Genomic DNA, 60,948 nt, shown 5'->3' with positions numbered 1-60,948 from the left:
TGTATGGGACCGTGTTACCAAGTAAGCTTTCTTTTGAGAACAGAACTGGTTGTGCAGCGAAATCGTAGGCTTACAGGGAGGGGCAATATAAGCTGGTTATTTTTTTTTTTTAAACTGGACACCCCCACCCTTTTCCTCTTGAGTTTAATTTTTACAATGGTCTGTCAGGTTTGTTGCCAAATATCAGTTCATCACTTTTTTTTTTTTTTTTTTGGTGAAACCTTTGCAGCTGGGGACTTTCCATGGGACAGTTTGTTTGGAAAGAGTGATGTAAATTGTAAATTACGTCTTAATATGTCTTAAAATATCTGAGCCTGGGAAAACATGTCATTTTACTAAAGATAATGCAGATGCTCAGAAGCTCAGCAGGTATCTGGTGAAAACTCACACCAGCAATGAAAGTCATGGTTATTTTTAAAACTGCTTGTTAAAAGGTATCGATGATCCTAAAAATGACATCATTAAATTTATGCATGAGATAATTTTTTTTTCTTTTTAACTTCCTACTGGTAATATGACCATATAAAAGAATAATTGAGTAGAAATAAATGACAAGTAAAACCTTTTAAATGAGATTTCAATAAGCAACTGGTAAATTTGCTACATTTCTTTCAATTTATTACTCAAATACAGAAGAAAACACAGTCTGTAATCAAAAACCAACTTAGTGAGCAAAACATTCTTTTGTTCAATCTGTTGCTTTTTAGGAGAGTGACAACGTTGAGAGATTTGGGGTTTGTTGTCCCAGATGATCCCACTGCTTTTCTGAATATTTCCCAACAAAAACAGACGAGATGTTAAAACAAATTCATAATGTAAATTCCTATAATTCAGTGAAAGTTCATCAGAAATCTTGGTTAAATGACTTCTAACCAAATTAATGTTCTCTAGTTTTAAAGGAAATGGCATAAGGGATGTGTATATTTTTGTACATATTTGTTTACTCTAGACTTATTATGCAATAAAAGTAAAAACATAGTTTGCGTCTTGAAGGAATTCATGGGATTTTTACACATAGAGGATATTTAAAATGATTTATTGTTATTATTTAGAACCTCCTCAAGGGAAATGGGCCATCATCTAACTGACACTTACCTAATTTGAACAAAAGTCTCTACTGTCTTTACCACAAATTCCCTACTGAAATGCAACTGCTTGTGAGATGTAATATTCACAAGTATTTCATAGTTCATTGCCCCAGACCTTTTAAATTCTGTAGATATGCAAGTGGAAGAAAACTTAAACCACAGAATTTTCTAGACCAACATTTTAAAACCAGGTTGTCAAATTAGGCTTTTAAATCTATATTTAGACACTCGAGTTTGAAAGTATTTCAAAGGTGCTGAGCACCTCTGCTTTCCATTGACACAGAAAAATTCTTGACACTTCTCTGAATGAGATCACATTTCTCAGAAAGCCTAAGTATGGCTGTATGCACCCAGTTTTGACTCATTTGCCTGAAAATTTCATGGTAAAACTGAGTCTCCAACACAGAGACTGTAAATAATTACTGAAGTGAACTGCAATGCTATGGGGTCTTGTGAAACAAATGCATGGTAGTTGTGATCCGTTATAGAGGAATGAAGGTTTACCAAGGAATTTGACCAAAAAAAAATGTGCCGAAAACATCTCCAGGAAAGGTAACTGACAGTAATATTGGAGAATTATATTCATTTATTCTTTAGTGTGCCAGTAACATAGGCGGTTGGCATAAAGTCTTTACAAATCATAGCAGAAGACAGGGAACACTGGAGCACCACTCCCCATCCTGATCTGAATTCACCTGGGACTCAGCAAAGAACAGAGCTCGTACTAGGGTGAGGAAAAAAACCCTTTGGGGGTCTTTGGGGTGGAAACCTTATTTCAGTTGAAGGCACCGCTCCACCATTTCAAACTTTCTGGTGGTCTCACTCCAGAGGCACTGAAAATTCCCTCATTGCTTGCAGCTCTCCATGCAGTGCCTGCTGGTACCATCCCTAGAACAAGGAATTAAAACCCAGTCGCTGAGATAGGGACACCGGTACAACTCCAAGCAGTTCTTCTCTTTTCTTTTGCAAGTGCAAACAGCTGCCCAAGATGAACACTACTGGGGTGGTGATTTTTCCCACAGGCACCTGGCCACTGTTGAAATATCCTGAGACCACCAAGCACAGACCAATGGATCATCTAGACATGACAATATGCTTTTGTTACCACCAGCTTTCTCCTAAAAGCCACAGCTCGTAGCACTGGTACAGCTGGGTGTGCTTTGAGTTCAGCCCCTGGAGCTGATACCATTTGTCCCAAGTCTCAGATCCATGGGGACTTGTCAGATTTCCATTCCTCCTGCCAGGAGGAAGCACTAAGAGCGGTCCAGATGCTCCGCAGTTGTTTTGAACTCAGAAGTGCACCAGCAACTGTGAGAATAAACAGTAACACAAAAGGTAAATTCCAGGATATTTTAGGTCAGGTTTTCCAGCCGTGGTGTTTCAGCCTTCCATGCTTTGTGGAACACATTGTAGGATGTGAAATCACTTGCATCTCCTGTAAGCCTTGTACACACAGCATGAGGCTCATCCCCCAGAGATCCTCCATAGTTTTCATTGTGGCCAACAATCTTATTGCAACAGAAAGTTGCTACACATCCTGTAGTCCACAATGTATTGACATCCTGTTGCTAAAGAGATTTAAAAATGATGAATAACAACTTCTGAGTCAGTTAAAGTAATCAGACCTCAGACCAGAGTACCAGCTTTTTACTGTATTGTATTGTATTATAGTATAGTATAATATAGTATAGTATAGTATAGTACTTATTTTATTTTTTTGCTAATTAAATGAATGTCATTTTTAAATGAGCTTCAGACTTTGCTGCAATAGCTAACTGGCTGTCAGGTCTTGGGCAAACCCTAGATGTGATACCTCACACAGAGCTTTAGATGTGTGCTGTGTCGCCGTCTATATATGACCCAGTCACCCATGACTCTCTTTGCAGTCAGCAGGGAGAAATAGGCACTTTTAGGTTGCAATTCATGTAATTTGTTTTAGATGTCTGCTTCCACGGGAGGTGAATCGCATCCCAGGAGCGCTGGCATCTCCCCTTAGTTATAGGGAGAGCCCAGGGTGACTCAAAACCTAATCAGAGGGAAAATTTTGGTCAGACTGATCCCAGTCCTGTTGTCTGTGCCTCTTTTTCATATCTGTAAAATGGGTTTACCTGGGTCAATGTGGTCACTCAGTGGATGTCCAAGTTCCTCGAATGCAAGCCGTTACTTGTAAATGGCAGCTGTTGTTTTTCTCTGTGAAGGACCTGGGGAGTTCAGAAGTGATGAAATGCAATGTGGGATGTAATGCGTTACATACAGTTAGGCATTCGTCAATTTGTGGTAGTGCTTAAAAAGTCAGAAGAATGAAAAATGAAACTGTAGGAGCCCACATCTAAGAGATTCCAGTGGTATTTGAACTCTGGTTTCCATTGTAATCATTCCAAATAGGCATCAAGAGAGATTTAGGAAGCCCCACTTTTTATTCTTAAACATGCAATAAACATATTCTCAGGTTTCCCCAGAGAACATGGCCAGGGGTGTTTTGCTGCCTTTGCACTTGTAGAGCATCAGAGATGGAAATGAAGACCAAAGATTGGGCATTGGTCTATTTGCAGTTCACTAATGATAATTTAATTCCTGCAGTGTTTTCCAGAAGTTCCTGGGATCTACTTAAACAACTTAAAGCCTTTCTTCCTATGGAGTAAGACACATTGAGGCTCGATAACACTATTTATATTGGCCAAATTTCTCTGTCATGCTAACAGATGTAAATTCAGGTTATTACAGGTAAATCCACCCCCCATCTCAAATCAGGAACCTGTCCAGCTACAAAGCAATCACTACATCACAAGGTTTTGAAACATTCCCTCCTGATACTGACTTTGTTTAGGTAGGGGAGGAAATCTTGACCTTTTTCTGCTCCCAGCAAAAATACACCTAGTCATGACACTGGAAAGGTAAAGTGAGTACAGGCTAACTCAGTGCAGAGCAGAATGTGGATGTGAAGTGCTGACTTCAGACTAAAACGATGACAAATCATTAAAAAAGGTTTAACAGATATTTCTTATAGAGTGCCCCCCAAAAGAAAAGAAAAGAAAAGAAAAAAAAAAGAAAAGAAAAGAAAAGAAAAGAAAAGAAAAGAAAAGAAAAGAAAAGAAAAGAAAAGAAAAGAAAAGAAAAGAAAAGAAAAGAAAAGAAAAGAAAAGAAAAGAAAAGAAAAGAAAAGAAAAGAAAAGAAAAGAAAAGAAAAGAAAAGAAAAGAAAAGAAAAGAAAAGAAAAGAAAAAGACATTGAGAGATTGCTGCTTTCAGTCACTCCCCAGGAATTTCCCTTCATGCGGCATTAAATTCATGACTAAGACTTCTTTTCCGACCAGTCTGTGCTGTAATGGAGTAAATGAAAACAATCTTGACTGCGTGGAGCAATAATTGTTTGCACCACTATTATTTATTTTTTTCCCCAGAACATTACGATTATCAGATTATGACTGGAAAAAAATCATGTAAGTAAAAAAAATAGCACAACTATACATACTCCCCAAATATCCCCAGGCTCAGAATTGCTAACTGCTCCTGCTGAGTTGTTGGAATGGGCATGAAAAACACTCCCACACCTACAGTGTGACTGGACTGCTAATGGCAACACCATTGCTGTTGCTCGAGGAATTTTGTTTTCTTCCAGAGCTTGCTTTTAAAGCTTAGGGCCTCAGGAGCCTGAGGTCCTCTTCTCCAGCCCTACACAACAGCAAGAATGGGTCTCCATGCTCTGTTTGCTATAGTTTATCTACTCTTACCTCCATTTCAGAAAGTACCTTTGAACACTTTTCTGCAGCAGAATAGCTCACGTTATTGATGATCTAGAACTGATCTTCCAAGAGAAATCTTTATCTTTAGGTTCCAGTAGTGTTTGAAGACTGCATCTAAGGTTTTCATCTGAAGGCTTTGCTGTATGAGACAGTCTACAAACATGGACTAAACAGGCATAACTAGTAAAAGTAGTTAAAAATATCATTTTTTTTAGAGGTCAAACATAGCAAATAGATCCATTGTAGATGGGACCTGAACTTTTAGCCCCAAAAGGAAGAAGATATAAAATATAAGATATAAGCATAACTTGAGAGGAGATCTAAAGTAAGAAAGCCAGCTTGTGTTTGATCATACTCTAAAAAATAGAAATGCATGAAGGAATATAAAGTTGGGTAAGATGGATAAAATGATTTCAAATGATTTAATGAATGACAAGAAATCTTTGCTTTGTATTTGTCAGGGTGAGAGTAAATTGCAGTAATGGAAGCACAAAGATAATGAGAGCATCATACCTGTGTGGGTAGTTAGGAAGGGCCATATCGTGAATGTGTGTAACACAGAATCTGCAAAATGACGTACAGCCTGGATGGAAAAACTCAGAAAGTCTGAAGCCGAAGACAGTACTATGGGAAAACTCTGATGTCTTCCAGGCTTTCAGGTCACCCTGACCTCAGCTTTTTTACAGCCTTAAAAATGTCCATTTCCTTTAATGGAATAAAAGCCTTTTATGGCTTTTGGCCGCAGTCCTGAGCTGGTGGGGAGAGGGATCGTAGCACTTGTTTGTCTGCAGAACCGCAGAGCAGGGTAGCTGGGTGGCTTGTGCTCATCACAGTGCATTGGGTACCATGCTGTACTCTGCTAGGTATGCTCAGGACATCTCTTTGTGTGCTTGTTCATTGGCCTGCTCATCTGTAAAGGGTGGCTGATTAGGAGTCTTTATTTTTTTATTTTATTTTTTGCAGGTTTTTGAGATTTGCTGATGCAAAACGCAGGTTCCACATTGATGTGTGTTGTCCTCCTCCTGCTCCTGTCATGCTGCTGTCTCAGGAGGCTACAGCCTAGAGAGCACCCTACAGGCATCCCCCTTCTTCCCTGCAGGCTCTAGCAAGTGGTATCAGACCACAAAATATAAGCAGCCTTTTACACAGGTCTAAGCTCTCTTATCTAAACTAAATGGCATCCTAATATGTGGAAATTAACAACATGTGTGTTCCATGATAATGCTTACTCAGCCATTCCCAGTATGTTTTTCTAATCCGGGTTCACTAAAGGGACAAATATATCTTGTTTTATTCTCACAGCCTATATTCTGAACAATGTACCTATCTGATGACTTAGATCAGCAGTGGCACAGGCCATAATTGAGAAGAGAAAGTTCAGAGGAAAGCCTGAGCTGTGGCGTGCTCCACAAAATCTGTGAGAAGACATCTCGTTTGCCATATTCCAGTGTATATACTGAATATTGCTTAAATGAGGAGGTCTGCCACCAGTTGCTACAATAAATACCAATTCAGAGCCAGGGCTACAATATAGGATGAATTTCCTTCATTAATAGGCTTCCTCCGATGCTCGTACCAATCCCTTTAACAGGACTGTTGCAAGGAGAAAGTCTTGCCATTAGGGAGAAGTCCCCAACTCTTCCTCTTTTGCTGCCTCTTTTGTTTTCAGTCTTGAATAATAGGTCACACATTTGGTAACCACTTTGTGGAAAGGCATGATACCCAATGCCTACTTAGGTGGTCAGATTCCTGTGTGCTCTTCTATCACTGATGAATTTAACTCATTTTAAATGTCTACTCCTATAAAAGTTAGACCATCGACCAGGTGATGGTGATAAATGATATGATAAAGAAATACAGCTGCTAAATACAGATCCTGCACTACCTGGAGCTCCGGTTCCTTCGAACACAGACACTGTCCCTGGATAAAGAGCTAGAAAACCAGGCACTTTCTGAGCATTTCAGCCACTCACTTTTTCCCCTGACACTAAAAAGTTTGTTGCACAATACTAAATATTAGAATTTTCATGTAGCAATGCAATAAATCGGTGTGGTATTATCTTCAGACAGTAAACTTTGAATCTTTAACTGTTCTATTTCACAGACTTAATTTGATCAATTTGGAAAAGAAGTGGAGATAGAGTCAGCAGCAAGAAATATGACAGTCGCTTTTGGCTCAAAACTACAGGAATAAACATCTAGATTGGTATGTCTGTAATTAATTAGTCACCACTTGAGCAGACCCCCAGAAGTTTTTTCTCATTGAAGTCACCAAAACACTGAGTACGTGCTCAATCTTCTGTCAAATCTAGCAAAGCAGGGAGGGACACGTTAAATCCTCCGCAATTCGAATGGAAATTAAGCTCTTTGCTTACAAAAACTGGACTTTTCAAACAGGATGTGCCCCACAAACCCTGGAGCGGATGACCAGAAAATGGACAAAATATTCCTTCCTTGCATGAGCTTCTCGTTCAAAATCCCATCGCCCTTTTTCCAGAGGGAGCATCACCCACAGCCCAGAATGCACGGTCATATTTCTGTGTTAGAGAAAAGCCATTTCCTCCAGGGCGTCCTCTGGGGACTGCCCAGCACAGCCAACCCACAATGGCAAGGCTGTTCCAAGAAGTTAATTCTCCGGTTACGAGACCCCCTCGGAGCGAGGCGGTGCCCTCTCACCCTGCCCAAGCATTCACATCTCTGCACAGCTCACAGCCGCATTCCAGAAGCTGCCCACAGCGTAAGCCAAATATTTATCCAGCGGTCTGGAGCTTGAAATGCAGAAGATCTTAAAGGCACGATGGTTTACTGGCCTTTCCAAATTCCCAGCAAAACCGACTCCATAGACCACAGAGATGGTGTGCGTTCGCTCTGTAACACATTCAGTTACCACTCTGGACAAGAGAAAAGCGCTGGATAAATATACATGACAGCCTCGTAGGAAGGAGAAGTAACTCTCAGAAGGCTTCTCTGGCCTGCTTAGTCCCACACCTTTGTCTCTGCACCCACAGGTGGTGAAGGGCCTGGGACACAAGTCCTGTGAGGAGCGGCTGAGGGACCTGGGGGGGTTTGGGCTGGAGAAGAGGAGGCTCAGGGCAGGCCTTATTGCTCTCTGCAACTGCCTGAAAGGAAGGGGTGGGGAGCTGGGGGTCGGCCTCTGCTCACAGGTAACCAGTGATAGGACCAGAGGGAACGGCCTCAAGTTGTGCCAGGGGAGGTTCGGGTTGGAAATGAGGAGACATTTCTTCTCAGCAAGAGCGGTCAGGCATTGGGACGGGTTGCCCAGGGAGGTGGTGGAGTCCCCATCCCTGGGGGTGTTCAAGGCAAGGCTGGACGTGGTGTTTGGGGACAGGGTTTGGTGGGTGACATTGGTGGTAGGGGGGTGGTTGGACCAGATGATCTTGGAGGGCTTTTCCAACCTTAATGATTCTCTGATTCTAAAACGCAGCTGGATCACAGTCCACTGAATGATAACTGCAGCAGGTTTAAAAAAACACTGACATTTGAGCATCAGTAGGTAGTTAGTTCAAGCCATGTATTTTTGTCTGGATAATGGCAGCGGGAAGAAGATCAGGGTGGAAATGTCTCTCTAGGAACACAGAGCGTTTTCTTGGCTGTGTGCATGCTGCACACTCTTTCAAGATCTGTTTATTATTCGAGGCTGCCATGGAACCTTTCTACACACAAGATGCTTGAGATAAGCTCATCCCAAGACCTATGTGTCAAGGCAGCTGTGAAGGGGAGAATTTTCTGTCTTGGGAGGGCATGGTGAAAAAAAACCCATTGCAACGAATTACGCTTTTCCCCGGGAGAGAAAGGAATGCATGGAATGATTGAGCTGAGCTGTGTATAACCCAAGGCTTCGCGCCAAGGGACGGAAGATAGTCAGATCCCTTTTATAGCTTAGCCCCACCCGGCTGGAAAGACACACAGCAGAGCAGCTGAAATAGCACAGATGGAAAATGCCAGGAGTCAGAGAGTGAGGACAGGGAGCAGGGAGAGCATCTAAAACAGCGCTTGTGAGAGGTTTGCTCCCAGGAGAAGGCAAAAGGTGCTCGGAGTTTGCACAGCAAGCACGTTTGTGCAGGCTGGGAGTCTCTGAGATGGGATACTGCCAGGACATGAAACACTTTGTGCTTCAAAGTCTCCATTTCTTCAGAGACATGAAGGCCTGGGAGAGATGAAGAGTATCAGCTGTCCCTGTTAGATGCTGATCTCTGTAGGCAAGTTAGTTTAAGGAGGGATTTGAAGATGGCCTAGAGGGAAGTCACGGAAAAGGCTATCACGGTGCTTGTTCCTCATAGAGGGGCTGAAAGGGTAAGAGTGAACATCATGACAGCCACCAGGGTAGTGGCAAAAAGTTGTGTGAATATCTATATGGCTGGCAGAAGGTATTTAGCTCCAAGAGCAAGTAATGAACTCTGTGTTTCTTTGCAAGCTATTCAAACTCAAATATATCGTAATACCTGAAGGCTTGGAGTAGTGGACTGTGTGAAAAGTCTAGCCTGCAGAACTGTATCTCCCATAAGACTGAGCTGGTCATTTGACTGCCATAACTTTCCAGTTCTTCAGGTCGCTGTGGTACTGTCTTACCTTTCTACCTACCAATTTCTCATGGCCAACCCTGCTTAATTTAGGGGATCTGTTGTTTCCTTGCCAGCACCAAGACCTTCCCAGCCAACCTGCAGTCCTTTGGTGCCCAGGTTGCAATGTTTCTGGACCACTTACCACTTCTGTGGACAGTGGAAGTGCAAGAGATTTCCCTACATGCTGTACAAGGGATCATCACATTCACTGCCTCATGACCGAAGACACTGACATCTTGACTTGCTCCTCTTGTCTCAGAAAACTTTTTCTGTAACCTAATAGAATAAACCCCCACTTGGATGAAATCCACAGTGCTATGAGTAGATTTATTACTATACTTAAAATTCCCATCTTACAATCTTTGTAATTAATGAACACCCGAAGAACATATTTCACACAGGCTTAGAGCAGGAAAGGCTTTAAGGATCTCAGACCATGAATCTGCTTTTCGTTTGGTGCAAGATGCATTTGAAAGGGAGTGGTTTTTTCCTTATGATCAGAAACAAATCAAGTATGAAAAATACAGTGAAGTAGAGTTCAAGGAAAAGGGGAGCAGATAAGATGAGAAATTTATTTATGTGGTTAAAGCACTAGACAGAACCTCAAGGGATCAGATTGTGTTCCCAGCTCTGCCACAGACTAGTCTGTGAGCTCGCCTAAGATGCTTTGCCAGATCTGGACTAAATATATTAGTAATTGTCTGCTGCTGTCGTGGTGGGCATGGCAGGCAGAACTGCTGCTCAGCCACTGTCTAGACTTGAGGGTGCTACATTTCTGCTAGTTGGCACCAACACATTCGTATCGTCTGTAGCCAACAACTTGATCAGACTTTATGCTAAAGCTGTAAGAAGGAGCCTTAGGTTGGTCCCTTTTGGTACCTGGTGCTACAGGAAAGCCCTGAGCCTCAGCTTGATAAATCCTACATACAGCCAGTGGCAATGTATGTGTTTGCATAGGTCCTCCCTCACGGATCTCAGTGACACAGGATCTCAGTCTTGCTCCACTGGATATGAAGAAGACACTTGCTTTCAGTCCCCCACATATCCAAAGCTGCTATTGCTCTTCCATAGGACACAAGCCAAGAAGCTCCTTACTGCATGGGACATGAAATGTTCTCTAAACAAAAATATTAAGCAATCAAATCTGGTAGCAAGGACACAAAGTCTGGTGCTAAAGCAGAAGGAGGAGCAGAAGATGTTACGTGGTTAAGGCAAGTTCCCTTCTTCCAGTCTGACTGGTGGAGGAAGGTCTCTGTTCCCCTGCATTTAGAACTCTCTTCTGTAGCAGGTTACCTCTGCAAATACTCTCTGCAGGGAGGAGGGACCTTACCCCTTGCAGACCTCAGGATTTCATCACGTGGCAAGGGGCAGAAAAAGCTGTGGTCTACAACAGTCACCAAATTGTTTTGAAAGAGCCAGAAGTGGTCAGAAGCACACAACTGTCCAGCTCCTACTGAATTCCATAGGATCTGACTGCTCTTATGATCTGCTCATCTTATCTGCTGCAGAATGGAGGTGATGACACATCCCTCCTTCAGTTGGTGTACATGGGATGCTCTTTGGGAATGGGGAATCTCTTACCAAATCTTTACTGGGTGTTTGGAGCAGACTGCTGTAGCTACGACCTTGTATCTCTTGGGAATGCAGCTGATGATGTTGGCAGAAGTCTGTGTCAGCGCCACAAGCCCTTATGGAGATCCATAAGAGCAATCACAGGTGCTTTGTGAAAGGCTTGGCTGGTTGGCCCCATATCATTGTCATTTCTTTTTTCTTTTTTTTTTTTTTCCAGATTTTTAGTGAGCATTCTTGCCCTTAGAGCTACTTGGATGCAAATTTTGTGTTTTCCCTTGCCTTGAAGCTTCCGTTATGTACGAGGGTCTGAAGAGTCAGTGGCAGGAGAAGGGTCTTCATCCACCCATCAACTTTCACACACATCATGATGAGTATTCCTGGGGAGCCACCACTAACATTCCTGGACCACAGCAAAATATGATCATTATGTAGCTCCAGAGATGACTGTAAGATATAAAAGGAGAAAGGGTGGGGCTGGGGGAGATCCCAGAGGACAGACAGTAGCCTGTTCCCACACAAGGACTGGAGGGCGTGATGCCGATTCCAGCAATTTGCTAGGGTAAACCAAGGGCACACTAACAGAAGGCAATGACATGAATTAAACTGGCTGTCTGGGAAGAGAAACATTTCCAGAGATGGCACCAAATGCAGATGAAATCCTAGCAGGACCAACATTTTGAGAACTTTGTAGACGGCGAATCCCATGCCAGCAATCCAAGTGCTGGGGTCAAGGACGAAAATCCACCAAAATCATAAGCTGAAGCATTAGTCATCGTCTGTATAAATGAAAACTGGCAATGTGGCAGCTGCCTCGGTCAGAGCTGTTTCATATTTGAATGGCCCCATATGGAGAAAGTTTGAATCAGAAATACTATTAAGCCCAGAGGGAATGAGACATTAAGCCACCACAGGGGATAAAAGGGAGAATATTTCAATATGTAAACAAGAAGAAGACTCCTGGGATGCAGAGACAAATATTAAAAGGACAATGGCCAACGATGACACAGAGCAAGAGAGGTTGAAGCAGATGTAGCTTCACTGTCTGCTGTAGGTTTTACATGCAAGTGTGTCTGAAGGTCAATGAACAGGAATTTCCTGGCCAAGTCTACATTGTTCAGCTACTCCTGCTTTTAGTTTAGAGTAGAATTGGCATTTATTACTTGCAGAGCACCACAGATGTCTCATAGAGCTGCAGGCAACAAGAAATGGGATCAGAACTTGGGAAATTGAGGCCAAACTCCTTCCTGTACTGCTCCGCCTCATTTTTTTAAAATTTTTAATTTTTATTTATTTATTTGTTTATTTTGCTAGACAGCTTAACTGGGCCTGGGACTTTGCTCCTTTACATCAGAGAAAACCCTCCTTCAGCCTGACATGTCTGCTAAGATACAAGCTCTTCATGCCAACAGTGAATGAAGGAGTGCCTTGGGTTCTCCCAGCTCTCCAACATGCCCGGAAAGCCGTTGAGTTTGCAATGTCTGGATGTGCTGAACAAAAGCAGAGGTTTGGGTCATTGTGCAGACAAGGCTGCTGGCTTGGCGTTGACAAGAAAACTTCAAGCTATTTCAGAAGCATGTAAGGACATAAGAGTGGCTGTGCTGAGTCAGAACATCTCTGTGACCTTTCCACATTGCTCCTGGGGTGGAAGCTTAGCAAAGGAGAATAAAAGCAGAGGGTAGCGATACGCCCCATAACTCGTCTGTGCCTTCAGGGATTGCCAAGCTCCAGGTTGTACATCTGTGTTGAAGAGCCTCTGATGGACATTTCTCCCCTCAGCTATTCAATTGCCTTTGGGATCTGTACAAATGTTTGGTATTCATAACGCCTGATAACAACAAGGTCCATTACTGATCTCCAGACTTTGTGAAGAGGCAGAAGCTTGAGGTCCTCCTCATCCTTCTGCCTAAAAACATCATTTGATGGCCCTGATTCTGCATTTATTGGAAAGAATGGACAATTATTCTCTATGCAGTAGCGTACCTCTTTGTTAAGACATTTGTTGTGTCTCTCTTGTATAATCTTTTACCAGGCTGAACAGTCCTAATCTTTTTATGCACTTTTTGTGACAAAAACACTTTCCACCTCTGATCATTTTAATACTTTTCTTATATAAACTTGTTGAAGAGCAAAGCTTGGAGGACAGAAGAGTTTTCAAAATTTGGGTACTCTGTGGTTTCTTTATTGATAACATCCTGTAGTTTTCTATCCCTTCCCTAGTAATAACTTCCCCATGATAACTTTTCCTAAATGGTTTTTAACCACAACTGAATGTTCGACTGATGTTTTCATAGAACTTACTCTTATGGCACCAACCTCTCTTTTCTGAGTGCCAAGGGGTAGTTCAGGAAGTTTCACTTTATAGAAAAAAGGTTGTTTAAGTTAATCCACACATAACATTTACTGCCTTTGGCTTTTATCCCTCAACTGCTCTGCAAGATGATCTCTTTCTATGACTTTTTACAGCTGCTTTCCTCTTTAGGATTCCTGGTAACTGAATGTCCTTCACATAAATGTCCCCTCATTTTTCACTCCCTTTTTTCAGACGATTATGGATGTACTGCATGTTCCAGTCTGTATCCTAGATCCTACAGATGCCACCTGGTGTTATACTTCCACTGCAAAAACCAGTCATGTATCTCTACTTCTCAAGTGGTATCAGTCCCTGAAACCTCACCTTCTATTTCGTGAAAATCTTCTGAAATTACTGTTTAACTAAAGGCTCATATGATTTTTTTCCTCTTCCCACCTTCTCAAGAAAAGACCCCTGATAAATATCATTCTTTTTGTGTTTTCCATCCAGCAGGAAATCCCATTAGACCTGAGGTATCCATCATGGGAGTTATATGTAATTTACAAGAACTTGGGCAAATGCTCAGTTGAACATAACCTTAGAGTCCTCCTAGGTCCCCTGAGGGGTCTTTTTGTGTTTTCTCTTGATGCAGATGTAGTTGGCTGTTACTGTGGACAAGCTACTATTGATGAGAAGCAATGTTCTGATACTAGACTAGTCATGAAATTCTACAAGTATGCAACAATACCAGACAATACATATTTCTTTATTTTAATTTTTATTTATTTATTTATTTATTTATTTTTTGGTAAGGAACGGCCACTGTATGATCAAACCATACCGGTCTTGTGATCCCTTTTGAATTGTCAGCATGCTGACCAAGACTTCTTTTGTTCTTCCAGGCTTTGCTCTGTCTCACTATCACTTCCAAAGCTGGGGAGCTACTGCTTGTCTAGCTCTCTCCTGCTTGTCTAGCTAACAGGCACCTCTTGGAAGGGGCGTCTTCCTCGGAACATGTCTTGGAGGAGGAGGAATAGGGTGTCTCTGTGCATTGGGAAAATGTTATGAAGTCTCCCCAGAATGAAGCCTAAAACCCCAGTAAGATCAACTTATCCAGAGAATGAGGGATTAGAGAATGGAGGAAGGCCTCCAGCCCTGCCACCAGGCCCCTGAGACCTCACCAGTCCACTAATCCATTGTCTTGACAGTTTGACAACATTAGTGTACTAAGTGGCACTGGAAAATATTTTCTGGTTCACAAGAGAATTGAACTTTGTTTCCCATCTATTCTGCTGAGAGCGAAAAAAAACAACCCTCTTTTAGTCCTAGCTCCTGCCTTGCAACCTCTTTCTCATGAGAGTTATCCTTTCACAATCCAGGCTAAGCACTGGGGTTAAACTCCGCACAGACCTGCAGCATCAGAGACCTTCAGTATTTCCACTGAAACTTCAGCAAAAGTCCTGAATTTTCACCAGCAAGAACAAGGTGACTTCACTCCCCTGGTATCAGTACTGAGACCCTTTCGTCTTCCTCCACTGCCACAGTATATTGGCAACTGGATGAAAAAAATATATATATTGATTTATACATTATCCCTCTTAAGTTATGTAAAAACGGTGGTTCATGACAAATTTTGTATCTGCTCCTGTTATAGTCAACAGTCTTCTAGGTCTTTACTATTCATCTAATTTATTTATTTTCAGGGTATTTTTCACCAAGGTCCACTCATCTGCCTTTGAAGTCTCCCAAGCTTTCTCCTCTGTGTGAGTAAGAGGAAAATGCCTTCCTGACTGTAGAAGTAGCTTTATGCCTCATGGACAATGAGAACACAATTTCAAGCCCTGCCTTTGTACAGAGACACATGAAGCATTGACGAGGAACACACGATGTACTGTATTTTTCTCATTGAACTTACCATCTTCTTCACACAGCAATATGCAAGGTATCCCTCCAGAGTTTTTTTATTTCTAGTCATCACTATGCAATGCAAAATGAAACATGCTTTGGAGTAATTCATACCATGAGATGACTCATAACATTTCTCTCTTGTAGAGAGACTAAATTTTGAAGTAACATCAGATGAATACAGGAAAATTAATGAACATATTGATGGATATTTTATCAAAGACAAGGGCTGCAGGCAAGATGTTTGAAGGCTCATAATTTTCATTAGTAGATCTGTAGCTTTCAAATGTAAAAATAAAGCAAGATTAGATTCAGTCATCCAGCCTGGAATGAAAACTGTGAGAATTACAGGGATCTTCCTTGGCTCCTGTGACGTGGGATTTGAAGACACCATACAGAGGGCACAATACCTCTTCAGTCATCCAGTGTTTCTGGGTGTATATTTTCAAGACAAAAAAAGAAGGTGAATTTGACGGATTCTAACTCACTCTAGTTAGTTAGAATTAGTAACTGACTCTAGTGAGTTAAAATTAGTAACTCACTCTAGTGAGTTAGAAGCACAAACAGCAGAAATCCCAGTTTATGTGATACCTGAGAGTCCCTCTATTACTTTTTCCTAGCTCTGGCAGTGGTTAGCAGCAAGCACTTAGAGAAGGAGAATGTAAGGGATTTCTTTCCCAGCAAACTTGTAGCAACTAGGACTAGGGCGATTCCACAACTGCAACATGCCAAAGTGCAGGCATAACATGTTTCAGTCATGCTTTTGTCTTGCCCAGAGTTTAACCTATTTTCTTCACAGGCATAAGAAGAAACCTCATCCCCTTTATGACTGCTTCAAACCATGGCCGCCACAAAGAAACCTTACCCAGCAGAGGGGAGCCTGATCATTTCCAAATTGAATCTCTGGGAAGAGTTCAAATATAACTCTTTCCTAAGTGTGGAAATAAACACTTTGCGTGGGTTGCTTCAGTGGTTAAGAACCTCCTTAGTTACAGTCCAGGAAAATTGTCTTCCTGCTAGGTGGGTTTAAAACAAAAGAAGTGTCTCCTTTTAGCTCTACTAAACTTGAAATCTTCTTAAAAACCTCAAAAAAAAACAACAAAAACCCCAACAAAATAGAATACCGACCAGCCAAAACTCTGTCTCATCGTGTCCATGCTCCTATGTGCAACAGCTGTGAGCAGCTTGTTAGGAAACACCATTAACATATTTGCTTTTGGTTAACCCATCCTGCTTAACAGAGAGTGAACAGTAACCAAAACCGAGAGCACTTCCAATGACAACCACCATGTAAACAGATGGTTAACAAGGGGAACACTGGATGAGAAAGCTAATCCTCCATCTGTTCTTCATAGAAACTCTCATTACCTAAATGGAACTGTTAAACCTTTTTCTAGATATCTGGACAGGATGATTTATTACTATTCTTTTCCTAGAAAAAGAACCCAAAGCAAAAAATAAAAAATCAAAAATTGGGGTCTGACCTGAACCATGTATCCAGGGACTCAGAATAATTTATCATTCCTCTCCTCTCTTCAGTGTGTACGACATAGGTATCTCACTTCTTTGTCTTTCCCTTTTTATTTTTGGAACAACAACATGAATTCACAATAATCACAGGAACTGTTTCATCAGCTTGACTTGAATCACCTTAAAACACATAATTCAGTCCATATCAAGGGTGTGTTAATGTTTTCCCTCACCATGGCTGCTCTTTGAGTCCTGTGGGGTGGAAATCGCCACAGAGCAGTAGGGTGAGTTGCGCTAAGACTTCACAGCATTACAGAATCACAGAATGGTTGAGGTTGGAAGGGATCTCCGGAGATCATCTGGTCCGACCCTCCTGCGCAAGCAGGGACACCCATCGCACATCAGACAAGATCACATCCAGGTGGGTCTTGAATATCTCCAGAGAAGGTCTCACAGTTCTCTAGAACTGTATCTCTAGACTGCTCTGCTGCTCACAACCCTCTGAGCTCTGCCATCCAGTCAGTTCTCAAACCACCTCACTGTCCACTCCTCTATCCCACATTTCCTGAGCTTATCTATGAGGATGGGGTGGGGATGACCCACCCATCCCCTCAGAGACATGAGCCTTCTCAAGAACCCCTGCAGATACCAAGGTGTGGCTGCCCCCACCCTGATAAAAAGCCCAGCAGGCACCTACATTATGTGGGGTGTACAACCCAAGTGAGGCAAAGCTCTGGCTGTGGAACAGAGGTCTCAGCCTGTCTGGAAGTGAAAACAGAGATGAAGAACATAAACCAGCCCCAAATCTGTCTTCCGAATGACTAATTGGGCTGAGTCTTGACTGAACATCAGATGGTGTCTCATCTACAGCCAGATTCTGTTATCACTCTCCACTGATGCTAAAAATGAATAGTGATCTGATAATCTCCTGTCCAGGGGAGACATGGTTTATGGTGTAAAAGGCGCATCTTCAGGAGTCCTGCAAGCACTGGAAATAGGGAAGCCAGGTTTCCTACTGAGCTGTGGCTCTTGGTTGATTGCCTTTGGTGCCTAAAAAGCCTATGAACTCTAGCATATATTTCTCGATGTGGAGCCATTTATAAAGTCTCATTCTCTTGTTCCCTCCCCTGTGTGAGTTCTCAGATTAGCATTTGTAGGGTCTCCTGCCCAGCTAGCTGCCTGTCCTCATGCAGTTGATGGTAACACAACACAGCTGAGACATGGGATAGACAAAAACACCCGCTCACAACATACTAAAGCTTTCTTTTGGTGGATTAGACATAGATAAAATGGCTTATACCCAAGCACACAAAGGAATCAGAGAAAGTTAATAATTTCCAAGGCTCTGGGACTAGCCAGGACCTTTCTAATAATCTTATCTGGGTTGTACAACTCAGGCCAATGAAATGCACTAAACAGCTTTTGCATAAAGCCCTTATCTTTTATTTTTTATTTTTTATTTTTAGATAAAAGACATCATCTAATAGAAGAAACAGCAATCTGGGATCAGCATTCAGTATGTAATTTGATATTTCAGTTTGTGTTGCTTAATTAATTCTGTGCTTCAGTTCCCTCTGGGCAAAATATAAATAACAATACTTCACTGTTTCACAAAAGTATTGTAGCTGTTAAATGCTTGTAAAGTCGTTCAGATACCACAGTGGTGAGAGCCATGGAAAAATCTATACATAAATCAGCACTGTTTATATTTCTGCTGATAGCAGAGATATCACAGAGTGGTTTTTATTTTGTTTTTATCCCCAAGTGTGGAGAAGATGTCTCCTCTGTCATATTACACACACAAAAAAAATAGGCTCATCAACATAATAGTGCAAAAAAGGAGAATAAATACTTTTTTAGTAGCTATGTCATTCTTTGCATCTTCAAAGCACTTTTCAAATATCTGCCAGGAAGCTGACTTTCCATTCTGACATTCAGATTCCCAGGGTATTGTTTCTATTTTGGTGAAATGTTTGTTATGACAGCGTGATCTGCCTGAAGGAGTAACCTCAGCATTTGAGAACTCATCCGTAGCAGATCTGCATCACAAATTTCATTTTTAAGTGGCTCTTCTAAAATATATCTAAACACATGTGTTAATGCTCCTATTCTTTATTACAAATTGACCAGGAATTGTCTGTACATGTGAAAATGATCCAAGTCTTTCTCCTCTGTTGTGTAATAAGGAGGCTGGAAGGATGCCTTTCAGAGAGGAATTGGGATTTAGCACCAGAAACATAATTTGGGAGAAAAAAAAAAAGCTGGAAGATTAAATGACATGTGCTAAGGAGATTGTCTTCCTGCCATTCCCTTTTTCAGAGGTGAAGAATGGCACAGAGAACTGAGAAGAGAGTTTTGGATGAGCTGCTCTGCAGGACCCGGTCTCTATCCTGAGCACGTAAGGCCAATGGCCATAGGAGAGAGTCCTGTGCAAGTCACTGCTCCTGGGGAGCTCAGAAATGGAGTTTTCTGAGAAACCAGGTCCCCAAAATTCAGTCTAGAGTCCCTGGAAAACCTTGCTTACAGCATTGGCCCTCCAAATTGTGAGGTGGTAACACCCTCCCTTCAGTGCGAGTGAGCCGTACAGCCTGGTCAGCCTTGGGTTTTGGGCTGCTTCCTAGGACGGTGTGGCTCCGTGAGCTGGCAGTAGGAAGGGTCAGTTTGCCAGGCCCTTCTTTATGAGCCCAATAGTGAATGTCATCCAGAGGGCTTCAAGACAGTCATGAAAATGGACTGCTCAGAGAAAGTCTCAGTAAGGGATATAGCTGAGGGAAAAGCAGGAGCATGAGGTTAGCCTTTCTTTGATAGCAGGAATCACCTGCATAACCTCGGTCTGGAGGAGACCATGGGCTTGTTTTTTTCTTGGATTTGAGATTCAAGGTAGAATTTACTCTCTGGGAATGAGGGAAGAGAGAAAAGGAGAAGAGTCTGCTCATCAGAGGTGTCAACTTCGAAGTTTTGCATCATAGAATCATAAAATCACAGAATATCCTGAGTTGAAAGAGACCCACAAGGTTCATCAAATCCAGAACCTGGATCTTCACAGAACCACTCAAAAATCAAACCATACTTCTAAGAGCATTGTCCAAACACTTCTTGAACTCCGGCAGGCTCAGTGCCGTGACCACTGCCCTGGGCAGCCTGTCCCAGTGCCCGACCACCTTCTGGGTGCAGAACATTATCCCTAACACCCAGCCTGACCCTCCCCTGTCCCAGGTTCATACCGTTCCTGTGGGTCCTGTAGGTCCATACTGTTCCTGTGGGTCCTGTCGCTGTCCCCGGAGAGCAGAGCTCAGCGCCTGCCCCTCTGCTCCGCTCGTGAGGGAGCTGCAGGCCACCATGAGGCCTCCCCTCAGCCTGCTCTGCTCTGGGTTGAACAAACCAAGGGACCTCAGCCAGTCCTCATACATCCTTCCCCTCCAGACCCTTCACCATCTTCATAGCCCTCCTTTGGACACTTTCTAGTAGTTTTATGTCCTTCTTACCTTGTAGCACCCAAAACTGCAAAACCTACAGACAGTGCTTGAGGTGAGGCCACACCAGCACTGAGTAGACAGGGACAATCCCTTCCCTCAATCCGCTAGCAATGCCGTGCCTAATGCTTCTCAGGATACGGTTGGCCCTTTTGGCTGCCAGAGCACACTGTTTACTCATGTTCAACTTGCTGTCAGCCAGAACCCCCAGACTGCTTTCCGCAGGGCTGCTCTCATCTGGTCTGTGCATATACCAAGGGTTACCCCACACAGGTGTCCCCCACTCTGTACATATATTGAGGGTTACCCCATGCCAGGATTCCCTTCCCTCTCCCCATCTAAGCAACAGACAGCACTTTTTTTTCTGTGAGAACAAGCACCCAAGACTTCCAGCTGTAGCCCAGGCACTGAAATCAACCATGTCGCAGGAATGGCCTCACTGTGGCCTCCCATCGTGCTGGCACGATGCAGAGCAGCAACAAGTAGTGTAAACAGTTCAGTCTGGAGAAATAAACATTAGACTAAAGATTATTTAATGACTATTTTTAATGAAGTAATTTACTAACCAAGGTCAGCCACATGAGGTCTGTATCCTGTGAAGACCTTGAGGATTATGGCCCGCAAGAGGTGTAAAATAGAATTCCTTTGAAGTGCAGAGGTTGTGCCTATCTACATCAAGATCAAGATCTGACTCTGTGAGTCTTCCACTCACTTCAGTTGGAACAAGGGCAGGCCCAGGTTTTGCAAGACTAAAAAAGATCAAAGTGGTGCAGTTTCTTGGAAATAGCAGAGGAGGGAAAACCAGTCCCTAAAGATTTCCTGCTCCTTCTGTAGAATGACCAAACAGCTAAATAGAAAAGGTGATCAACAGGGTTCCTGTTACAGCCAAGCCTCCCTTTAAACATCTTTCTCCATCTGGAATATGTGTAATTGTTATCTTCCGGTTCAAACCACAAATAAAAGGCACTGTAAACATTTTAGAAGGGCCTAGATTCGTCCTACCTAAATATAGGCAATGAGCTGTGCTTTCCATGTTATAAGGACGTCACTCTAGGCTCACTTTATAATTAATAGAAAGTGTGTATTTTCTACTCCGCTAAACCAAAGAGAGACAGGGACTGAGACCTGGTCTAAGGCTCATCTTTATTGCTTACAGTTACCACTCTCTAGAGTCAACAGTTTGCATTGATTTACATAACCTGAACTCTGTGGCCCCAAGACAATGTAGGCAGTGCTGATCCTACCAGTGTGGTGTGGTGATGGGATCAAACCACAAAAGTGATGAATGCTCTGGGTGGTGGATCAGGATGTATGGAGGAGTTGGGAGGTGCAAAGCTTGCTGAACCAGCGTTGGAGGACTGCATGGCTGGTTCTTGTCTTGGATCAAGCTCAGGCCTGAACGGAGTCAGGGAGCTAGGGGACACTGAATAAGGGTGGACATGGAGGAGTTGAGGTCTCAAGCTCATCTCTGTCATGTTTTTATTCATTACAGCATGTAGTAAATATTTATTTAGGAGTGCATTGATACATGCCTGGATAGATGCTCTAAGACCTTATGTCCAAGGACTTCTGTTCACATTCATAGCTACTATAACACCACATATAAACATGATTTAGTAGTGGTTTCCCTACACACCAGCATAGTGTCTGTCATCACCTCATCTCATCCCCTTCTGATTACTCACATGGTCACCCTCCCAGCACAAGTGTGGCATAGAGAAAGTCTCACATCCCATCAGGACAGTGTAGCAAAGGGAAACTGGTTGCTGTGGCCCCAGGAGAAGAGGAGCCCTCACATGGGAGCCTAATGGGAGCTAAAGCACTGCTCATACAAACAGAGCCTCCTTTAATAAGTTGTGTTCCTAGATGCTCCAAATTCTTACATGACTTCTTGCGTTATGCTTCAATAAACCCATCTTGGCATGGTTGGCCTGCCCTGTTGGGGTCTCCAGGTATAAGAAAGGAAATAATTCTTTATCCCTGGCAGAAAATAACAAACTATGTTTTAATGTCATGTCCATAGAGACAAAATCTGGATGACAGAAATTAAGATTTATTGGAGACAAAGAATCAAAGAAGATAGTGTATCAGTTGATCATGCTCTAGACTTGACAGTTTTGATGGGCTGGATTTATTTTCAAGCAGCTTGCTGATTCATGATCTGCACTCCTTGGAGGATGCATTCATGATTGGCCCCAGATGTTCATCAAAGGGAATGAACAATGTCATCTCTGTGATAAAAATGGAGAAAATGTTGGAAGCTCCGTTGGCCGCAGCTGAAAAGTGAAAGGACTCTTACAGCATCTGTACACCAGAGTGAGTTCTTGGGAGAAATGAGTAAAAGGTGATGTGGTCTGTCTTGTTTCTTGCTGCTTGTTTCCTAGAGACCTACTCAGTCCTTTGGGGAAACATTTGGATTAGCAAGAATTTTGCCTCTGGGCCAGAGTGCTCTGTGTTACCCTCTACATATGTTGTCATTAAAGTCCTGCAAATCTCCCAAGGGATAAGAAATATCACCTTTTCATCATCTTTTTTTTTTTTTTTTTTTGAAAATTTCTACCTAGGTTTTCAAATTTTACACCTGTGCACCAGCAGGAATGGCTCAGGCATGTGTCTCAAAAGATGGAGTAACTCATCCTATAACATGATGTCCTTCTACCTGAGACTTAACCATACATGTAAATTGTGCTGCTGTGGATGTAAGGAAAGAGCAGAGCCTCCTCTTAGAGCTAGAGGAGCACTCAGGGTAATTTTAGTACTGTATATTTACTGCAAGTGAAAGGAGGTGATCTGATGTAGCATACAGTAATTTTGCACGAACACAAATCTTGATGGTAGGAATTACGTCAGCTTATTTTTTTTTGGAAAAGAAAATTGCCCTCTCAAAAACAAACAAACAAAAACAAACAAACAAAAAAAATCAACAACCAAAACCAAAACCACCACCACCAAAAAAACCCACAAACAAACAAAAAACCCCACCAATAATTATAAGAAATTGAAGATCAAGCCTAGGTCAACAAACCTGTTTCAGCATCACAAGTTGCCATGCAAGGGTATGCAGGGAATGTAAAAGGTGGGACACACAGCAGTGATCAAAACAGCAGCATCAGCAGCCCTCATTAGATAGGCTGAACATGGGGTAAAATATTGTTCTTTCCTGTTCACAGTGGTTATCAAAAGAAATACTTTTTGAACCAATCTTTGTTGCTGTCATTGTCCAGGTCAGTTAGAGAAGGCAAGGTAGGGTGTTATTTTTGCCACACAATTTTTTTTGCTATTGTGGTCAGTCTCATAATATTATTATGAACCTGGAGGTTTAACCAAGAGTAGTTTCACCTCCTTGACAGACTTTAAAGAGCTGTGCCCTCAAAAAAAAAAAAAAAAAAAAAAGCTAAAAAAATCACCACATGCTAAAAATTCAAAAAACTCTCCCAGATATTTGTTGTGACTACGGCTGTCAAAATTACATCACTGTTAGTTGATCAGAGCGACTAGCTGCAAACCCAGATGTAGCTCCTTGTTGCTTAGAAAATTGTGGACTGTAGGAGTTTGATAAATCTTTTTGCAGGTGATTTATAATCCAAAAGCCTACATTGCTGAATGAGACACCTTCAAAATAACTTCAGCCTCTGCCTGTATTTCCTTGAGAAAGCTTGACCTTATGAAGGGGCACAGAAAATATGTAGTAATTCTTAGCTGAAATGTCTCAAGTTTCAGTGCTAGAATTTCCTAGGGTTCAAGCTGAGTTAAAGGAGAAATGAATAATACTCAGATAAGGGAGCCAGAAAGGTTAGACTGGTCAATTGAAAATAGTTTTAAATCAGAGAACATAGTTTACTCCCTCCACATTTTTGTCTTGAAGAGGCGTGTCGAGTGAGCTGTCAGTTTAACATAAGGACCTACAGATAAATGCCATCAGACATCAATGCTCTGGAGGAATGATCCGCATTATTTCATGCAGCAAAACCAAACAGCAGTGACAACAACAAAACTGCCAGGAATGGGATCTCACCAGTGCTAAGGAAAGTTCTGCCAGGTCTTTGATGTGTCAGCTACAAAGGAGGAAGATTCCTCCAACCTTCACTTTGAATGATTTTATTGGTGGTGGTGGTGGGGGGGGTAACACTTTATAACTCTTGGCCTGGGAGTAAGTTGTAGTTCCACATTTGTTTCCCTACCTGATTTTTGTTCTTATCACAGGCTTGTGTTACTCACTTGGGTGGATCTGGTATATCTTCAAGTTATCATGGTTTGTCACCCAGTGAATACCATTACAATTATTAGTTGTTCAAGTCCCAGTTCTGCTTTATTTCTCATTGCACTGGGAGCTCAGTCTAGTGGGACTAGACTGAGTCAGTCATACCAAACGCATATAGCTAATTATCTGGTAGTTTCTTGTCTCCAAATATCTTTGGTTTTGCCATTGTCTAGGTCAGTAGAGAACGCAAATTAGGGTGTTACTTTTGGCACATTATTTTTTCATTGCCTTGGTCTCCAGGCCAGTGAAGGGATCATAGTCTTACCTTGCCAGGCTTTAGTGGGACTCTTTTAGGAGAAGGACATTACCATGCTCAGAAACTAATTTTTTCCCCCTTTGCTCTTCTACTGCCTTTTCTCATGGGGCTAGCTGATCACCCCATGGGTGTGGTAGGAGAAATAAGACTGATAACTATGCATACCAGGACACATATTCAGAAAAATATTCTAATATTTGGGACAGATGAATTGGAACCATGTGTATCTCCACCAAACTTAAAGCCAAAGCAGAGCTGTTTATCTGTTGGGTTTTATGTACTCCTACCAGCAAAGATTTTTCACTCTTGAAAAACTGAAGTGCTACTTCAGGGCAGTTCTTACTAATGCCCTTTCTTCTCCAGCTAAATTATCCCAATGTCACGGACATCTGAGCATGCAGATGGTGAGATCGCTTTGTTCATGCAGCTGCGTGATGGGCCTGAGAGTGTGCGAAAGTCCTGGTAGGAAATGCTAATGTAATCACAGCTACATCCCCTGGAGGGGATGCACTGCAGATGCCACAAGCTTTTAGCACACAGACAGAGATATTGTCCACAGGAAAAGTGTGAGCGTCACCTTTAAAGCAAGGTTTATCATGCTTCAGACTTGGCAGTCTAAACCAAAGGCAGCTTGATTGCCCATTTGAAATCCTTGGCACTTAGAGGTGGAAAGGACAGTCTGGGATTAAAGGAGGGATCATACATTCTGCATGAGAAATTGTGCCACGTTTACATCTATCCACCATCATCAGTTCACACTCTGAGAGCAGATCTCAGTGCTTCCCATCTTGAGCCATGACCTGACACAACACGGAGCAGCCAAAGCAGAGAGGAAAGCAACACGCAGGTGATTTTTCATAAATGTTCCTGTTTTCTTCAGTTAGTTTCTCAGAGCATTATAAATGGGATAATAAGTGGTGTCAGGACATTTGGATTTTGTGTCCCATTCCTCTTTCTATGTGAACTGTTGTATCTTGGCTGAGTTGAGCACTCTGTTATTAAGACATTTTCAATTCAGATGGATGGGGAAATGGTCCTGTCCCTGTGCAGGCTTTCAGAAAACGTTAAGAGCACTCATCTAACACAAGCATCACACCTACAAGGCTGGGATACACCCCAAAGAAGGTGGTGGTGATGGTGAGGAGTCATGGAGATCCCTGGGACATCTGTTATTCATACAACAGACTTCATATACGTGGAGTGAATCCAGAATCAGGGATATAAAGTATATGTAGCCTATGGGCCACCAGCAATGGCTCCATGCCAGTGTTTATTTCCTATCCTATGTCAGCCATTCCTGGACATTTTTGTCAAAGTTTCTGAGACTTGAATGTTTTTTTTTTGTTTTTTTTTTTTTTTTCCAAGCACTAAGTTCATAGACTCTCCTCTTGGTAAAGCTGATAATCATCTGAAGCAAAGGGGCGTCTACCAGAAAACAGCCCAGCCAGTCTGGAGACCTCTGAGACCAGCTTAGCTGGACACAGCTGGGGAGTCTGGGAGAAATAGACAGCCTTAGTTTACATAGGAATTTTTAACCCCCTGAAACAAGTCTTCAGCTGGAAAATACTCTCCAAACTTGACATCTTTTGGAGATGGAAAATGTACGGCCATGACTAATTTCATGACTATCTCATTTTTCCTCTTTGCTGATTCTATTAGGATAGTTTTCAGAGAAAACCTGTGAGAAACTGAGGTCTAGTTCTTGGTAAAGTGTTGAGATCACAGGGCATGTGATTTTTTTTCCCTCTTATTTTTTTCTGGTTTCAAAGCAGAGAGAGAAGCAACAGAGGGGGAGGTTAGTAATGAAGTTATTTTGCACACATGCATGCACACACTTAAGATCTCAGTGATGCAAACCAGATGTTCACTGTCTGACTCTTAGGAAGGCTCTAATTTAACTCATCTAGAGTTGCAAAAAATATGGATGCTTCTACCGAAGTGTTGCCAAAAGAGGATTTAGCTATTTCTAATGGGAACTATGCACTTTTATCAAATCTAGTTGCTACAAACTAATCTTTGGGTGGATTGAAATATTGCTCCTTAATCAGTTAAAATTTCTGAGACTCTGTTACTATTTGTAAGAAGATTTTCACAGATTTTTTTTTTTCATTCTGTGGCAAAAGTTCCCAATTTCTCCTTTTGTGGCTCCAGTTTTGAAATTTAACTCCATTTTAATCTGTCTAATGTTCCCAGTTCAAAAATAATTGAATTTCCACCAGTCTCATAACCCTGCTCATAACTTCAGTGACCTTTCACTTGGGAGCTGCTGATGGATGCTTGGTTGTTCTCGTACTGTTCATCTGGGTCTATACTACCCTCTGCTTCTGTTATTTTTATTTTATTTGTTTTTTTGACATATAGCTCATATGGTATCAGTTAAGCTCTCTGGTTGTACACAACTTAAATAGCAGGATGACAACTCCAAATTACAGTTCCAGTGATAAACTCTTAAGTGAATATGTTACAGTTCATTTCAGGATCCCAGATATGCTCTCATAACCCTCCGATAACCAATAACAAAATCTTGCAAGTCAAAGTGAACCAAAATACAAGTTTTAATATAAGAACATGTTTATAACTCTGGTTTAAGATTAGTTTTCTGCTCTCTGGCTACCAATTGGCATCATGCTGCTCTTCAGCAATAGACCACTGTCTGTTTAACATTTTGCTGCTTCTGAGACATTTTAGCTGATATTCGTCTCCTCTAATTATGATGTACATGTAGTGGAGACATCCCAAGGAGTTCTGGTTGCCCAGGTTCATTTTATAGTCAGTGGAGAGAAAGGAACACTTTGGAGGCTCAGCTGCCTTATTTTATGTATCTTTTGAGGAAGATGTGAATTTGACCTTATCACTGTGTATTTCTCTTTAAATGGATATCATCAGCTCAGCTGATAACTCTGACATGTGCATTGGGTCAGCTGAATCTCACCCTTTCTACCTTTATGGAAAATTCAATTTACATTGAATTCAAAGGTCAAATGAATTAATTCAAGATTGATTGACATCCTCTCTGCTCTTTGAGGAGCAGACCGTGGTCTCCATCAGTCCTCCCACTCCTTGTCCACTGTCACTGAAGGACCTATTCTGTTTTAAGCAATTACAACTGCTCTCTTGAATTACAACCACCCTAACTAAAGGCAGAGGTACTTTGTGCCACTACTGTTATGAAACAGCTCTAAAATCTGCTTGAAACTTCAAGGGAAGTTTGTCTGAAAGACCTCAGTCTGTTCCTACCTCTGAAAGAAGGCTGGAAGGAAGCTTTCCAGGTGTCTTTCATACTTCGTGTGGCATGGGGAATGCTGGATGGAGATGGCTTATGCAGAGCTTTACTTGCACCCATTTCCCAAGCTGCAGACATGGGTGTGCTCCACAGCTGTGGTATGTCTCCACATGCTTGTGTCATTCATTTATGGGAACCATGTTCCTGGATACTTAAAGGCGTGTGAGGAAGGATTAAACAGGTTGATATGTAAAGATTGGCACGGAGAGGACTGAGGAGGATCATAGGATAGGATTCAGTTGAGATGTGAACATAAAAGGAAACAAGAGATTATTTACTGAGCTTTGCCAAGAGGAAATAGTAAAATGGGATGAGGCCCAAAAGAAAACGTCAGCCTGGCTTTCGGGAAACTGGATGCATTTTTCAGATGCCCCGAGTGGGGATTAAATGAGCAGTGCATTTTCAGATAAGATCCTGAATCGTGCAAGATAGTCACAGTAAAACATGGAGGGGAGCCCTAGCACAGCAGCTGGGTGCCAAGGTCCTCTTCCTTGGCTTTTCCATCTGTTTGACAACCTTGGGAAAACTACTTTTTTCTTTGTCTCCTTCAATCGTCATCTCATTAAGCAGCAATGACTTTGGAAAGAGACTTCTGGGACTTGTTTTATTTTGCAGTGCTCACCTTGAGGGCCTTGCTTTCAGGGTGCTATTTTTATGGCACCAGTCCCCTCCAGGGCCAAGTTTGCTCAGTGTAATAGTGTTTTAGGTACCAAAGGTCTTTTGGGTAGCTTATGTAGGATTTTGAAGATGTGAGATCTTGCTCCAAAGATAGGATTTCCGCTGCTACCTAAGTTAGCAAACAGAAAATGTAAAGGGAGGACATGGCCCTGAATAGGACCAGTCCACCCAATACTGACCTAGTAGACTGCACTTGTCAGGACTCCTCAGCTTTCTTCTTGTGCTTCTTGAATTCTTTTTCACACAATGTGCTGAAGGACAAAAGGTTCTTCCTTTTCATAGAACCATAGAACCATAGAATGGCTTGGGTTGGAAGAGACCTTAAAGATCTTCTAACTCCAACCCCACTGCCATTGGGATGCCACCCACTAGATCAAGTTGGCCAAGGCCTCATCCAACCTGGCCTTGAACACATCCAAGGATGGAGCCCCCACAACTTCTCTAGGCAACCTGTTCCAGTGCCTCACCATCCTAACAATGAAGAATTTCTTCCTAATATCTAATCTAAATCTATCCTCTTTTAGTTTAAGACCATTTCCCCTTGTCCTATCATTATCTACCCAAGTAAAGAGTCCCTCTCCATCTTTTTTATAAGCCCCCTTTAAGTACTGAAATGCTGTAATGAGGTCTCCCCTGAGCTTTCTCTTCTCCAGGCTCTCTCAGCCTTTCTTCATAGGAGAGGAACTCCAGCCCTCTGATCATCTTTGTAGCCCTCCTCTGGACCCTTGTCTTTTTCCAGACACTGGGGACTTCACCTGACTGCCAGGACTTTTCAGATATGATGGAGAGTGGCTCGGCAACTCCATCAGTCATTTCCCCTCAGGACACTGGGATGCATGGCATCAGGTCCCACAGACCTGTAGTTGTTAAGTTGCATCAGGAGGTCCTGAACTTGCTCTTCTCTTACACTGGGAGGGACTCTGCTCCCCAGCCCCTACCTAGAGGTTTGGTGACTCGAGAGACATGGGAAGCCTGACCACTAGTGAAGACCTAAGCAAAGAAGTTGTTAAGTACCTCAGCCTTCTCCATGTCTGTTTTTACCAGTTCTCTATCTTCATTTGTCAGAGGCGTTACACTCTCCCTAGTCTTTCTTTTGTGGCCAATGTACCTGTAGAACCCCTTCTTGTTATCCTTTGCATCCCTCACCAAGTTTAGTTCTGTCAGTGCCTTGGCTTTCCTCATCTCATCCCTGCACATATGGACAGCATTTCTGTGCTCTTCCCCAAGCACATGGCACTGTTTTCACTGTCTGTGCATTTTCTTCTTTTGCCTAAGTTTGACCAGCAGGTCCTCATTCAACCATGCCGGTTTCCTCCCTTCCCTGCTTGATTTATTACGTATGGGAATAGAGAGCTCTTGCATTCTAAGAAAAATATCCTTAAAGAATTGCTAGCTCTGATCAGATCCTCTGTCCCTAAGGAGGGTGTCCCATGGGATCTCGTCTGCTAATTCTATGAACAGCTGGAAGTTCACTTTTCTAAAGTTCAGGATCCTGACTTTGCTCGTAGCCAGGCCCATATCCCTTGAGATCACAAATTCAAGCAGGCCGTAGTCACTGCGACCCAGGCTTCCTCCAATCTTAACCTCTTTAATGAGCTCTTCTGCACTGGTGAGCACCAGGTCCAGTAACGCTTCTCCTCTGGTTGGTTTGTCTAGTGCCTGGACAAGGAAATTGTCCTCAATGAACTCCAGGAGTCTCCTGGATTGCTTACTGCCTTCCACATGGCTTTCCCAGCAAAAACCTGGGTGGTTGAAATCCCCCAGGAGAATGAGAGACTGTGCGAATGATGCTTCTTGTAGTTGGAGCAAGAAGGCCTCATCAACGGGCTCCCCTTGGTCAGGCGGCCTGTGGTAGGCCCCAACCACAAGGTGTCCTTTGTTGGTAGCACAAGATGTCCTTAAGCTATTTGTGGAAGACACAAAAGGCTGGATCCAAGTCTCTCTTCACCCTCAGGTGACTTAAAGACTTCCTCAAAGAGTACCCTGAAGACATGCTAAAGGACTTCCCAGCACCACATCCCCTACTACTTTTTGTGGGGAAAGGCGGCACGTCATTATATTTACCAGGCCAGACCCTGAAAAGAAGATGAAGAAACATTTGCTTTAGGAGCTCCATTGGATTTTAGGAGTGAGCTAAGTGTTGAAAGGCTGATACCAAGACTTAGACTGTCATTTCATACCACCAAAAGACTACTGTAAGCTGCTATGGAGTGCTGCTACTGGGAACACAGACAAATTAAATTTTAGGGATCTCTATTCTTAGTGAACAACTAACTGGGGGGTTTTGGCATTACACAACTAGACACTTTACTCTTTTGGTGGAATTTAGCTTTTAAACATTGAAAGTTTCTTTTTCCTTTTTCTTTGAGGCCTAACATGGTAATGACCTTACAGCATGTTAAAAGAAATTTCCCAATGAATTGGGAAATTTCATAAAGAAATTAAAACTGAAAAAAGAGCATGGATGTGATAATAGCAATAAATACAACAGTGCTTTCTTCCTCTCACAGCAATGCTGCTCTGCTGGGAACTTTGCCTTCACAATGCCCACTGAGACGTTTGCTGGCAGGGACCAAGCAGGTGAAATATTTCCGAGCTGATGAGCTCCAAGAGATAAAGACAGAAGCTCATCTGGCGAAGAGATGAGTCCTTTTTCCTTCCAGAGGAGCTTTCAGAACAGCATTATTGGGTAACCACAATTCACATAAAATATTTGCTCTTTGGGAAATTAAGCTGAGAAAGTCTCAAGTTTGGCAGAATATCCCAATAATCCCCAGAGAATGTGGAACACGAAGGGGAAATACCGTTGGCTCTGCAGTTCAAAGCACATATAAAAACTCCCCGAACTATGATTTGCTTTCAAATGGTATTTGTAGGCTTCAATGCAACCTTCTTGCGTGCAGTCTCCCTGCTCTGAATTTCTCTCCCACAGGTGTTATTCCTGATTTTTTGCAATCCTTAAATGGCAGATGATAAGACAAAATTTGATGTTTCCTTTGATTTGTGCGTGCCTGTGGGTATAACCTGCTGGCAGAGCTGCAATAATATTGCAATATAATATTGGCAATAAAATAAATAAATATAATATAAATACAATATAAAATTGCCAATAATATTACAATATAATAACATTGTATAGAGACATGGTCAAATTGGACCTTGCTATACTAGGTGCTGCAGAAAAATGTAAGCAGTGACTGTCTTTCACTCACAAAGATTACAACAGTTGCAACAGACCAATGAGACAAATAAATAAGTACATTGTAGATTGAGAGGAGATACAATGATCAGCAAATCATAGAATCATAGAATCATAGAATATCCGGAGTTGGAAGGGACCCATAAGGATCACCAAGTCCAACTCCTAGCACCACACAGGTCTGCCCAAAAGTTTAGACCATGTGACTAAGTGCACAGTCCAGACTCTTCTTAAATTCAGACAGGCTTGGTGCAGTGACTACTTCACTGGGGAGCCTGTTCCAGTGTGCAACCACCCTCTCGGTGAAGAACCTCTTCCTGATGTCTAGCCTAAACTTCCCCTTCCTCAGCTTAACACTGTTCCCGTGGGTCCTGTCAGTGGTGATAACAGAGAATAGGTCACCTGCCTGTCCACTCCCCCTCCCGAGGAAGTTGTAGACTGCGATGAGTTCCCCCCCTCAGCCTCCTCTTCTCCAGGCTGAACAGGCCAAGTGACCTCAGCTGCTCCTCGTATGTCTTCCCCTCTAGGCCCTTCACCATCTTCGTCGCCCTCCTCTGGACACTCTCCAACAGTTTAATGTCCTTTTTGTACTGTGGTGCCCAGAACTGCACGCAGTACTCGAGGTGAGTATATATATATATATGAGTATATATATATATATGAGTATATATATATATATGAGTATATGAGTATATATGAGTATAAATATAGTAGGGTATGTCATGTCATCTACTGAAAGGCCATTCAAGGCTAAATGCAGTTCTTGGTGGCCTGTAAGACAGCTGTCCCTTACACCAAACAGGAAGCCTGAGCTTGGGTCATGATGGCAAGCTGTAGGGTGAGTTACTACCAATTAAAATTAAATTATTCTCAGTAATTTTAAACTCCAGACAAAATGGCTTTGTTTGCCTCCAAACTTATCCTGAATTTTGGCAGAATTTGCCAGATAGTTTCAGCAGGAAGCCTTGGGGCAGGGGATGAAGGCAACAACAAGAAGGCAGTCCCACAACAGCCCTGCCCAGGACAGACGTAAGTTGGTCAGGATGTGAGAATGAAGATGCAGTCTCTGTTCTGTCCGAGGGTCTCAGTTCCCTACAGGCTCCTCTGACACCATGTTTTTTCTTGGTGCTGTCCCTGGATGCTCCAGCTTTTCAAGGGGATGTCCTCCCCTCGCTCTGTGAATTTAATTGCAGCAGATTTATTTATTTTTTTAATACTTTCATGGCACTTAGAATTTGATGTGCAGTATATTCACCTCCAGATGAAATACATGACATAAAGTACAAAGGAAATGCTTGAAGGTAATAAAAACAACACAAAACCCTCCCAATTCTTCTATCCTGAGGACTTTAAAATACATTGCTTGACTCACATTGAACTCACACAAATAACTAGGACAGATAAATGTGCAGTGCAAACATCTCATGCTGGGAATCATATTCATAAAGCAGGGAAGGGGAACTGAATCCCTTCTGATCTTCGCTACTGGTCCTGTAGGAAGGTCACCACAAACTCAGGGGTGAGATGGAGCAATATGTTCTTGCTTCTGAAATTCTTGAGTTCTCTAGGGTTTCAAACAGGATAAACATTTTGACCCAGAGCATGAGCTAGCAGCATGTTTTTCCCCAGAAGGAACAAAACATAAGTTATAATCTTTGATCTGAACATTCTTTATTAAACTTTTTTTTTTTTAATCAGTGATAGCACTAATTAAACTACCTACTGTTAATAGCATGCAGAAAAAAAAAAAAGAAAAAAGAAAAAAAAGGAAAAAAACAAATGTATTGTAACAAATTCCATCAAGGCCATGTTTATGACAAAATTGAATGTATTTCTTTGCAAATACTCTTGCATGCAAGCAAGTTCATCCAAAGGAGCCTGTCCCCTGCACAATACAGGCAATCAGGCCAAAAAATCAAACTGGTCTAATAATCTGTGAATCAAGCTCAATATTACTAGTGTGACTGACAAAGAAGTCTGTCTCCCAGTGAGCCATATCTGGGGAGCAAGAATCACCAGAGCATAGAAGTTTGTCCTTTTTCCTGCACCCTCATTTGATTGTCTTGGATGAGCAGACAGAGACTTGCTCTTCCAGGCAAAGTCGTGTTGGCTCAGCTGCTTGAGACTGTTGCTTACCATAGCTAATAAAATGCTTACAAATGTAGGCCAGTGATTCAAAGGTGAAATTCTGTAGAAACATCAATTTCTGGCGTTGCTGGTGAAGTCCATGGTCTCACAGAAGGTGTTTTCCAAGTAAAACTTCCGCAGGAACACACCATCCTACAAGGAGCAGAGGGGAAAAAGCTGTGATAGCAAAGACAAGTAAGTGTGAGGAAGAGCACTACACAACGGGCTTCCTCTTGGCATTAGGCACGGTGTCTGGGATTTCAAGGAACCAAAAGGGCAAATGAGTCAGACAGGCCTGGGCTGTAGGGGTCAATGGTTCTCAACGCCCTAGCAAGCCCATGGAGGAGCTACTGGAGAGTGCTGCTGAGCTCGTTTGGGTTGAACTGGGATAAACGAGAATAAAATTTGACCTGCATGGTTCTGATATGTCTCCCCTTGTAATGAGGCAAATTTGGAATTAAAGCCAAGAATAGTTAAATATTCTGGATCGAGTTCTACAACCATCTGGTTTCCAAATGTGAAAGCACTGCCTCTACCTTGGCTCATAGAAGCGATTCACATCCTAGACCCTCAGGGCCACCACTCAAGCTCCCTGTAATTCTTTCTCAGCTGGGAACTGTTGTTAAGTTTTTATCAGAATTCTGCTATCTGCCTGGGTCATTGGTATGTATACATATATATACCACATCCTTGGTTAATTAATTTATAACCACTGAGGAATGCAAAGAGCAGCAGGTCACTATCTGCACTTGAAGCTGATTTCTTTAATAAGCTTTGTCCTTTTTCTTGAAAGCAATGACATTGTTCTCAATTTGAGATTTCCCTGCGTGTTTGTTTCAGGGAGGCTGGTAATCTGGGTTCTGTTCAGCTTCCCTGCTGGGTCAGACCCCAGACTCAGAGTATGAAAGAGTTTGTTTTGGGACATTCCCATGTGGTTGCCTACTTGATGGGGCTGACATTATCTGTCTCTTCATTAACCAAGCCAGTGGGTTGGTTTTGAGGTCAGAGCAACATGTGTGTAAGAGAGCTTTGTGGTGAGCCTCCTCATATCAAAATCTCTGGTGGTTTGGGATCAAACAAAATGGTATTGCTTGTAATAATTTGGAGAAAGACCTAAGGACAACATTTGCTGGAAACGAGCTTGCGAGGAATTTGAGGCTCCTGTATTTGATTTACTCCTTACTTTTGCTTCCTTCTAATCAACGCTGTAAGTGTTAATGGCTTGCTTTGTGCCAGCTGAACTTGATAAACACATTAAATAAGGCTGCAGGATGATAAAACCATGTGTCTGGAATAGCTGAGTCAGATCCCGTAGCAGAAGGAGAGGTCCTGCTTTGCTTTGGGTGGAGCTAGCAGCAGCTGGTGTGGCTGTTGGGGCAGAGACAAGACCTTGGTAATCACCTAAATGTTTCAGGGACCTGGAGAAGGATTGGCTTCTGCTGTGGTGTGGTCAATACCCCATAGGAGGGGGTTACATATCCAAAAGACTGCCTCCTCCTACCACAGATGGGGTGCCAAAGTTGTGTCCCCACATGGGACAGGGTGGACTAAGTTATCAGTGGGGTTGGGGGACCCATGGTGTGATGGCTTTACTCACGTACCTGCAGAAGCAAGCTTGTGGTGGTGCTCCCACACTGTCTGAGCTGGTGCCCCTGGGAACATGCTCTTGGTGGCTATCCTCTTCCACATTCCAGAAGATGAGTCTGGTTTAAGCAACTTTTTTCTCATGCTTAGATTAGGTCAGCCATAAACTCCTTCTCATCCATGGAGGGATCCAGAATCAGCAGGGAATGAAGGGGCAACACTGAATCATCTCCAACACCTCTGCACGGCCAGCAGAAGAGCCTCCATCGTTGCCTTTTCCAAGGGTAACCAAACCAACAGGGCTAGCACAAGACCATCCATTGTGCAAAGAGTGGTCTATGAACAAACCATTGGGTTTTTTTGCACAGAGAAGGAAATACATAATTTTTCAAGTGGTCATCCAAGACTGAAATAAGGTAGTTGTTGCAAGAATGATGTGAAAACATACTGACACTAAACAGCACTGATATTCCATGTAACGTGAAGTTAAACTATGAACCTCTGTCTGCGTTTGAAGAATAACATCAGTTTCCAGAGATAAATACTCAGAAATAAACAAACTTAACAGAAACAAGCCTTTCCATATTCTGCTACTTCTGTTTTCTTTCCAAGCTCATTTTCTTGCCGAATACCTGGTTTAGGGGAGAGATGTTCTTGACCACATGCAGTCTGACAATCCCATCTAAGCCTTGGTGTCACCAAAAATCATAACCACTCACCCTGCTCCAGCAGGGCCACCCCAAGCAGGGGGCCCAGCCCCACGTCCAGGTGGCTGCTGGAGATCCCCAAGGAGGAGCCCCCAGCCCCTCTCTGGGCAGCCTGTGCCAGGGCTCCGGCACCAGCTGACATTCAACAATGACTGTATCTAGAAAGGGGCAACAATTATTGGTGTATACACTTAAAAACAAATGAACAAACTTGGAAAGTTTCAGATAAAACAACCAAGAACAAATGAGGTGTTAAAGAACTTGCCTTGTAGCAAATGTCACTGGGTACTCAGACTGTGTAGCTGTCAAAGCTAGAAGGGGAAAAAAGTGATTTCATCAGATTTTTACAGTACTTATCACAGAAATTAATTTTGGAGGATTTTCATTCTTAGAGAAAATGTAGAATGATCCCTAAAGGCTAGAGGTTGTAGTTTAATAAATTCATATTTAAACAAAGGCATGAGACAAGACATTGGAATAGCTTGGAGCAGGGAATGTGGCTGAGTTTCCATTGATAGCAATTCTCTAAATCACCAAAGTACATTTCTTTTCCATTTCAAGCATGAATTAATTTCCAGAAGCCTAACGGCCTCTTACGCAAGAAGTCAGACAAGACGATCACCACGGTCTCCTCTGGTCTTACAGTCTATGACTAATGTATCATGTGTTTGTTCTCTCATTGTCTCTGGGGGCAAAGGGGATGCAGTGGAGTGTTTTGTTTTGGAAGGATTATTGTTGTTTTTTTATTGCCTTTTTTAATTATTTTTTTTTTTTTTTTAGTATACATGTTCCTCTGAACTTATTTTAGAGAAGGGAGGTCAGAAATGTGTGTTGCATTTGGACCAGGACGTTGCAATATTTGTCAGGGTTCTTTGTTCCTGTGGGAGCTTGTCCCATTCTGGTCCCTGAGAACACTCTGTATTTTGTCGCTCTTCTGGTAGAAAGTGTCACGGTGCCAGAAGGAGTTGTTCCCAGTCCTGGAGCTGTGGATGATCTTTTGCCAAAGCTACTAAACTCTTAAGGAGCAAGGTTATGACACTGAGCTGCAGAAAACTACTGTGCACAGGAGAGACAGTGCGTGCTTCTGTGTCTGATGTGACTTGCTCTGGTGCTTTGGGCCCCATGGAAAGGTAAAACACTGATGGTTTGAAAGACCTGCATGGCTCTTCTGCTCTTCCACAGCCTTTCTTTTGTAGAAAATGGGCGATATTTGACCTAGGAATGCTATCTGAGGAGATAATGCCGGCCCTATGAACTGTGTCAAAGGTTCAAGGATGAGCGTCCAGGGCTTCTGAGTCACTTCTGAAATATGAAGATAGCTCATAATATCACTTGAAATCAGCCAAAGATAACTATTGCACTCTCTGATATCCAAAATGTGACTAATCAAAATTATTTTTTTAGGGGAAAAATATTTTTTCTGGGACAACAGCTTTTATTCTGACTTTAAAATGACATCTCTTGACAGTGCTTAACAGAGTGCACAATACCAGCCTGGCTGTCGGTTTCTTCTGCGACATGGTCAATCTGTGCTCAAATCAGGAAACAGTAAAAAGAAGGGGGAGCATAAAGCTTTGCAAATATACAGCAGACCTATGCTATAGTTTTGAGCAAAGCATTATCTTCGCTCCATTTGCAGCACAACAGACCACTGAACTAAGGAGAGAGTTGTTCATTATTTTACATGCAAAGAGAAGAGGCACCACATGCACAAAAGGAGTCTGGTGCCTCAGTCATCTGAAAACATTAAGATCTTAGGTGTCTAGGCTCCTTTTCAGGTTTGACCACAACTAACTGGTCCAAAGCCAGAGGAAGGAATATAACACCTGTTCATTCATCCCAGCCTGTACACATCAACTGCTGGACTATTTTTCTTAATAGGACCTCAAGCTTTCTGTTATGGAGGCTTTGTAATTTATTTGAACCAGAGCAGAAAAGCTAACAAGCCTGAATTTGGAGTAAGTTCTGATTCTTATTTTAGACTTGAGTTTCTTCTTTTGATGTCCAACAGTAAAAATAGATAGGCAGTGAGCATCATTGGCATCATTTGCAATTCAAGGCATAGGGTTTAAATTTCAGCTTCCTGCTGAACAACCTAACCCTCAAGGCTTTGATGGTTCCTGTGGCCACAAACAGGCAGAAGTTACTCACCAAGCTGAGCAGTGGTTCATTATGTCTGTGGCATAGCAAAATCATCATTTTCCTCCAGGTGTTATTCATGCATACAGTAAAAGGCTTTCTCTAAACATCTTGCTCTCATTACTGGTAGGGTATATAGAGACTGAGAACATAGACAGGGTGAAATGAATTATTCAATATGAGGAGAAGGAATCAAGATTAGAACCAAGGTCTTTTGAGCTTTATCACTGCAAAACTTCACAAGAAAGAGGAAATCTCATTTCCTTCGATTGAATGGCAAAATACCAGCCTCTTCCCAGAGCTTATACACTTTGATGAACTCATTCTTTACAAGTACTTTTAACCCCCCTTACCAGAACCATTCAGTTCTTGAAGAATAGGTTTTGCTAAGAATGACCAAGGAAAAAGTGCAAGCTCCCACTTGGATTTGGCAATTTGTTAAGACACTGGTTTGGGGCTGCAGGATTTCCAATATGTCCCAGTCCCGCTGAAACCAACTGCAGCTAGGGGTGCTCAGCTCTATTTGATAACATTTTAAGAGTGCTCAACCATTCATGATTTTGCATCTTTTAGGAAGCAGGTTGGATTAGAGAACTGATTCTAGCAAGTTTAAGCAGGAGCATAGACCAACAGATAAGGTCCAAGCCTTGAGCGTCACATCCTTCCAAGAACCAAGTGATAAGATGAGGGGAAATGGCCTCAAATTGCACCAGGGAAGGTTTAGGTTGGATTTTAGGAGAAATTTCTTTCCTGAAAGGGTTGTGCAGCATTGGAACAGGCTGCCCAGGGAAGTGGTTGAGTCACCATCCCTGGAGGTCTTCAAGAAACATGTAGGTGTAGAACTTGGCAGCATGGTTTAGTCGTGAACTTAAGGACTAGGTTAAAGCTTGGACTAGATGATCTTAGAGGTGTTTTCCAACCTGAATGATTCTATGATTCTAAGATGGTTATTTCCTATGGGAAACAGAGAGAGAGTTCATCTCAGGGACATAGAGAGTGTGATGGTTTTCAGGGAAGGGAGAGAGCTGTGGCTCATTTGAAATAAACCTCTGGTGCAGTTCAGAACAAGGAAGTCAGACCCATTAAAAGCATTCTGGAGCCATATTTCTTCCTAAATCTCCTGTCCTTTGCAATGCACTTTTACAGAAATGTTATTAAATTTATCCTGACGCGGACTGGTGTGCGGTTCTTGATGGTGCCAAGAACTGTGAGTGTTTTTGTTTCCTTTCTCCCAGCACTCTCCTGTACTTCTGACGAATGAGCTATTGCAATTCACGTGACTCACGTTTATTCAGCATGCTGTCAGACCTGGAGAGCTGTCAGATTTGTTTATTGGTTTTATGTCCTTCCAGGCCTTTTATAGGAAATCACAGAAAGCCACTATTTCACCATGTACACCTCTCATATTAACAAACCGCTGAGTAATACAGCCCTCCTTCCTCTGCGTGACAGCCTATCTTATAAAAATCCACATGGCTTACTCTAATTTTTGAAGCTATCTGGCTTCATCTGAAAAGATGAAGGAGACCCAGACAAGCTGACACATTTTTGTAACGTGCCCTGCACACGGATTTGATCTTTTTCCTGCGATTTCTCAATTTTGGGAATGCAGAGAAGAAACAACAAAAAACTTGATTTATAAAGAAAAAGTTCTTAAAACGTCTCCTTTAGATTTTCCTGCTGGTAAAGAACCAGTGTGTTTGGGGTAAATGCTTCTGAGCAACGTCAGGAATTACTTTGGCTGTGCAAATCTTTGAGTATTGCTCCTTCTTGAAAGAGAGATAAAGCAAAGATTTATTTTTTTAAGGGGTGCTGCAGACCCTTTCACTTGCACAATACCCCTCCTCGCAAGGCTCGTGCAGCTCCCCAGGCTCGAAAGGTATCGTGTTACCCTAACCCTAACCCTGCCTGACCCCTCTCGCAGGAGCTGACCTTTACGGAGGCTGCTTTGAAGAGTGGCTCAGAGGTTTGGCAGCACACCTCCGCTGACCTTTACCAAAATGCTGCTTGCTGCTGTCAGTGTTCATGTGCCTGCTCTCAGTCTTACCCGGGCAGAGAAATGCCTGTGCTTAAACTTCTCCTCCACCACCCATGTCCAACCTGAGCAGAGCTCTTGCGTTTGAGAGCATTAAGGACGTGAGCAAGCCAAGTGCCAGCACTGAGCTGACAAGCCGTAACTTCTTAACCACCCACTTGATTGTTTGCCTAAGAGCTTTCTTTTACTTTTTGACCCCCCACACTGATAGTGTTTATACACATTTTTAACTGTATGTACACAAGTCTGATATCAATTAACTCACTCTGATAAACGAAGCTTAGGATGTATGTAAATGTTTGCAGGAAGGAAGCTTTGATCCTGTTTATATCTTTCATATCTTTAAGGAAAAAAAAATATTCATAGTCTGTAAATCCAGCCTCTATGTAAAACTCATCTTGTCACATCATTTTACTATTGGCCAACTATACTATTGTTCCTGTGGGACAAGACCTCTGCTGGAGGACACCATGTGAGGGCTTGAGCCAGCCAGTCCTGAGTAAAGTTCCAGCCACAACCTATAAATCTGGATCAAAAACGTCCAGGGTAGGGGAGAAGAGTCCAGAGTTCAGTCACTGGGGGAAACTTTTGCCACATTCAAATAATAAAACCAAAACCAAAAAAACTTGCCTTTATTGATGCCAGAATTTCACCACTGGCATTTGGCTTTGAGCTTTTTAGAAAAAATATGTCTACATGCCAATTTCTCTTCTAGAGTAAAGTGAACATGGCATTAAACTTAGAAATATGGTTGAATAGGGGATAGATTTCTGCTGATCTATGTTGAAGTGAAGAGTGCTGTTCCCAGAAATGGCTGAGATTTGTAACCCAAGTACCATCCACCTGAAATTGGGAGAGCAGTCATCTGGTTTCTGGAGACTGATGTGTCCTATCTCTGTTCTGGCTGGAGAGGCCCATTTAGCATAACATTGTGGAGGAGAGAAAGAGAAGAGTCTGTCTCTATTAATCCCTGATTTGACATTTTGATGAATGGGTAGTCAGATGTTTCACTCCTTGCCATACACACAAGAAGAAATCTTTGCCTTCCTCAAAGACTAGTCCTATGAACTGCTTTGAATATTATGCACTGTATTCAATTATCCTTTCGACTTCAATGTAACAGAATGGCAGAAGGTGATCTTCAGGTATTTTCTTTTAATTCATGCTACCTTGAAATGCAAATACCTTTGCTTTCATCCCACTGCAAGATTAACTCCTGCTTGTTCAAAGCCAGACTGTTGCTATTCTCACCGTTATAAATTTTCATTTTGATGGAGGGCATAAGTGGAATTTGGCTCCTGATGCCGTTTGAAGGAGCCCACCATGATTTATAGTCAAGTAAGATTGTGGAGAATGTGCAGTTTCTAGTTCTGCATTATCGTCCTGTCTTCCAACCTTCCATCCACTCAGTGTTCATCATCTTCTTGCTGAAGCATCTGGTCTTTAGGCAACCAGAAAGTGTACTGAATTATAAACTGTGAGGATGCTCTTCAACCTTGCACATTATCACTCAAGAGCAGATATCAGAGACGCTTTACTTCTAATAAACATCACATGCATTGCAATGGCTTTGGAGATCTTTCTACTTTGCCAGTAAGTGGGGGATATTCTGCTGCACCATTGAGACTGTACCTTTTGCTAATTATTGAGACTGAATTGCACAAGATGTGGTTTCTATTTGAAGTGTATTAGTGGGATTTGCCAGATTAAATGTGACTACGCGATGTAGAGCTCTGAGCTCCCCTTATAGCCAACAGAGAGAAATGGACACTTTAAAGACTGGTTGTAGACAAAGGGAAGAAATTATTTTTTGAAGAGCCTAATTCAGCAACTGCTATTAATTACACACAGTCTTATAGAGATACAGGTTGGGAAGGTCCTGAAGAGGCTCCCTGTGTCCCCATCCAGTCTACTAGGCTGGATCGAGCATTTCTGGGTCTTCCTCAGCAAATGTTTATCTGTCTATCTTCCATTCAAGCTGCATTATAGACTTAGCTGTCAAGTGCAAACCAATTTATTTGAGACTTCTATATTTCTATCTTTATTTCTTAAAGAAAGACAATGAGCAGGACAAAACTTAATACCATTATGTAAATGAGTTGCATCCTATTAATTGATTACTTTCACTACCTCAAAAAATCAGGAGAAAAAATAGCTTCTACCAAAATGAAGCTTTAATAGGCCTTTAATAAGGGCTTTTTTAAAAAATGTGAGCCTGCAAAGGTTACTTGGAAGAGACTAGATATAGATAAAAATATCTGCCACTGACAATCTGACCTCATTAAATATAAAATTTGATTCAGAGGTGACATGAAAATTACTAAAAAGTGGAAACCATATGAGAAGAGGGAAATGTCCAGAAGACCATGTCTTCTCTCCCACCTGCTGTTATTATCCGTCTATCAGGTCCTGATGGATAAAGTACATCTTGAAGATTCAGCACTCCACTTTGACTGCAATAAGAGGAGTGTTTCTGTCATTTGCAGTTGACACTAGAGTATTTTCTAGATGCTGGAAGATTAAAAGTGCTTCTACTGTCATATCACCACTTTTAATGGGCATTTAAGGGGGCTACTTGGGTGGGCTGAATTGTCTGTGTTCAAAATGTATTTCTGAGTTCTGGTAAGAAGTGAAGTTGCAGGAAACAAAACAAAAGACAAGACAAAACAAAAACAGGACGAAACAAACAAACAAAACCACAAACAAACAAGCAGAAAAAAATAAACATCTTTCTACAACAGTCAGTCAGATACTTCCTATAATTTCTTTTTTTTTTTTCTCAGTCCCAGTGCTGTAAATGGCCTGTTCTGATCCCTTCAGAGCTCCCAGGTCAAACAACACCCCGTTTTTCACATGATTTTTCAATGACAGAGGTACACAGAAACGTGACATCCAGTCTAAAACCTCTAGGTTATATCACTAACTTGGCAAAGCGCATATGGAAGTAGGGAAGTAAATATTATGGAAGGGAACAAGAGGACAACCGTTATGTAAATAATGTAATTACTTAAGTGTCAAAGACAGGATTTCAGATGACTGTTTGTTAATCATTACATTATTATGCAATTTCTAGATATCATTAACAGTCTCCCTTTGCAATCTGCATATTTTTCTAATATATGACTCCTTTGATGCTAGTCCATTTTATTACGCTTGGCAGTGTTTCTGATTACCAGTGTCAGTGCATCATTACTCTTGCTGTTATTGCACTCATTAACGACCTATGTCATTTTTTCCTTTCTCATGTCTTTCCCAGGTCAACGCATCATGAAACAGGCAACAGTTTACAGTAATGGGAAGTATAATTTTGGGAATCTAACTAATTTTCCCAATAACATTTTCTGATACTTTCCCATTTTCTGTCGAAGTCCCAACACATGTTTGTAATCTCTCTTGATGTCAGAACACCATCTATGTGTTCTGGAAATTCTGAGACCTAAACTGCACATTTTCCGATAGTGATGATGCAATGGTTTATACTGGATCCTTTTAAGACTCAGTGCTTTTGATGTGTTCGGCCAGATGTACTTAAGCTTTATCTGGACTTACGTGGGCCCCAGATCTCTTTCAGTTCTCAAGTCATGCTATAGAAGTAAATGAAATATTTCAAATGTCAAATGGCACATCTTGAGACTGGAATCCCAGGTATAGAACGTAATAAATCTGAAATCATTCAGCAAAGTATCACAGACATATCTGCTAAGGGTGAAAAGCAGGGACAGACATTTCTAAACACAGACAACAGACCAAATACGGGAAAGAGATTATAAGGAACAAAGACTAGGGTTTATAACATTGTTTATAAGAAAACAAACATTAAATATGATATATATATACATACATATATATATATATATGTGGATAACTCCTTTAAGAGAGAAACACAAACCAAGTTTGGAAGTGTTCAGTCTTTGAAATGCAGATCAAAGTTGTTTGTACAATGGCGGCATCAGTCAGCTCTGCTCTGTTTCTGCTTCTTGAAGGCATCTGCTTTGTATTTCACTGGGACTACTGCAAATTGCTTTCAGCTATAAATTCACAGTGACTTTTTTTCAGAAGATGAAACACGTAAGTGGCAGCTCACTAGCAAATGAACAGTTCCCAGGCCCAGCTAAGGCTTGTGCATTGCTCTGAATGGTAACTACCTTTGTGCAGAGCTGGTGGAGCTATGGTTTTTGAAGACTAAACCCATCATACATATTTCTGGTTCAGTCACCAAACAAGAACCTAAACAGACAGGTCAGATCTACTTGAAATGAAAATTTCAAGCCATTTTCTGCTGGGGAGGTTGGGCTGAACAATGCAATGTGAAGTATTTGGATCAAAAAAGAATGGGAATCAAGGCTAGGTTTATGTGCCACTCGTGAAATTCAAGAGTAAGAACAGCCCAATACTCCCCCTACAGAAACAGATCATCGCGGGAATAAAGATCAAATAGTCAAATGCCTTCAGGTGTCTTCTAATAGAGGAGCCCCCCTCCAAAGTTGTGACCTTGGTGATAAGTGTAATTCAGTGTGATGAGACAGACAGAGGACCCGGGTAGCATCATTTCTTCCCCATTGGATAAGAGACCCATGTGCTGTTCATGGTGAATTTCTTCAAGTTATTCCAAATATCATGAAACTGGTTAGTTTTGCTTTAATTAAGAAAATATTAATTGGGACAGGAAACCTGTCTCATCTTCACTGAATGTTTTCCAGAGTGCCTGCTAACACAGCAGTCAAGGCTCACTTTTGGGAGGTGGAAGATGGGCAATGGGATGCAATATTTTCCTGCTTGTGCCCTCCCTGTGCATGGGAGGTCTGGAACAGTCTGCCCCAGAAATGAGGACCAGGTCCAGAAATGACTTCATGTTAGCTTAATGTGTTTGTTTTGGTTTTTTTTTTTAAAAAAAGAAAAGATCTCCTCAACACTGTTAGAGACACGTGTCTGTGCAGCAAAGGCCTCCTGAGTTGGCAAGGGTGTGTGAGACCGAAGTTCACTATACGGGATAATGCACAGAACCCCTTCCCTTTGCTTTGCTGAACAGGGTAAGAGGGAGCCACAAATGTGATCCTGGGATCATATTGACAAGGTGGGTTGAGCTAAGTCAACAAGACCTGGTGACTGAGGCTGTTTCTCCTCATTTCCTTGATAACCTCTCACCAATTTGTATTTTACCCACCTGCAAGATCCTCAGCAAAGGCCATATGTAACTCAGATCTATATGACTTCTTGTTCAAAAACCTTCTATATAGCAATTATGGGTGTCTCACTGAAAATTACCTTTTGCAGTTGGAGTTCATTCTGATAATCCTTTGAAACTGGAATATTTTTTTTATGTCTCAGGTAGAATGGGCTGAAAAATCCTATCTGTCCTGCCTGGACTCCATAACAGTTTGTCAGATATTTTTGTGCATAACAGATCTTAAATAAACACTGTGTATATGCAAGCACTTTTTAAATTTTTTCTGCACACAGTGTCCTATTGTCTGGTTTTAACTTATAGTTCCCCTTGTGCTCCTTTAGCTTCCTTAACGGGTTCTCAGATTTCCTGTCTGACTTGGCAGTGGTGCCCTGTCTGGAATTTCACCACCCTCTGTTTGGATACGTGACCGAAACCCCCAGTGGCCCTTTTCTGGTTGTGCCATCAATTAACCTTATTGCGGGGAGCAACCTCTCCAACATGCACAACTTTTCATCCTCGGGATGGTGGGTAGCTGTTATTTATATGTATTGGTTAGTCTTTGGGGTATATATTTCTCTGATGTTAATTCTAAATTGTTGTTTATTTCTACTGGGCTGGTTAAAGCTGCCAGTTTTCAGAAATCAGAGCTCTACAAACAGTACTAGCACTGCAAACAATGCAGGGATACGAGCAAGTGACTGTGAGTCACAACTTCTATATTCAATTTCCACCTACACTTGTACACTCAATTAACTCCTCCAAGGCTCAGCTTCAATATTTTACAGGAGTCCAGTAATTACAGAGGACTGCAGAGTTTTGGGCAACCTTTGGTGAAAGAGGCTTGGATATTCAAACAGTGATAATTAATTTGAACACTGTAAATCAGCAAATAACAATGATTAATTGACTGTGATTGCTGTTTCTAACTAGTGATGACAGCTACTTGTTCTCCTCCAGACCTCTGCGCTCCTGTAAATACAGTTCATGTGAGCTCTTATTCAAAACAGAATTTATGCAATAATTGAACAACACAGATCCCACTAGCTCTGCATCAAGCAAGAGCCACCTGAAAAAGAGGTGAGGACACAGCCAAAGGAAAGCTGTTTATTTTCCTTTGCAATCACCATTGATAAGTGGGTAGAGAAAAAAACAATGACAACAGCAAAAAGAATGGAAACCACTGTCCTGTACCCCACGTCCACGTGCACCTCAGACTGATCAGATTGCCCCTGTGCTACCTCAAAAATGGAGGCTGAGGCCTCAAAGCACCCCAGGAAAAGGGTGTCTGCTACTTTGCATGACCTCTGCCCACATCCTGGCTGATTTTCTCATGCCCCTTTGGCTGTTTTCCAAGCCTCCCCAATGGGGACGATCCTCCCACAGTGAGAAAAATGCAATATTTGGCTCATTGCATTGACTGTCATTTAAGCAGCCGATAATCAGGGAACTGCTTATCTGTTAGCAGCCCCAGTTGGGAGCGGGCAGCCAAAGAGCCTTCATGAGTAACGTTGCTGAATCAGACAAAACCCCTCCCCTGGGCTGCTCTACGGCCTCTCGACGCCCTACCAACCCATCTCCCCTCTCCAGGAAATGGTGAGCAAAGGGCTGTGGGCTGCTTCCACAGTACTTGAGCCTCAGCCCTGTCCTGTGTGCCTCCTGGCTTTGCTGGAGGCCAAATACTGCAGAGAGACAATGAAAAGCCTGGCGAGGCCCAGATCTCTCATCTTCACTGGGAGGGAACAGGCCGCACCCAGTGCAGTCCTGCTCAACTGGGACACCCACTGGTTTATACGGATTGACTGCAAAACTAGATCCTAGTTGCTTGTTCCTTTGTCCTCCAAACATATTTCCTCTCCTTAGCATTGCTATCCCGCCAAAGCCATGGCTTCCTCCAGGAACCTGTGAGATGTGAAAATAGGGAAACGGGGCTGCTAGTGTTGACTAACCACAGAGTTTATGTAGCTAAGACTCAATGATCACATCCCAGCTGTCCATCGGACCAACTATTTTGGGTTTGTGGTGTTAGCTACGATGCTTGGATCACTCCCCAGACTAGATGCGGTGAGCCATGCTGCACTGCCCTTTCTGTAATGTGTTTTTTATTTTTTTTCTTGTTGGATGAAAGCAACACAAAGCATCAGAGCGAGCTGTCTGCCCACTGAGTCATTGCTGCCAGCCCAGTTGGGTCGGCTTGTTCCCGTGTCATTAGGCGTTCCCTTAATTTAAAAGCGGGGAGCGCTTTGGGACAGCTACGTCACCTCCTGGCTCTCAAGCCCTTGACTTCACTTTGGGCTTGTCAACCTTACGAGGCGCTGGGAGGGCATGAGCCAAATGTGCCCACGGAAGCGCCTCGGTGGAGGCTGCGAGCTCAGACCCATGAAGCCATGAGGATCCCAGCCAAAGCTGGCTTGTGGCCGACCAGCAGAGCAAATATACATCTGTCTGCATGGAGATGCACCCGTGGAGAGGTCAAAGAGAAGGAAGATGCTGCCGGGGAGGGTTTTCCAGTGCCTTTCCCCAGAAGCATTTCCCTGGCAGACGACGTGTCTGGAGCAGCCTTCCTCAGGGAGCTGCCTTTTAATGGAGGAATGCACTCGCAGCCTGATATAGGGCTGAGTTATAAAGACGTGATTTGTGGCACGTGTTACTGCAGGAAAGGAAAACAGTAGCACCGAGTAGCCCGGGGAAAGCATGATTTATTCCCTACTGCTGTATCCAAGTGCCTCCCGGGGAGGCAGCAAGTCTGCTGCTGGGCCCCCTGGGGCTGCTTTCACTGCTCAGCATCATTCTTCTCTCCCTCCCTCCGTTGCAATGAGGTGCTGCTCTTAAACGCTATCCCAGCACTGCTAAATCCCAGAAAGGCGGTTTCACACATCTCAGGGGTGCAACCCCATTCTGGGAGCTACACATGGGTTTTTCTGACCTGGGGGAGGGAGGAGGGCAGGATCCCACTGGCAGAACAATACAGGGAAGCCCCATTCAGCTGGGCTTTGGCCGAGGAGCCAACAGTCTGGTTGCTAAACTGGAAACCTCAGTTTGAGCTCCAGCCCCAGGGATTTAGTACAGGGCCTCTGCTTTGTCTATATTTTCACCCTCAGCCAATGCAAAATGTGTTTTGTTGCAAAAAAAAAGGGGTGTGAGTGACCATCACACACTGCAGAGTGAGGGCTAGGTGCAAGCAGGTATTTTCTGGGTGAGGATACTCCAATGCAGTCACCTGGCAGAGCTTGGAGTGCTCTTGGAGTGTGCTTGGAGAAATTTACGCAGGTCCTCGCCATCCATGGAGAGAGCCAGGCTTCACTTCTCCTTCTCCTGAGCCATTTTTAGTTGTTTGACTGGAAACTCTTCTGACATATTTCAGTTCACACCTAGCACGAGGCAGCCTTGACACCTGCAGGACTCTTACTGTGTCTGTAACGTGGGCAATTTTTCGACTTCTTCCACCTAGGTCTAAAGAGCAAGTAGATTTTTAAGTGCACTTTATATAAATTTGGGTGAAAAAGCTTGCTTTCCAGGTGTATGAAATATCAGTTGCTGTTTTGAAGGCTTCCCCATGTGCTGTGGATAACACAATCCACATGCTGACTGATGAAACAAACAATGCTAGCTATGCTTGGCGATCCAGACCCTTACGTGGTGGAAACCAACAATTCAGGAAAATGAAAAGAAAAAGTTCTCCCATGAAAATCTGACCTTTTACTTTTTCAATAGGATTTTTTTTTTGTCTTTTTTTATGCCTATACTATGAACAGTCAAGACTAGACACCATTTCCCCTTGGTCTGCATCCTGTTTTTGAGAACAATAGCTGCATTTTTGACATAGTGCCAGCCCATAATTCATGCTTGCCTGTGTTCCTTAGAGCACAGACTTGGCTGATATTATAATATTTTGGTGTGTTGAAATGACAGTTCCAATTACAGCAGATTTTGTTTTTTTTTAATCAATATTATTTCTAAAAATTTAAATGCTGTAGGAATAATAAACAAGGAAGAGAGGCCTCATCTCTCGATGAAAGATGGGTTGTAAATTCCCTTGACCTTATCTCTAGTCCATTCAAATATAATACAGTTCAAAAGTTCAGCTCGGGCTCAGACTTCTTTGGGTTTATGTCCTGTTGGGGACAGACAGCTTGAAACAGATGAAACAGCTTGAAACATATGTGTTGTTGGTACCATTCCTAGAGCAAAAAATGAGCCTCCACAGCAGCAGTGCCTCTGCTGGTATTAACGAAGCTATCCCACGTAGGGGTTGCTCCAAAGCAGGAGCGTGGATATTCCAGTTGAATTGTCCCTGGAGAAATAAGCACATTTTTTTATTCACTTGAACAAGCAGGATTTGGGCACTCAAAACTGATCTGAAAACCCTTTAGAATAGCTAGAGTCATCTCAGAAGTCCTGAATAATTCACATTCCAACATCTGTGAGTCCAAACTGATGGGAAAGCATCTGCTCCTTCCCCATGAACACAGCCCCTTCCAGGAGGCAGTCTCCACCAAGTCTCCGGGGTTCAGGATTGATCCCAAAATACCCTTACAATTACCTTCTACGCCACCACCAAGACTAAAAATCCACACAGCATTTGACTTATATTTTATATTTTTTTTCCCCTCTTCCCTGCCGATTCAGAATGTTTAAAACATCCCTTTCTGTTTATGTGCTTTAATTCTCCCCCTTCCACAGCGAACCTTTTCTCATAACCTTTCTGCAAGGGTCCCATTTTTCACACCTTTCCCAGTTGCTGCTGCATCCCCTCTGAACTCTCTCACAGTGTCTGCCTGGAAAACTTTGCCAGGTTTTGTAACCTCATTCCTGGGACCAGGCAACTTGAGGAGCACATTTGGGAGATCTGCAAAGCAAGACAGGAGGGGGGATAGCAGCAGCTTCCATGGAGTTGGGTGTAATAAATTATCCCCAGGCAGGGTGGAAATGATAGTGGATGTAGCCTTAGCCTGTCCCAGTTGTCAAGTAAAACATGATGATGGTTTAAATGACTTCACAGGCAGGGAGAGGTACGGGGAGTTAAGAGGATCTGGCTGGTGAACAGATTGTAACTTGAGCTCACTCAGCTACAGCTGAGACGTCTTTAAAATCTGCACTGACTTAACCAGCAAAACGATAAATTCAGATAGTATCTTGTAGTGTCTGTGCTTCTAATCTGTGGGGGGGGTCTGAAGCAGTGCAGGGGAAAAGCGAGGGAGTTTGGGATGCTTGTATCCCAGACTTATCTGTGCCTTAGTTATGTCTTTTAGATCTTTCTTAATTGATATTTATTTATTTATTTATTTGGGAGAGGGGGAAGGGATAGGGGGAGGGAAGTTTAGGGAGATCAACTCATTTTATTTGATCCAAATAAAGCAAGATCTTTCTTTGAGATAAGACTTTATTCCCATAACAACTCTTGCACAAGACCAAAATCCCAACAGGCAAATTGTGAAATAAGAGGTAGTAAGAAAAAAAAAAAAAAAACAGCAACATTTAGGCCATGAGATGCTGACAGCATTGCCCCGTAGAGCACAGCAAGGGGTTTGTTTAACTCTGTGGCACTCAGGTGCTCTGCGAGGAGGCATCTGAGGATACCTCGTGTGGGTGAGGCCAGAGGTCTGCTGAAGACGGGTAGGAAGTGCGTGGTGCAGACCAAATGAAGTGACACGTTCTGCAGCACACAAACATGTGATGTCATTAAACTTCTGTTGTAGCCACTAGAAAGCTTCCTCATGAGCTGTGCAAGGAAGCAGGAGGCTGGAAAAACAATTACACCATGGGAAAAGAAGAGAAGCAGATAATGTAACTTGGAATGTACACAGACAGAGGGTTGTGCAAAGCATGCCTGGTTGAAAATTGGTCATGATTTCTGGTTTTGAGGGTAAACTGACACCGGAGAGCAGACCTAACATAACAACCACATACATACAGAAAGGACTTGGAGCGCCTGTTCTTCAGATTAATTCTGACTTCTTGTCCAACAGACTTGGGCTATCTTATCCAGTGGGGATATCCAACTGGATGCCCACAAACTGGTGTTTGGTGGCCTTTGAGGTACCATGGGATATGCTGTCTGGCCTCCAGCTGGTAATCAAGAATAGCTAGGTTTCCTCTGGTTGCTGTATTCACATCCAAAAAATCTGTATTTATGTAGCCCAAACCCCAGGAACATCCCAAATTACACCAGTTTCTTGCCAGAGACTGAACTGGCCGCCTATGTTTAGGTGAATGACTCAGGCATTTAGCTCTGGGTTAAGATACTCAAATGTGGGCCCCTGGAGGTAGACATCACCATGAGAGCTGGTGGAGATACAGCAAATACAGCTGATGGATGAAGAGAGGGTCAGCTCACTGGGTAGCAGGACTGCGGGTGTCCCAGATGACTCAAGTCCCAGCCTCCAGCTCATGTAGGTGTAGATGACCTAGGGGAGTTAAGGTGTGCATTGGGGGACTCAGGTGTCATAATCCTTCATGATGAGACCTGCATTTTAATCTCTCTTTTTGTTTTAAATGCCTTTATCTGGGCTGGAGAGGGAGACAGCATTGGCTACTGGTGATTCACATCTCTAGAGCTTCTTCAGAAACACCCCCTCCTTATGCGACATGGTAGTAGGAAAATGTGGTGGCTTTTCTTTCCTTGTGCTCCTATAACACAGAGTTCAGAGCGCCACATAAAGTATGGCACACCCAGCTCCATTTCCTCCTCTGCAGGAGGGGGATTGCTTCGATAAGCACATTGGGCAATATGGGAGCACGGTGCATCCCAACTGTCTCGTCCAGTCCTTTCCTGCTGCCTTCTGTAGTCCCAGTGGCCAATTCATTGTGTTGAGGGCACTGATCCCTTCTTTGGGGATTACTCCTTTAGGGGTGCAACTAGCTACAAAAAAAAAAAAAAAAAAAGATCTATTGATAGGGTCCACTAAGCAATCCCTTGTCCTGGCAAGGAGGACACTGAGGAACAGAAATAGAGTTTTTTTTAGTCCCTGTGTACAGAAGATAATTGAATTGGCAGTCTAGGCATGGAGATATCATGGCAACTTTATTTCCAGCTGCACTTTGTACAGAACTTTATCTAGCTAAAACTTTATCAAAACTTTATCTAGCTGTACATGTATGCTTCAACAGCATGTACCAGCTTAGGAGCCTCGGCAGACAGATAAATGCTCAGCACATGAGCCCTGTTGGGGCTTACACAGGTATGAGCATCTTTGTGCTGTCTGGGGCATTTGTGGTTACGCCAAGAAGCAGAACATTAAATGCAGGGGGAATTTTGACATCAAGCACAGTAGTTTTCTACACACTTCAGACATCATCTGGAAGATGGACATTACTGGAACAGGTTGCCCAGAGAGGTTGTGGACTCTCCAGTTTTGGAGATTATCAAAAGCTTTCTGGACATGGTGCTGGGTAAATTGGTCTGGGTGGCCCTGCATTGGACCCGGTGGCCCCCCAAGGTCCCTTCCAAGCCCAACCTTTCTGTGAACAAGGACTGTAAAGATTTAGATTGTGAACTTAAATACCCAGAGTGGCAATTAAAGCACCAAAGTACCTTTCTGGCTCTTCATCTCGCTGGGCAGCATTGCTCCCAAATAGGAAAGGAGCTTAATTTAGGGGTGATGGGTCCAGTTCAGCAATGTTATAACTCATCTGCTGTCTGTGGCAAAGCATGCAGGACAGGTTAGAGGAAACATAGTCTTGAATGACATACATAAACCTAGAAACATCTGCCGAGGTCTGTTAAAAGGAGTTTTTTCAAAGACTAAGCACCAGCTAATGAAGCTGGGGTTTTGAAATTCTTCAATCTACAACTCCCATCAGAAGTTTCTGCTACAACATTTTAAAGTGAAAAACAGAGGAGTCATAAAAACTGTAGATATTATTAACATGTACCAATTATTGCTTAAGATGGAAGAACATTTTACGACCTACATAAATAAATAAATAAATGAAATCTTACCTCGTATTTGTCTTCTGGAATTTCAAAAAGTTAATGACGTTATTTTATCTTATTTCCTTCCTGTGCACCAGCACTACTTGATGTGCCAAAACATAAAAGATTTATTAGTTTCAACAGCCTAAAAAATTTACTTTTGATTTGTTTTGTTTTAGTGAAAACTGGGGGGGATATTATTTAGCATTAGCCGATTGAAACATTTCCTCTTCTTCTCCAGAACAAAGATAATAAAACTGAACTGAATGTTGCAGTGATTTGTTGTTGTACGAGAATGTGCTTACTGCAGTAAGAAGAACTGAATTCAAACTGAAGCTCTGGCCTTACGAAGCAAACAATTCCCAATTCTACATTTTTCAGGATTTTCATGAAAAAAAAATTGAAACCATTAATTTTAATCTCGAGCTATATACATATTTTAAAGCAAATATTATGTGAATTCAGATTTGCATGTTCTGACTAGCTCCACTTGCTTCTGACATCGTCCACCACTTGTACCATCTCTCTGTGCTGCCAAATCCCTTCTTCAGCTCCACTGCAGGAGGCAGGACCCGCCAATGGACTCTGTTGCTCAAAATTTTCTCTATTCATCTATTCCCCACCTAAAATTATGACCCATTCTCCTTGTTTTTCAGAGACTCATAGACTAATTCAGGTTGGAAGGAGCCTCTGGAGTGCTCCAGTGCAGCTCCCTGATCAGAAAAGGACCAACTTCCGTGTCAGCTATTGAGTAACATCCAGTGCTGTCTTCTTTCTAACTGCCCTTCCAGTTTTGCTAAGATTTCCCCCCAGGGTCACATCTTCTTCATGCTGAACAAAACTTATTCGTTCTGTCTCTTTCTCAGCTATCATATGCGCCAGCTCCCCAGCCACCTTGGTGGCCTCTGCTGGACTTGCTCCAGTTTGTCAGTATCTCCTCTACACTGGGAGGCCCACAGCTGGACACAGTATCCAGATGTGGTGTTAAAAGTGCCAAATAGGGGAGAATAACAGCATACATTAAATTCCTTACTAAGCTTTTGCAAATACAGCTCTGCACGCAGCTAGGTCTCATTGTCACCAGGGCATGATGGTGATCCAAGGACAAATTGTCAACCAGGACCCTCAGGTCTTCTTGTGCAAAGCTTTTTTCTGGTCAGCTTGTGCCCAGGCTGGAGGTTTGCACAAGCTTGTTCTGCCCAAGGTGCAGGTCTTTGCTCTTATTTTGCTGAATTTCATGAAGTTTCTGTAGAACCATTTCTCTGCTATGGGGTATCCCTTTGAATAGCCGTTCTGCCCCAGCATGAAACCGCTGCTCCACTTGGTGTCATCCACAAACATGCTGAAGGCTCTGTCCCATCATCCAGATCACAAAAGAAGGGGTTAAACAATGTCACCCCTCAGTACTGGCCCCACAGTTAAGAAATATACCTTAAATACAGAAATTTAGCTTAAAGCAATGTGCAGCTTCCCTTGCTTTAGTTCTGCTCTGTAATGCTGCACTCTCTACTTCTGATTCATGATTTCATCCTAACCTGCCTTGTTAACCTTCCAACACCTGATTTAGCTGTGGTCATTCCCCTTCTGTTCTCCCCACCTTATGCCTCCTGTTCAGTTACCTGTTCCAAAATTTCCTCTCCTTGGTGGGTTTCCTTCACAAAAATGGATTTCTCTCATTCTCTGATCTTGTCTCCAGGACCCTGAACCCTCCTCTCTGCTCCATTTTACAGGGAAGTAGGAAATATTAGGGAGGAATCTCTTCTGGTGTCACCTTCCTGAATGTTTCTTCATAAAGGGACATTTCCTGATGCCACCTTTGTTGTCTGCAAAATTCATTCACCTTTCTGGAGACGGTCATGACATCAAAGCAACCCTTGATACCCCTTTTTGAGCCTGGAAAGTGTATGTCTTTGATGTAACGACTGCTAGAAATGGACAGGAGGAGAAAATCCATGGAACTAACCTGGCTCTGCAATACAACAGAGCAGCCATGATCAATAGCTTGGGAAAAAAATTGAACCCTCCTTCCCAGTTCTGCAGGACTGTTCCCTGATATTTGCCAAAAATCTGTTTAATATCACGTTGCGTCAGCCGCCAAATGCCTTTGCTTTCAAAAGAATGTTGCACAGCTTGATGGGCCTTCCTTCTCTTTGCTTAATCAGTCTCTTTTCCCCTCCGTTTCAGTTTCAGCCCATTTCCCTGGTTACTCTATGCTCCCGTTTGTCACCCCTCGTGAGCTGATGACCTCTGTTTACATGCACCACATATTTGTGGGCAGCTAGCACGTCGCCTGGCCGAGGTACCCGGGTCTCCCTCTGTTCCGCATAGCTCAGCCCTGACGTCCTCCACGCTAGCCTCTTCCCACCCCTCTCCCTTGGTTGCTCTTCAGTTTCCTCTTATACTTCTCGGTTACCCATTGTGGAGATCTGATTTGTACTAAAAACCTCTTTCTATTCCATTTCACTCTCCCATCTTTCACTTATTTATCATCCCTTACCTCTGCTCTATTATCCACGCCCTGGGCTCTCTCCTCACTTTTCCAGCTACAAGAGATGGGTTGAAACTTCACAGATCTGCTCTAACCTCTTGGGCTGGTGAGCGGTGCGTATGTGCCACTTACCACCCATTCCTCTGGGGGATTTTCAGCTCTACACGATGCTTTTTGGCTTGGAGAGGATTACACCAAGACTTTATTTTCCCTCTTTCCCATTTTTCCCCCCTGAGCTCTCCAAAGGCTCTCTGCTCATCCCCATTTCCTCCCATTTCTTGTCCAACTCTGTTTGTTCCCTCACCAAGCCATGACCATGAGACCAAAATCTGCTCCATGCTCCAGCTGGATAGCTGTGACATTGCCAGAAAGCTGAACACCCTCAACTTCATTTTTTTTTTTCCATTCCTTAGGGATAATTCTCCTTTTTCCCCCAAAAGAAGCCAGAACTATAGGTGAATGGTTACTCTGTGGGTAATGAGGTATTTAATGTGGTCCTACAGGGAGCAGACTACAAGGCAGAGGAGCTGTCAATGAGCAGCTTTGCTGCATTTCAGCTCTTCAAATGCTCATCGCTACTCTGACATGGTGGGCAATTATCACTAGCAAGGAAAGCCGCAAGTGATAGAAGGATGTATGAGCCTGTCTGGTCTCAATTTTGCAGGGGAATGCATAAGACATACTTCAGAGGTCTGGTTTTGAGAGGAGATGGACCCAGACTTTTGGAAAATCAGGCTTCTTTCAGGACTGGCCAGATGCAGACTGAAAATGTAGGCATCTGAAAGAAATCACTGATCGCTTTTGAAAGTCTTGATCAAATTGCTTCACTCAGACAGGCATGAAACAGGAGTATACAGGCACCGGTACCACAAGCTGGTTTCTATTATAGAAAATCATTTAATACAGGCTGTTTTAGTTCAGATTAAGCAATGTTAATCCTTAAGTGGTCTATTGCTTATACTGACCTGCGTGCGTCTGTGCCTTTGCACAAGTGTGCACAGAATCAGCAGTTGTTTATAGAAAATAATAGATATGACCAGAGTATACTTTGCCAGGCAAGGTAAAATATATTTTTATCACTCCTATGGAGATAGAGGGGGTTCAGGTTGTGGTTTTGGGTTGTTTCTCCTCAGGCAAGCGAAAGGGTACTGAATAGATTGGGGAATAGGTAGGAACAGGAAAGAAAATGCTCTGGTCTCCTGAAATATTAGCAGGGATGTACTGTTTTTGATGGTACATGGCTTATTCAGGGCTGATAGGGGTCCTTGAGGAGAGCTCTGGAAGCAGAGGTGCTGGACCCTGCTAGGGTATTATTTTGGCTTGGCTTTGCAGGAAGAGCTCACGCCTTTGGAAACTGGGACTCGACTTTCCGTGGCTGCCCAAATGAGTCACAACTTGCTGAACTTTCCGGGACCCTCTCCGGGAGTTTTCCAGTGCTTCCAGTGCATATGTCTGTCTGACCCCGCTGCAAAGAATCACTTCTGGGAACAAACCACAGGAACTGCTTAGTGTCTCGTGTGTAGCAAGCTGTGATAGGAATTATTTGAAGGAGAGCTGTTGGATCTGTTGTTCTGCCCCATGCAAACAGCTGCAGAGAGGAAGCTACTTGCTGCATGAAAAATAATATATATAAAATTTATACAGCATTGGTTGTATAAATTCCACGTACTGCACATGCTGTGCTACACATCTCAGAATCCCAGAAGGAAATTTCTTGGCTGAGTAGCACAAACTTCTTTTGAGTTAGCAGATGTTGTTGCAGGGACTTTATGAAAGAGCAATGCACGAGGGTGTAAACTGAGGTTACAAAATCAAAGCCCAAACTGCTCGTATCCTCCCAACCTCCCAACGATGTGGCTAAGTGGTGGGAAGATGTGTAAGGTGTGAGTAACGGCTACATTTGATGTAGGATCAGGTACTTTGGTGTTTGGGCTTCAACATTTGGGGCTAATGTAGTGCACCCCCTATTCTGAGGAATAAGAGCATGGAAGTTTTTCATTTCTCATTGTTTTCCCTCTCCTCATTCCTTTATTCATATTTCCTTTCCCTCATGCTCCTCATCCTGTTTAAAATAACCAAGCTGGCCAGAGCAGGCTCATGTCACTTCTCGGCTGCTTATGCTGCTAACAGAGAAATCCAAATGAGCCATGCTGCATGTTACTCCTGGGACCTATTCCTCGAGAAAGCTGTTTCTGCTCCCATGGAAGTCAATAGAAGTCTAATTAGTCCCAGATGTTTAGTAATAACAAGCACTTCCTTTTGGTAGAGCCAAACAAAAGCAGTGTTAAAACTGTTAATTAAATAGGTTTGGCTCTGTCGTCAGGTTATTAACTAATTCTAGTCATGGCAGCCAAGCTAATGCTGGCTCTCAGAAGGAGATATAATCTTTCTGTGCTTGACACAAAAGGCATGAATTCAGTGTATGGCTCAATTAGCCCACATCTGGGCACACAGCAAAGCTTGCTTTCATACCAAAGGAAAAGCTCACAGACTTCAGCATGTGGCTTCCAAATAAGCCTCAAGATAGCTGCTTGTGCAAACTTTCTCCTAGAAGAGACAGAGCTTGATCCAATGCAGTGTGTGCTTCCATTGGCTTTTCATCGTCTGAACATTGTCCTGGGCAACCCACTCTAAGTGGTCCTGCTTGAGCAAGGGGGTTGGACCAGATGAGCTCTACAAGCCCCTTCCAACCTCAACCAGCCTGTGATTCTCTGACTCATATGTTTTTTATTCTCTGATTCATATTCAAATGTTATACCACGTCCTGGTGCTGCTGACTGGTCGTGCAAATGAATTATTTCAACACCACTTGCCTACCTCTTCAGTAGATCTCCTTGATGTTCACTGGTTGCCCTCCGAAGTATATGCCAGCTGTCCCTGCTTTGGGACAAGACATTATAGACCTAAGGTGGAGTCTGAACGCCATAGAAAAAATTGGAAGACATCGCTTTCATCTGTGGAGTATTCCAAGCTGGTGCTTTAATATATTCACACCCCTGTGTATTTTACAAAATCTGAAGGTGTTTTTATTGTACAAAATCCCACAACAAAATCTACCAGCCAGTTTCTTACATATCTGCTTGAAAAATAGAATTATACATCTTTTTGTAGTGTGTTAATTTTAACATTCACTAGCTGGAAGAAACAGAAGTGGAGCAGCAATTTGACTCTGAGTTATTTACCTGGACAGGTTTGGGTTTGACTTCTATTTCTCTTATGTGCCTAAATGTACAGTTCCTGGCATTATTGGAAAACCTGACACAGCTCCTTTCAAAGCCACTGGATGCTGTCAGTAGGTCAGGTTCCCACTGTTGGTGAGCGTCTCTTCACTTCAAAAGGGTGAAACTGCTATCAGATACGGGACATAACATATGTCAGTGCCTGCTTTTAGCAACTCAATGGGCCATCCGTGTTAAACCCATCACAGAAAGAGGATCTACAGACTTTTTCTTGCAACCAGTTGTCTATACCATAATCTCTTTTTTAGGGAGAGATAGTGGACCTCTGATCTGAATAATGGCCCAGGACTCGGTTCCCTTTATCGCTTCATGCTTGTATCTTTAAAACATGTTTTGCCTGTCTAACCTTCTGTGAACTTTAGAAATAGATATGTTATCTTTTTGCATTGAAATGCATCTGTATGCAGTGAATTCCCAACAGTTTTCCTTAGAAATATAAACATTTCAGTCCAATGTTAGCTGGTTGAAATTCATTCTCTAAGACTTCTTTTAGAAAGCGTTCACCCCAGAGATGAATTTCTTCACATTAAACCCAGTTAAATATGTATTGCACGTGAGGGGCAAATTTCTCCTCTTTGAGTTGAACTGTGGACCTGTGACCTTGTGAGCAGGTCTGGGTAACGTATAGTGCAGCTGCTTCACACCTGAGATTTCTGTTACACCCCTGGTGGGTGTTAAGTGCCAAGACTAGTATAATTAATCTCATCTTCCCCCTCATGTCTTGCCCCAGTGGCTGCAGCAACATACTACAAGCAAAGGGAGATGTCCACAGAGTTTGCTACCACTAAGGTCTGTGGTTCCTATGGTCAGCCATGATTTTTCTGAATTATTGCCATGAGCACAACAGACACGAAATGTGTTTTGCTCACTTAGCTGAATTCTCGTTGCTTTGGAACTCCAGGGAGATTTTCAATCAGTTTCAAACAGTGCAAGATCATGTTTTAGCCTGCCCTGGTGCCAGTTTTTATGATTTCAGTTCAATGTTTGGGAGCTGTCATTTCTAACCTGATAGGAAAGAAATAAATCTCAGTGCAAGGATAAATATCTCATGGAGGTGCAGCACTTTTCTACTCAGCTGATGTCGTCAACGACTGTCATAAAAAAGTGATTCAGTTACATCACTCAATTTACATGAAGCCTTTTTATGAAGATGACATCAGCAAAGTATCTTAAATTTCACCTCCCTCACAACAACAGGGCTTTACAGGGGGTCTCTTCTACCACTCTATAAACATTTTAGGCAGATCAGCTTGTGAATAAAGCAAGAACAAAACATGGCAAATTCTCCTTTTAGTCCCTGCAACCCAGAACGCTATAGTGGTATAGTTCAGGGGCGCTTTAAAACTGTCTTAAAATCCACAGTTAAAAATCAAAGACGAGAATTTTACCCTTCATTTCTACACACCGACAGTGTAGCACGTGATTTCTTCGGTTTTCAAGGCAATCTGCGTGCTATGCTTTAAACTGATGGCTGAAGTTCTGCCTGCGGAAGCAAAAAAATGAACCCACTCCAATGATGATCACGGATAAAACCAGTACAAATGTTAATATAATAAGGAAGTTGATCTTCTTTAGATCCTCTTTTTCACAGTCTTCTGGTCTAATGTTCCCAATGTGCATTTCTTCCTGGTACCCGAAGTTCTGAGTGTGCTGGCACGTTAAGTGCTCTACGTTGGGGATGTGGACGTTTTTGTTCTGGATCATCGATGAAAGCCAGATATTTCCACAGCAGTTGAGTGGGTTACCAGTG

At 42.7% G+C, this 60,948-nt stretch overlaps 1 protein-coding gene and 1 long non-coding RNA gene across 9 annotated transcripts in view; both read right to left on the bottom strand.

The window, feature by feature from the left end:
- Positions 1–304: 304 nt before the first annotated feature.
- LOC106042384 (uncharacterized) lies at positions 305–20,837 on the bottom strand. 3 transcript variants are annotated; one of them, XR_007159113.2, is made up of 3 exons: positions 19,875–20,837; positions 3,197–3,289; positions 305–2,396 (listed from the first exon to the last, which is right to left on the bottom strand). It is a non-coding gene; the product is annotated as an uncharacterized lncRNA (long non-coding RNA). The 3 variants fall into 3 exon arrangements; XR_007159114.2 differs by lacking the exon at positions 19,875–20,837 and adding an exon at positions 4,837–5,360 and having other exon boundaries at positions 305–2,656; XR_007159112.2 differs by lacking the exon at positions 19,875–20,837 and adding an exon at positions 4,837–5,360.
- Positions 20,838–58,916: 38,079 nt separating this feature from the next.
- The window catches only part of LRRC32 (leucine rich repeat containing 32), a 17,157-nt gene continuing 15,125 nt past the window's right edge, over positions 58,917–60,948 (bottom strand). For all 6 annotated transcript variants that reach the window (XM_066990007.1, XM_013191253.3, XM_066990008.1 and 3 more), the window contains exon 3: positions 58,917–60,948. This exon is cut by the window's right edge. In XM_066990007.1, coding sequence (XP_066846108.1) covers positions 60,651–60,948 — 298 coding nt within the window. In that variant the 3' untranslated portion in view covers positions 58,917–60,650.

This window comes from Anser cygnoides, chromosome 1, assembly GCF_040182565.1.
Source record: "Anser cygnoides isolate HZ-2024a breed goose chromosome 1, Taihu_goose_T2T_genome, whole genome shotgun sequence".
Classification (NCBI taxonomy): Eukaryota; Metazoa; Chordata; class Aves; order Anseriformes; family Anatidae; genus Anser; species Anser cygnoides.
This window is presented reverse-complemented; position numbering and strand designations above follow the sequence as displayed.